Here is a 71646-nt window from a genome sequence, read left to right on the forward strand (position 1 = left end):
ATTCTTCCTAAGTTAAGTCATGCACAATCCAACTGCTCTGCTAATGCAAATCAGGTCTCAAACTCCCTTGAATTTGAGCCCTTACTTACACAGCTCTGGCTCAAACATCTGAATGAACACTTCAAACCACATGCTCACTCAGTGTATGAAGCCTTACCTCTCCAAGTGCTTTGCTTCATGCGGGCTGAAGTCAGACACAGCTTTCACAAAAAAAGATCCTTTAGCATTTGTTTGCAAAAAAAAATCTATTTCCTAACTCTGCCAAGTGGGAAGGAAATGCAAGTTTTCCACAGGCCCCCCTGCAAACACTCCCAGAAGTGATGCCACAGATGTGGATTTCAGAGTATCTGTAACAAAATGGCCTTTGAAAGACATCTGTTGTCATGAAGAAAAATCTGATACAATATCCTCACCCCATTTCCAGCTTTGCTTTGAGGGTTTGGTTGTTAGTGACACATCTCTGACAAAATGTGTCCATGTGAATGATACAGAAAATGGTGGGAAAACTCATGGCCTGTGGAGCTCCCAAACACAGCAGAGGGCTGGGATGGTTCATAGCAGACACAAAAGATCAGAGGGCTCATTTTTAGCTGGATTTTCCACACAGAATGTCAACTGTGCTTATGAATATCTGTGATAAAAAACATTTTTGTGCCTTGGTTCTCGTCTTGCATACAGGGGCAAAATGAAGGAATAATTCTCTTGGAACAAATGTTATTACTGGAATGAGATTGGATTCAATCCTTTTTGTCACTGGGAAGACTCTTGCTGAAATTCAGTGAATAAAAACACAAATGCAAAAATCCAAGTGGCATAGATACAAATTATATACATTTATTTTTATTCATTTTAAATAACATTCTTCTGTATAAATTCTGACATATATTCAAATCATACACTTTTTTTTTTCTTTTTAGAAATGCATTTGTAAGCATAGCATATGCTTGGGAGACACCGTATTTGGATGTAGAGTGAGACTGATGGGTTTCAGATGGGAGCAAGTACAACTTTTAAGGCCCACATTTTTCTTATTTTAATCCATTCCTCTGACACATAAAGAGCAGAGTCCTGTGGGAGCTCACTCAAAAACTTCACTTTAAAGAGAAAACTATTTTTATATCCTTTATTTAAAGGAGACTGTGCAAACTTTCTGCCACATTTACATTGCCTGTAACATTGAAGAGGATGATGCTGCACAGCAGTGTTTAACTGGCCCAGGATACCTGGAGGATGCTGGATATATCCCCTCCTCTTTCCTAAATGCTTCTTGCTAAGTTTGCTCAGCCTGGTCCAAGGGAATTATCATTGCAGTGGCTGACATCTCCTGACAGCTCCCCAGGGCTAGTGCTCCTCGTAGCTATTTCCAGCTACAGTGGTCCACGAGATTCGATCTCTCTCCTCATTAGCACAACCACTTCTCTGCATGTCTGCTGCACTCAGTGCTCACCAAATGCTCCCCAAGCTGTGAGCCCTGCAGGCTGCCCCCAGCCCTGTCCCACCCCAGCCCTGTGCCCTTGATCTGCTCATCCTGTCCCATTCCCTTTAGTGCCGAGCTGGACTCGCCCCAGCCAGACCAGCTGGGCCCTCACACTGCCAGGGATCGTGCCTGGAGCTGTTTTCCCACATCCACCAGCCCCCTGCCCTGTCACAGCTCCTCTCTGCTCTGCAGCTGCTGTCCCATGCCATCAGTGCCCTTCCCTGGGGCAGCCCCAGCACTGCAGCTGGGTACCATTCCCAGGCAAGGGGTGCTCCAGGTGTTCATGGACACCACGTGCACCTGGATGGCCACCTCAGCCCCACAGGTCACCAAGATGTCCTACCCTGACCTCGCTGGCTGCTCAGCTGGGCTTCAAAATAGCCCTGAGAGTCCACTTCTGGTTTACCTGCCCTCACCCCAACCTCAGGACAAACCTCAGCACCTGGGAAATCTCATGGCAAGCGAAGACAGTGGCCTCAGTACCCTGGCACTGGTGTTTGAGCTCTGCTATCCCTCCACATACAATCCAGCCCAAGGTGACTGGAGACAGAACCAGCTCAGCTTCTTCCTCCCCTCCTGTGGTGCCAGGGGAGCTGATAAGAGCACGGACGATCTGACCTCACATCACTAAAATCAAACATGAAGCTGTTTATCCTCTCCCTGCTGAGGCATCCATCTCCTTTTATTACTGTTGCTCCTGTGTGCCAAGGCCTGGGTGGCAGGAGGTGGCTGCTGTGTCCCTGCTGAGTCATTCTGCCATTTGACAAACACAGTGCCACATCCTCTCTGTGCTCCCTGTTCAGGAACATCCCGTGCCATCCAAATCTGGGCAGCCAGATCCGCCCTGCCCAACGAAGCTTTCCCATCACGTCTTCCAGGCTGTCTCCACCCCTTCATCCAGCTGTGCAAGCCACAGGCAGCAGCTGTCCCACCCTGCAGGGCATCCTGACTCCTCCTCTTCCCAAGCACAAAGCCTTTGGATTACTTTGGGGGTCAGAAGCAGCCCAGGTGCCAACACCTCCTGTGCTGTGGCAGGCAGGGACTAGGAGGGCTCAGCACCTGAGCCCACGCTCTGCTTCAGCAGATGGTCCCTCTTTCTACAGTGAGACAAAATCCAAGCCTGTTCCTGTTACAAAGCAGCCCACAGTCACAGCAAAACTTAAGGAAGAGGTGTTTTGTGGCAGAGATGAAAAAATCTGCTGAAGTATTTTAGAAATGTTAAAGTGAACAACCTGTCCTTTAATTTGCTTGCTAGCATCAGTCCCAGAAGCCTGATGCTTCCTAAATTACCTTTCCCCACCCCATGAAGTGACCAAGTGCAAGTGTACCTCTACATCAGCACTTCTAAATAATTACAACTTCTAGGAAATTTTCTGTTTCGTCACCACCCTGCTCTTTAAAAGTTTGATGAGTAACTCGAAGATTAGCAATATCCAGATTTTCTCCTCCAGTCCTCCCCCGTTTTAAAACTAAAAGTAACATTGCTCTGAATGACATGAGCCAGATTTATTACCTGAAGTATGGGACCTCATCCAGGCCCACCACAGGCAACAGGTGCTTTTCCATCAGCATTTTTCCATCAGTTTGGGCCTACATGCAGTTCCACATTCTGCCCTCACCATTTCCCTTGGTCATCCTCAACGACTTTCATTCTGACTTGCCATGTCTCATCTTTAAATCAGGCAGCAAGTTTTTGAGGCAGAAATGGCATCTTTGAGCATGTGTTTGAACCACCTACTTTCCCCCCACCCCCCTCAAGTTTCCAAAGATAAGAGAAACTTCCTCACGGCACCAAAAACTAAATAAATAACCTACATGTTCTCTCTACCATTTCTCATCTGGAGAAATACTCACTTTGTCCTGGCTCAGAGGATGTATCCACCAGCTCCTGTACCACCATTGTCCCACCACACACAGCAAATGCAGCTGCAGCTCTGAGGCTGGGCAAGAGTAAGGGGAAATATTTGTTTCTTGCCCTGTTTCCATGCAGTAGTTTGATTTGCAGGGGTGTGACAGACGGCCCAGGGAGCACAGCCCCTGCCCTGAGGGACACACACTGCAGGTACCAACCCAGCAGCTTCATGGTGTGACCTCCCTGTGCACTGCTGCCTGTTGTCTCTGCTAACAGCCCACCAGCCTCTCACCAAAACCAAGGCAATCTGCAAAACCTGTTCCCTGTGGTGGGTTTTTTTGACAGCTGATTCCCCACCACCACCTTGTGCTGCTTTAAATTCTGAATCCAGCAGTGCACTTTTACCTTCTGAGCCTCGGAGCAGGTCCTGCAAGCTCTTCATCCCAAAGCTGTTTCCACCCAAATCCAGGAGAGCTTTGCTTGTGGCCCTCAGGAGGCTGAGCTCAGCCCTCCAGCTCTGTCAGCTCAGCAGGGATGGCAGTGGGATCCCTCCACACCATGAGCACCCACTGGGGGGAACCTCAACCATTGAGCCCAGGCTCTCAGCGTGTTTGTGACAGTGTATTTGTATTTTGTATACAGACATAAAAGCAAGGAATACATTGGTGCATCCAATTTTTGGACACCTACTCAGCCCTAGCCATGGCAACATTGGTATTCACACTGTATTTAAAGGAATGGCAAAATTTGACAGAGACAAGTAGGGAGCACTCACATTTTCTCTAAAAAAGAAGTTATTCAATGACAGTGGAAGAAAAGCTTTAAGCAGTTGGTGTTTGCCAGAGGCCCAGCTCCAACAATATTGCCATCTCATTTACAGTATTTTAAACAATCCTCATGTTGTTTTTTTTTTCTTTTTAAAACAACGTCACTAACTGCTGTACAATTAAAACCTAGAGGATAAAACATGACCTGGGGAGTGGGGGAGGTTGGGGAGGGGCTCATGGTTTTGTTGTTGGGGATTTTTTGGTTGGTCAGTTGGTTGCTTGTCTTTTTTACAAATAATTACAAATACAATTCCAAGAAGATATATTACATTTTATATACAGAACACACCATTTCTATCAGGGTAGGGTATTAAGCCTGGCTTTTATTTTTACATGGCAACCCTGAGATGTCTTGTCGTCTTCCCTTGCACAGAAACTATACAAGTTCATTAACTCCTTCTAGAAAAAAATGGATTGCTATGTCTTAATAGCATCATCACCCTGTATAAATATTCAGAAAGGGAAAAGCTTAGTCTCCTCCCTAACTCAAATGTTCTTGAGATTTTTTCCTGTTTCCCTGCTTAGTGGGAGCAGATAACGGTGACTTTTATAAGTGTGCAACTCACTCCTCCTACTTGCCTTTTGGTAATACAGTGAACAATGACTTCCCTTTTTTTTGTTCTCCTTTTCAAACAAGTTTCTATCAGGAACGAAGATGATGCCTTTCCAAAGGTCTGTTTCCTGAAATTCCACTGTTAATTCATGAGCTACTTCTCAAACTAAAGGATGAAGACACAAGTGTTGGGTTGGCTGGAAACCAAGTAGCTTCTGACTCATCAGGGTCTGCTCTCTCCACCCCACCACCACCTCTTCATTAAAAAAAATGTTTCAATTCAGCATAATCCAGTTTATAACAACAGTGAATTCTATGGATCTTTATGGAGAACAGGACACTGAATGCATCTCACCACACTACCTGAAATTCAGATGTACTGCACTGTCTTCTGTTCACCTGCAAGCTACAGCACGCCTGGCACCAGAGAGTATCTGAAGGGCAAATTCCTCTGCCTGGAGCCTTGGCACGGATCCTGACACCCCTTCCACAAGCCCTGTACCTTTTTGAGAAGCAAACTTTGGAATAAGCTGGATGACTTCTAAGCTTTGTAGTTATGCATGGGAGTCGTCAGCGTGAGCTGTCCATTGGGGGCCACCTCGTTGCCATCATCTTCCAGCAGCCCCGACACATCAGCGTTGGGAATGCTGTCGTGGTAGCTGCTGAAACTGATGTTGTCCTCCTTGAGTTCAATGGTCCAAAAGGGAGCATTAAGTTTTCTGTTCTGATACTCACGGTACATGTAGACAGCGCCCACAAAGCCCATTAGTAAGACCACAACAATGATGATCACTGTCAAAATGATGATGTTGAACTGTGTCCACGAAACGTCTGCGAAAGCAGAGGTGCTGTTGTCAGAGGAGCTTATAGGAAATACTGTCTGTAGGGTTGTTGGTGACAAAGTACTGTTTAGCACTGCCGTGGAAAAGGATGTGGCCTTCGTGGTATTTGGAGCAGAAGTTGCAAACTCTGTTGGTTCTAGGCCAAGAGTGGCTTCTACAAAACAAATTAAAAAATGATCAATAAAAAAATCTGCTGAGCTGAAAATCAAACACAAACCTAAGAGATTTGACATTCATATCACAGTTATTATGGCAATTAAGGCTACACTGCTAAACTGGTATTTTTCAAAGCAGTTTAGAAACTGTCTGTCCAGGGTTGTGTTTGGGGTTTTTTAATACAATTCTTTGTGCTAAATGCCCATGGACTACAGGACTCCTCTGAACAGTCTGCTGCTGAGGGACAGCTGCAGCAGTCAGGATTCAGGCTTCAATACAGCAGCTCATGATGACAGCAAGTCCCAGTCCAGCTCCTGTTCAGACCAGGAAAATGGGATTTTACCGAGCTCAGCAAATTTAGACTCTGAACCAACGTGTCCCTTGGTGTCTGTGTGGGCTGCACACTCAGACACAGCAACTCCAGGAGCTTAAACCCTTCACAACCAGTGCACCAGATGCAGGATTTTGTTCACAGTATTGTTATTTTTGCCCTACTTGTACAAACAAGAATATCGAAACTGAAATAATGAACCACAAGTACTCAGCCATCCCAGCATTTTGCAGCGAGTTCAGTGTTTGCACCACTTCAGGTAAAAGGGCAAAATAACCTCAGTTCTGCTTTCAAATGAAGTCACACACAAGCCACACAGAGACCCCCCAGCCTACACAGCCACAAGCAGAAGGTGACCAAATCACAACAAAAAAACACTCTGGATGTTCCTCAGAAGCTTTTGAACACAGCAGAGGCCAGCTGGGATCTTGGTTTGGTTTCAGCTGCTGGCATGGGTGCACACAGGAAGGATCAGAACATGGGAACTACCAGACTGTGCTCTGTCTTTTCCTTGGCACTAAACAGCCAGGAACCTGCCTTGCTTCCAGCAGCCATGGGATAACTCCCTTCTCAGTTCAGGAGCCAGGTTAACCTTGAGATCTTAGAAGGGGGATGTGAATTCCTTATGCTTGCATCAAACCTGTTGAGCTACAGGCCTCTGAGAGCACCATAAATCTGTAGCATTAAGCTCACAAATGTAGCTAATAAAGCATTTCCTCACATGAATAACCTGATCTATTTTAGATTCTCAAGTCCAGGCAACAGGAACACTCCACAAGCTGAAGCCTCAATCAGCCAGAATGTTCTCTGCACCTATTGCTCCACAGGACTCTCTGCATCCTCTTTCCCACTCTCTTCCTGCCAACAGAAAAGCAACTTCATTTTAAATCCACATACAGCTGCAGCAATTACAGCTGATGGTGCCATGCTGTATGGATCCAGCTTCCAGCTCTCCTGAACATCTACTAATTATGATTGAGGAGAAGAGTCACTTCCGAAGGACTAATTTTGCACTAAGTTGAATCTCCAATGGCAACAGGAGCTGGAAATATTCAGCACATGTCCTACCACGGGCCCTCAGGGGAACTCCCACAAGTTAACTTCGGGCTGTCACGTTCCCAATTCAGGCAACCAGCAAAGAAATTCCTCTGGAAGGGGCATCACACACCTAATTGAGGTTCCTGCTCAGAGTCACCTCCCTGCAGCAGCTCCTCTGTTCTCTACAGCTCCTGCCTTAGACTGATCAGGACACTCAGGATGCTGAATGCCGAAAGACATTTCTCAATGGCATAACAGGCAAAATTTTGTGATAGGAAGCAACATGATAGGAGCAAGAGATTCCTGGAAAACCTTTGGCTTTCGGAAAAGGGCATAAGGAATTCAGTCATCCTTTCCAAATTCCTTCCGCAACACTCAATCCCTGGCAAATCCTGCCATAAGTAGGGAAAAGCAGGGAAAAACCAGAACCGACACAATGGCTGATTCACCAGCAAGGAAACAGCACTTTTCTGGGCTTTATTTGTGAGTCAGCATCAGCTCAGGGCTGGCACGGAGGCCTCGGTGAGGACATTTCCTGGCACTCCCAGGAACGTTACGGTGAAGTGCCGGGCCCTGGCCCCGGCGCCGCTTCCGGGCCGTGACACGGCGCTGCCTGTTCCGCTCCCGGGCCCGTGCCAGCTCTCCAGATGTCCCAGAGCAGCTCCTTGAGAGCAGCAGCTGCTCTCTCAATGGGCTGCTTTGGCAGCTTTGACAGGAGCCTCAGCTCCAGCTGCTTGATTGAAGCGCCGGCTCTGCGGAGCTGCTGCTGCCTCCTGTGCAGGAGGAGCCCTGGCAGGAGTCCACGCGCCCGGCCCCGAGGAGGCTGCGGGGCTTGGCTGGGTGGCACAGAGCCACACTGCTCCAGCACTGGGGCCCTGCTGGGCCTCCCTATGGCAGCAGGAGCACCACCTGCTCTGGGGCTGAAAACACTCACTTTGGTCCTTTGGATATCCTCTCTATCTGCCTTGGAAATACCAGAATCCTGGTCAGGCTGAAGGCTCTGGATGGTCCCTGTGGATACATGAGCTTTGCCCACGCTGTACAGAACCTGCTGTCTCGTTTCACCTGCCACCACTGAAACAGAGCCTGGGTGATGATTTCACTCCAGGTGCCACTCAAATGTGCTGGTGATTTATGAAAATCTTAACCTAAAACAAGCTAATTAACCTCAGCATGTGAGTTTTTAGGCAATTTTTCTTTAAGGAACTGGAAAGAAGCTGGACATCTTTTTAATTGCTTAATATAAACGGGAAAACATAAGTGTTAGGGAGAGAGGAAAGCTCAAGGAGCATGTCCCAGGCCCCTTGAAAGGGGACAGGCTTTCCTCACATCAGGAACTGGCTATAACAATGTCATTTAAATAAAACTGAATGGTGAAAACTGCAAGTACCCAAGCAAAGCCATACATACAGATTTTAATGGAGTGAGGTCATGTGGATCCTTGCACAAAGCCAGAGCTGTGCAGGGGGAGGTAATAGATGAGCTGATGTAAATGTGCTATTTCCAGCCCTGTTACAGCTAATGAGCATCCAACTTTGTTGTACTGATCATCTCCCTGAGCAGGGAAGAACTCTGTCATTGCACACTCAGAGAGCAGCACAAGAGTGAAAACCACATTAGTTCCTGATGGAGGATCTGAACTGAATCTCTGGACAACAGCAAACCTGTGCCCAAATACTTCTCTGAACTCTGGGTTCTTTCATCTAATACATCACACTGGTAGTGTTTCCATGCATGGTGTTGGACATTCACCATGAAAACCACCGAAGGAGCAACTCCAGAACCATTTTCTCTCACTCTATGTTAAATACACTACAAATAAATGGGGTATTTTCCAGCTTGTTCACTAGCAGTGCCTGCCAGGATCTGGAATCAGGGTGGTTACAGAGTTAACTCTAAACCACCCTTCAAGGCCAGCAGGCATCAATGACTCCACACTGGAGTTGCCTGCCCAGGGAGGTAGTGGAGTCACTGTCCCTGGATGTGTTTAATAAAAGACTGGACATGGCACTCCTTGCCATGGTTTAGTTGATGAGGAGCTGTTAGGTCTGGACTAGTTGATTAAAGCTAACCTAGTCCATCCTGTGATTCTGTTACAAAGATCTGGTTTTCTTCTCTACACCAGAGACCAGATGAATCCAAACTAACGTGAACAACTAACAGCATCCCCTCCCCATCCTTTGGGCAGCTGCACAGTGAACCTTGACACTGACTCCAGCAGCATTTTTTACCTTTCCTGGTGCAGTTGGTGCTCTCGGAGTCCCTGGCGTAGCCCTCCTCACAGAGCTCACAGTGGAAGCCCGTGGTGTGGTAGAGGCAGCCGATGCACTCGCCGGTGTCTGGCCAGCACACGCTGGGGGACAGCGCCGGGTCCACGTTCCCATTGCACTCACACCTCAGGCAGATGCTGTCTGAGTTGTAGTAGCCCTTGTCACACTGGTTGCAGTTGAGGCCAGTGTACCCTTGTTTGCACTTGTCACACCTCGGGACGCTCTCGCCAGGCTCTGGAGAACACAGAAGGCAAAGCAGGGATTTGCCACGGCCCCGTGCAGAGACACCCGTGCTCTGGGATTTGTTCTGTGGGACCTGCCCACAAGGCACCCTGACAAAAATCAGCAGCCACCAAATATTGACCCATCTCAAATTCTGAGCTGAAAACACAACTTCTGAACTGCAGCAATTTCTCTGTTAGTAGCGGAAGAAACAGCTTTGGGGAGTTCTGATGCCTCGTACCAACCTCACAGAGCAAACTCCGCACGTTGCTAAGGAAATAGATCATTATTCCTGAACACTTCCATCTCAAACAGGCAATTTCAGAGAACAGCTGGAACTATATGGGGGATGCTTGCAATCCAAAAGAACTTCTGGGCCTACACAAAGCCAGAAGCAGCTTGCTTGCAAAATGGATTAGGGAAACATCAAAAAAAGTCTTACATGTGACTATTAGAGCTCTGACTTGTGTCAGTTACACTGGGGAATCTCTGCATGGAGTCCCATGGAGATGTTCAGAAGCAGACTCAGAAGTATGGAGGGCCACAAGGCACTGCTGAGCATCTCCTGCCCCCCTCCTGGCTGCCACAAGCTCAGCAGCTTCTCTGCAGAACCTTGCAGGCTCTTCAGAGCAGACTGCAGCAACACACTGGGAGCAGGAACTAGACTTTAAGATCCCTTCCAAGCCAAACCATTTTGTGATTCTGATCCCTCCCCTGCACAGCTGCTCTCACAAGAGGCAACACAAACACCAGGGATCCATCACAGCAGGTGCTGCTTCCAGTGCACACAAACAGGAGCTCCACAGGCTATAGAACACCTTGCTGGGCTGACACACTCTGAGGGGCATTTTGACTGAGGAGAGCAACCTTCATTATAAGGAATTTGACCAAAACAGGAGCCTCACGTATGTGGCAGGTGCCGGTGGACGCCACGGTGGAGCAGGGGCAGTGCTTGCAGCTGTGGACAGGGTGGGTGCTGAGATAGAAACCCTCCTTGCAAAGCTCACAGTGCTTCCCCTTGGTGTTCTCCTGGCAGTCCAGGCAGGTGCCTGCAGAACAGAGAGGAGAACAAGCAAACATTCAGCAGCAGGAACTGGAGCAGAACATTTGGAGCGAGAATCCTCATGGAACGCACTCAATTATCTGAGCTCACAGGTGGTTTTGGATGCCCTCTGGCCAAAACATGATCCTGGCCTCTGATGACCTTCTGATGCTCATCCCCTCACTCCACACACACAGAGATAATGGGAAAAAGCAGGTGGCCCTAGCAGAGAGGCCCCACAGCTCAGCACTGAAAGGTCACTGCAGGTAAACACGAGTTATCAGTGTTAAAATTCTCCTCAAGGAAAGCAGTGTCAGTTTGCATTTGTATCAGTGAGATGGAACACTGATGCTTCAAGTCCTCCACTCTCACGAGGAGTCCCTCAGGTTTATGCCTTTGGGTTTTGTGTGCAGCCTCCTCCTGAAGGAGGTGGTGATAAGGGGGGAGGACATACCAGTGTCCTGCTTTGGGGGCAGGCAGCTCCATCCTACCAGCATGGCTTCAGCTCCTCCACCCCAAGACAAGGCAGCAGCAGCCACTGACCTTCCCAGAGAAACAGAGGAGACCTGAGGGCTCCATGAGCCTCCTGCCCTTCCTGGGGAAGCCCCTGAATCAGAAACTTGACGTGCTGTGTCTGCACAGACGCCGTGTCCTAATGGCCTCCAAATTGCATTTTGATACTGCTGTGACCAAGAAGAAAAATCTCCTTAGTTACAAAAGCACAGGCTCTATATAAAGCCCATCCATCACCAGGAACATGCTGTAATTCAGCTGGCTCCTCGGTGAGGTGGCAGGGAGCTGAGATTTGATTAAATCCCATGTACCAGACTCTGTAAAAGCACCAGCCCTTTCTATAAACTAGGGTGCCCCAGAGCAGTGTGAGAGCACAGACAGATCCACTGAGCTGATCCAGCACTGCTGCTGGGGGATGGGGAAGTCTCATATCAACATCAACCACAGGAAAAATCCTGACTGAGGTTTATGCTGACTGTTAGAAAGACCACAGCAGATTTTCTTATTAACATCAGAACAGTTTGGCTCCTTCACAAGCCCGACAGAGCTGCTGGTCCTCAATCCCCACAGTGATGACTCCACAGCCAAGCATCCCCAGCCACCCTGGCATGTCCTTGCAGCCAAGGGCAGGAAGCAAACCCAGGAAGTGGCTGATTCACCCACCCAGCAGGGCCCTGCCAGCACCCTTTGCTCAGCATCACCTCCCACACACTGTTTGCTCTTCCCTCAGCAGCCTGTCAGGCATGAGCCAGTGGTTTTTGTGGGAGAGATGTCAGGTTTAGAGGGGAAAATTATCTGCTAAGCTTGGTTTCTCCAGCTGCAAACCTGGATCAACAGTTTCAGTGGGATGGATGTCTTGGACAGGGAAGTTCACCTGCCTGGGCACAGCAAGCACTCAGACCGTGCTCCCCAGGCACTAAAAGAGGCATAAATCTGGAATCACACCCGTGTTTCCTTGGTCATTTCAGGAGCAATGTCTCTCCCATCAGCAGGAATCACCCACATCCATCTCCAGCAGCCCTGCAAAATGGTTGTGTTCCCCTGAGTCAGCACTGCTCAGCCAGGCACGCACGGGCAACACAATCAGGTATCGCTGTGGAGAGCCTTAATAATTAATAGCACTTCTCATGCTGATAATGCCCTGAGGAAGGATCAGACCTCACAGGACCCCAGCTGGGAAGCACCAGTCCACCTCAGTGCACAGACACACCACGGAGTACAAGGGTCGTGGCACAGGAAGTGCTGTCGGCTGGGGAGCTCCTGCTGCCCAAGTTATTTATTTATGCCCAGTAATTTGAAATATGCCTCCTGGACAGAGCAATGCCAAGCAGGAGCCTGCTGCAGAGCCAGCAGAGGGAGCCCAAAGTATAGCATTAATGGGCAAAAAAACCTTTGGAAATTGCACAAAGGCTACATAGAATTAATGTAAAGATGGGGAGGTCACAGCAGGTCACATAGAGTGCAGACTCTAGAGCAGGCGTCCGATGTAATTTTTAGTCAACTTTGTTCTCATTTTGTTTGGTTCCCTCAGCCACAGGAGCAAATAGAGCAGATGGAGGAAAATTTAAAAATAAAATAATTTTTTTTAAAAATTGTCAAATCAACAATAGGTCATTAAGCAAAATGAGGGGTTTTCATTGCAGTGCTGTGGGCAGCACTGGGCAATATCAACAGAAAGAGCAGCCCCATCCCAGGAGCAAGATCTGTGCTGGCTTTTCTTTGATAAATCGAGAGCAGGAGGAACACTGAGGGAAGCAAAACAAAAAAAAAAGGAAGAGCAGATTATCCTCCTCCTTCACAAAACCCACACAGCCAGCTCCAAATCAGTAACACAGCTGATGTGTGCACAGCCTTAGCGACAGCCTTGTATCCTTCAGTACTGGTAGGACATAAGCACACAGAGTTCAGTACAGGAGTGAATGCAGTAATTCATCCTCAAGGGAACGCAGGAATTCACCCTCAGGGAGCACAGACCCAGTGCCCACGGACCAGGGCATTCCTCTGCTGCAAACACACAGCCCAAGAAGGAACACACAGGCACAAATTGCCCAGAAATACCTGATTTCATGAGCTCTGCCTCTCCACCAACAAATTCTGCAACATTACTTTTAATTATTACCCCTTCCTAAGCTCCTGGATAAATATTACAGAACTGCCTTTCAGCCTGGAAGTTTTGAGGAGAATTTGGAATTTGAAGTGAGTGCTGTGGCTGAAGTGGGGGTTGTGCAGGCAGTCCCACAACTGCTCCTCCAGGATCTCTCCCTCCACATTTGCACTCCATCAACATCTGTCTGAGTGACAGATAGCCAAAGAAATAACCATGGAAAATGAACAGGGCCAATCTATAAAAAGTGGGCAATATTCATTAAATGCTGCCAGTTTTTACCAGCTCTAATCCTGTTATCTGTGGCAGCAAGTCCCCTTACGTCAGTGCCAGCACAGTATATGTTTCCAGGTAAACAGCAATTACACAAAAGGTCTTTAAAATCCCTTGTTGTGTGTTTGTATAAGTGCAGAGAACAATAGAGCTCCAGTTTCTGATACAGGCTGCTGAATGAGGACTCTGCACTGCGGCCTGGGCTAAAGCACACAGCCTTCACTGCTCTCCTTCAAAGGAGACCAATCCCAAGACTGCATTTCCACAATTTTGGGTACACAAGGCAAAAAGATGTAGATGAATGAGATTAGAGCAGAGTGTGCTGAATGAGAACAGAAAAACCAGAGACAAGAGGGGGCAGGTGAAGTCTGCAGCCCCAGGATCACAAGAGGACATGGTCACCTGTGGAGTTGTGGCAGGTTTGGGAGTGGTTGTTGCACTGGCAGGGCTCACACGTGGTCTCATTAATCCTGTAGTAGCCCTCACTGCACCGGTCACACTTCAAGCCCGTGACACCGACTTTGCACTGGCACCTCCCAGAGCTGCAGAGGGAAAAACAAACAGTGAGATCTGGCTGTGCTGGGAGGCATCCAAGGTACAAACCTGCAGGCAGGGTTTTGGACTCCCTTTCTTCCTTTCTGCTGGAAGCAGGACATGAAACCCAGAGGAAACCATTTCCAAAAAGTGATGGGGAGTTCAGGAAAGTACAAGTGTCTGCCAAGCCAGTTGCCCTGACAGCAATCTCCAGCTGGGCACCAGAAATCATTGCTCATTCTAGAAAGCCTTGGCCCAGAGCCATCCCCTTGCATCAGCCCCAGCAGATGCTCCCAACAGCCCCTCTGCAGTCCCTGCACCACCAAGCACCTGTGCACCAGCCCTGGGTCCTGCAGGACACTGGCACACCCATGGTCACTGTGCCTGAACAGTCCCAGAGCACCGGCCTGGGTCATCCTCTCCCCTCCACACCAGAACTGAGCAGCACCTCCCAGATTTTCATGTGAGAAGACAATTCCCTGCTCGCCACCTGCTCTCCTGGCTCCCCTGGGAGCTGGGGCAGCAGCTCGTGTGTCCTGCTTGGCTCCAGCCAGGGCAGGTGTCAGCCACCTGCACTCCCTCCTCTTCTCCTCCATGATTCCATTTATCCCTCCCACATCTCCATGGACACTTGGGCAAGGCCCCTCTGTCCTGCTGAATTCTACCCAGTAAAGCCAGGGAGAGACAGGAGAGGGTTCTCCCTTCCCCAGAGAGGTTTCCACTCCAGCTGACCGAGACAGGAGCTGTTTACTCAGGCACAGTGTGACTGCAGGGAGGGTGGAGCACTGCACTGTGAACACAGAGGGCATTGCTGGTGGCTGCCATGAGCAAACAAATACCAGGAGCTATAAAAAGCAAAGGTTACCCTCATTCCTTTGGCTTTCTGCATTACTCTCTCCACACAGAGGCTTCCAATACTTTGCTTTCATAACAGACTTTATACATCAGCAGCATTTAGCTCAACTCTCAGAGGAATCACAGGAATGGAGAAATGCTCCTCCCCATCCAGCCCTGGGCACTGCTGGAGGTGGCTGAACCCACCAGGAATGGCCAAGCCAAGGGACAGAGAGCAGCCAGTGTCTCTGCACATCCCCAACAGCCCAGGGGGGATCTGCAGGAACCCCTGTCCTGCCTGCTGCAGACAACCAGGACAGCAACCAGAGGAGGCAACGAGGCTGGTGAGGGGCTGAGAAGGCAAACCCTGTGACTGAGGGAGCTGGGGTTGTTTAACCTGGACAAAAGGAGACTCAGGGGTGACCTTATCACTCTCTACAACTCCCTGAAATGTGGCTGTGCTCAGGTGGGGTTGGTCTCTTTCTCCAGGCAGCACTGACAGAAGGAGAGGACACAGCCTTGAGCTGCACCAAAGGAAGTTGGATATTAGGAAAAAGTTTTTTACAGAAAAGGTGATAAAGTACTGGAATAGTCTGCCCCGGGAGGTGGTGGAGTCACCATCTTTGGATGTGTTTAAACAAAGACTGGATGTGGCACTCAGGGCCATAGTTGAGGTGTTAGGGCTGGGTTGGAATTGATGATCTTGAAGGTCTCTTCCAATCCAGTGATTCTGTGAATTCTGTGAACCCAAATAAACGGCATTTGGTCCCCTCCAGGTGATGGATTTATCTGCAGGGGAGGGGATACCACCCACAGACAGCCCTTACATGCTGCATCACCCTCTGAGCTCTCCCCTGTACAACCTCCACCCTCTTCAAAGACCTTTTAAACACCTTTGAAACACTTTTTAAAGTCAGCATTTCAGGGCTCACTGTGCCTCCACAAAGCTCATCCATTGTTCCCCCTTTCCTCCTGGGAAGAGTGAGCAAGGCACAATTTGCTCCTAAAAGCCTCCAGAAAAATCTGCTGATTAAAACTAATAGATGTTTGATGCACTGATGTGTTGTTGATGTGTTGTTTTTAACTAAAAGGCAGTAGATTGCAATGTTTTGGGCAAGACGTTGCTTCTGTTTGAAATTAGCATAATTGAGTGTTCCTGCTGTTTGTTTGTTTGCTTGCCAAAGGAAGAGGAACTACTCACCAAAATATGGACCTCAGCCCAAGGGGCTACACAGTTAAATAGTTGCAGAATCTGAAATCTCAAGCATATTTAATGGCCTGATTACAACAAGAAGAAAGAAATATGATGTTTCCTTGCTCTTCAGGCCATTATCTGGAAGTGCAGCAGGCAGATGCAAAACTCAAAGGCATGCTGGTAAGCAGCTCAGTATGTTTGGCTGGTAAGCAGCTCAGAATGTTTGACTTTTAAAGAGCTTTTCACAAGACCCAACATTAATCCAAACGTTGTCACAGTGTTTAAAATAAGCGCAAACAAAAAGCAGCTTTTTTATTATTTGCCCCTGACTGCTACTGCTATTCCTGTAAGAGGGCAGGGACAGGCAGGGAAAAGCCTGCGCTCTGGGGAGGAAAATCTGATGTTTAGCCTGAAAACACATCTTTGAGGATGCACCATATGAGCAGGGTTTTGTAGGACCAGGCATTTGAGCTGCATCATCTTCACCCTCCCTGGCTTCCTCCTGGAGTTCAGAGAGTTTTGTTTGACTCCCTCCTCTGCCTGATCCAGCCTTTTTTTCTCAATGACACCATCCTCTTCCTCCCTGTTTCCACCCTGACTCTCATTTCCTTTCTTTCAAGGAGGTTTATTTCCCCAATGACCCTGCTGGAGCTCAATTCAGCATTTTGGGGCACAGTCCCTTGATTTTACTCGTTAGCTTAGAAATAACAGGAAAGAAAGCTTAAAAAAAAAGGGGGGGAAAAAAAAGAAAAAAGACTGTTTGGAAAGTTTGGTTTGAATGCCTCTTGAGCAGACCTTTTCTCAACATGTTACACATGGCGCAGAGCCAAGTCCTGCATGTGCAAGAATTAAATCACTCAGCAAATATAAAGCTTTGCCTGTGGTCATTGCTTCCACAGAATAAAGCCCCCTTACAACACTCCTTTTTATAGCTCCAGCCCAGCAAAGTCTGTCAGACACTTTTTAAAGCAAAGGTCAATGATATAAATGCATTGAAACCACAAAAAAAAAAAAAAAAATCCTGTTAACAGACCAATTGTGCCCATAAAAATCCAGAAATTTGAAAGAAAAGACCCACAGTTTAATACTTGCACAGTGAGAACTGAACTGGATTTTGAGCATCAGCCAAGAATTTCGTTTTGGGGGGAAGTGGGGGGAACGAGGGGGATGGGAAGAGGGAAACGTTTTGATGCAGCAACATCAATTACTCAACTCCTCTTCAGATGATGATTAACCCCTCTGAAGCCAGCCAATGCTCAGCTCTCACAAAGAATTGATACAAATACATGTTGGGATAAAACCAGACTTCCAGTAATCAGAGTCTCCTGCCAGCATTGGTTTCTTCCAGTTTTTTTTATGAATAGACTCACTCTGGAGACCATGTAGGTGGTGTGTATCACCATCACATCATCCATCAACTTTACAGATGTTTCCTACTGATTAAAACCATCACCAGCACACGAGGCACTGGCAGAAGGAGCAGGCAGTGATTGCTGGTCAGGGCACAGCCACATCCAAGGCTTGGATCCAGCATGGAATGATCTGACCCTCCACACACCAGGTTTGGGATCCCTCCAAGGCAGGAGCTCAACCGATCACCCTCATCCTCATCCCTGGGCTCTGCCTCAGGTGACAGCCTGGGGCTGGACTAGGACAAAGCTACACCAGGCAGCAGCAGTCCCACAGACAGGGGGCAGGACAGTGTAAATAGAAGCAAAATATTGGGGCAGGGGACAGCCTAGACCCCAAAATATGTCTGCAAAAGCCAGCCTGGTTTCATGCCCAGACCCCACAGCTCCCTTCCACTCCTCTCAAGGGGAAAGAGCCACAGGATCCTGGCACTTGCCAAGGGATTTGTGCCACTGGTGGTAACCAAATGTTCCCTGAGCTGGGATTTTACACAGGACTGCAGCTTTACAGGTACAGAAGTCAAGGGGACACACCAGAGACACCCCAGCCCTCCCCTGGATACTGGTGAAGAGGAGGACTGCAGACAGTTTTGAGCCCACTTGGAAATGTCTCAGGATCAGGGCACAGGGAACAGCCCCTGAAGCCACAGAGCATCCTGCAGATGATTTTCTGCCAGGTCTGGTTGCTGGGGAAGGACACAGTGAGGGGAAGGGCTTGGGAGCTGTACAGACTGCACAGGAACTCAAGGCCTCATCACAAGGGGAAAAAAAAGCATTAAAGTATCTGTGATCTGAGACAGACCACAATGTGCAGCCACATCTGCAAGGGGTCCCCACTCCTCCTCCACAGAAACATCTTGATTTTAGCAGGGACATGACAGGCACAAGATGGATGGGAGGATGAAGGACCATGGCCTTAGGGGCTGTTGGGAGACAAGCTGTGCACAGTTAATGGTCTAACAGAAAACCCTCAGCAAGCTTCAATCATTCCTTTTCTTCCTTTCCTTTTTTTTTCGCCCCCCAAGGAGGAGGAAGGGAGAAATTAATTTTGAATATATTCCCAGAAACCAGAAAAGCCTGGATGCCCCAGTCAGAGCCCAGGGAGTCGCTGGCTATGTCAGACCCAAGCAAAACAGCAAAGCACCAAGCTCTTGTGCCTTAATTTTCAAAACATATGAGATTGGTAAGATTTTGGGGCAGAGACAGAGGAGGGAGATTTTATAGGTCTCAAACCAGGCTATGCCCTGCAGATGAGCCATGCAAAACCTACAATGAGAGTTTTGCCAGCTCCATGTATTGTCTCCACCTTGGAGCACAGAGCACAGGCCCACACCCTGCCCAGCTCATCATCTCCCTGGAGAGCTGGGGAGGGACACACTGCCCTAAGAGAGAGAGCAAAGTGAGGGCTACACCAGCCCTTCCCTGGACATCTCCAGGTGGCATCTCCAGCTTCACCTGTGCCTCATCCCCTGGGGAAGCCCCAGAGACAGCAATGCCCATCAGTGACCCCAGCAGGGCCGGGAGTGTCCCTGGAACAGACACAATTAACAGCAGTGACAGCTCCGTGTGAATGAGGGAAATCGTGCTGAGCTATGAGCACCTTTAGAACAAAGCCCGTGAAAAGGCTTTGTCACACTTTGATGGGATAAGACAAAAGGATTCTGCACAGGATCAGGAGGATTCAGAAGAGATGTCTCCAAAAATGGTGTGTTCCTCCAATGAGCTGGGCTCCTCCAGCACTGATTTTGTGTGATGTCTGACAGCAGCCAGGGGATAAATCTCTGTTACACTTTCCTGGGCAACGTGGAAAAGTTCACGTTTGAAAATTAAATGCTCCAAGACACTTGGGTGGGAAACCAACGCTGTTAACACTCAGAATCACAGAATCATTTAGGTGGAGAAGGCCTCCAGGATCACTGAGTCCAACCTGTGACTGATCATCACCAGAGCATTGAGTGCCATGTCCAGAGATGGGGACTCCACCAGCCCCCTGGGCAGCCTCTTCCAATGCTTCACAACCCTTTCCATGAAAAAATTCTTCCTGATGTCCAACCTAACCTCCCTTGGTGCAGCTTGAGGCCACATCCTCTCATCCTGAGGCTACCAAGAACCCTCACAACCCAGTGCTGATTTCCCTGTCAGTCAGTTATTGCAATACCAGCACATGGGGAAGGGGACAGCAGGAAAAAGCCCCACATTGGGTTTCTCCTCCCCACTCCCTCAGCTCAACCCAAAGCTGCTGGAGGCTGAGGTGGCTCTGTGGGAGAGTCAGTGGGGCCAGGGCCAAGCCCTCCCTCTCTGAGCCCCTCTGTGGAGGACACAAGAAGCAGAGCTTTATGGGGGCCAACACTGGCCCATTGTGTGCCACATTCCTCACTCCCTGCTGGGGCACGGCAGCTGCTCTGTAGGGCAGCCCTTGACGGAGCAGAGACACTTCACAGCTCTGAAAGGCCACTCTGTAAATGTCAAAGGGCCACCTTGTCTGGCCACTGCCGCCTCCACAGCCCCAGCTCCCCTGCCAGGGAAAGCTGGGAACCCCCAGCCAGGCCTGAAGAAAGGCAGGAATCTTCAGCCTGGGCTGTCTCCTCCAGGTGCCCTTGAAGGCAGGGAAGGAAAATCCACACTGACCCTGGAGAGGGAGGGTGGATGGGGTCCTGCACAGTTCCATCAGCAAAAGCCTCACTCAGGGCAAAATCTCAACCTCAGCTGGTGGGTCCTGGTTGCTCAGAGTAAACCCAGATCCCTGTGGGGATCATGTGCAGGGATGGGCCAGGGAACCTCAATGCAGGACACATCAATGGGGATGCCAGGGAGATGGGGCTGGTCCCCACTGAGCATATCTGTTTTGCCCAAAGTGGTCCCTCCATGCCCCAGACCTCTGTTGGAGCCTCTGCTCAGACGGCAGAAGAAGACTCAGGGTACAAGCAGTGCCTGAAGCACACCCTGGGCACCACCTTGCAACCAGAATTTACCCCAAAAGCTTAAACAGTTGAGCCCAGATTTCATTTGGGGGGCAGTCAGTGCTTCCCAGAGCAGCAAAGTTTGCAAACAAGACAACACAGGAACAGCAAAGCCTGCTGGAAAATCCACAAAATAACAGGATTTCTGAGAAGCCACAATTACCATAGGGGAGATGATAACAATCCACCTTTCCCTGCTGCTGTGTCCAGTCACTCATTCATTTCCCATTCCCATCTGCAACTGAATAAAAATGGGTTCAGGTACCTTTCCCTTCTCTGGGGGTAGAGAGGAGGTGAGCTAATCAGATGTAAAGGATGTGAGAGGCAGGAATAGGGGAGAGATTTAGATAATTAAAGCATGCAGAAAAATAGGCTTTAACAGGGTATTCTTCTGCTTTTCTGACGTCCACATGTAATAATTTCCGCTACAAAACAAGATCTGTTCTCTACAGAGTGATGCTGACAAGGCATTACTGGGAGATAATGAGCCACCAGTTGTGCTCATCTGATCTATAAAAGGGAGAGCAGTCTTTTTAAACAGAAAAAGGGGGTTTTGTCTGGTTTTGGGGGGTTTTTAAAGCACAAGTCCTTGATGATTTCAGCTCCCAAGGTCACATCTCCAAAGGGGAGCAGTGCCTGATGTGGTTTACTGGGCTTCTAAAATACAGCAGAATGGAAAGACAGATCCCACGCAAAAGAGAGACATTTCAGAAGTGTGATGACACTCTGCAGACAGAAAATGAAGATTTTATCTATGCAAAACAGCTCCATCACTTCCCCCAAACATCCTCCGGGCTCTGGGATGGACAGCAGCCCTGCAGGCTGGTGAAGCTCCACAAAAACCCTGAATTTCAATGGACCTGCATTTCCTGACCACTAAAACAACCCCACCAAATCCTGCCTCGCATGAGGTTCAAGGTGTGTCCAGACTGTGCCACACCAGGCTGCCCCCCTACAGTCCCTTTTCATCTTCCCACATCCCACCAGCTCCACAATCCCAGTGTGTGGCTCTCCCTGCCCAGCTCCCCAAGAACCCCCAGCCCTTATTCAAAGGCCTCAACAAAGCTCTTTGTCCAGAGCTGCTGACCTTACCCTGAGGCTCTTAGAAATCCCCACGAGCTGGGGGTCACAGGATCAGCCTCTGCACACGGAATCCCCCCACAAAGGCAGCACACAGGGATGGCCACTGCCCTCCCTGCTCCAGCCATGTGCAGATGCTCCCAGGGACACTCTGCCTTCATTCTTTTTAATATGAGCACAAAGCCTGAGGTCCCCTTGAGGGGGCAAAGCAGCTCTGAATTAACACTTGGGGATTTATGTGTGTGAGTTATCATTTATTCTTCCACTGGAAACGAGTGACAGGAGCTCTCTCTCACATGAGTGATGCCCAGCCTGCAGCACAAGCCGTGCAGGAATTGGGATCACAGGATATCTCTGCAGCCAGCAGTAAGGAAAAGGCTGCTGGATCAGCAAAAAGGCACAGCACTGCACCCTTGGGCATGGGGTTTCAGCCCACAGCAACCAAAGGAGACCAGACACCACCTCCAAGCTGTCTGCTGGAGCTTCTGCTTCCCATTGCCCTTCTGCTTGTGGGGAAACTGAGGCACAGGCAGAGAGGGCAACTTAAATTAATCTACAGAGCCCAGTTTAACAGGATCTGTTTGCACTAGGGACAATGGCAGCAGATGTGTAGGATTAGTTTAGAGCTTTTTAAGGGAACTGGGAAAACCTAACCCAGTTAAGATGGTTAACCTGGGTTTAGGTAAACCATGTGTCAGGGGAGGTTTAGGCTGGATACCAGGAAAAGGTCCTTCCTCCAGAGGGTGTTGAGCACTGCCCAGGCTCCCCAGGGAATGCTCACAGCCTCAAGGCTGCCAGAGCTCCAGGAATGTTTGGACAATGCTCTCAGGCACAGGGTGGGATTACTGGAGTGTCAGTGCAGGGTCAAGAGTTGGACTGGATGATCCTTGTGGATCCCTTCCAGCTCAGAACATTCTGTGATCCTTAAAACCCACAGCAGCCACAGCTCTCCTCTTGGTTCCCTGGCACAGGTGCATCACTTTTCTTCCCTAGAACCAGGACAAGTTTAAAAAACAAAACCTCCCAGGGAAACAGAGAATTGAGAGCTGAACCCTTCTGCCAGACAGCAGCATCTCATAGCAGCATCTCTGCTTCACAGCTCCACTCCCCCAAACACATCCCAAACCCACGGGAGCATCCACACAGGGACAGCTGCTTGTAGGCTCAACACACTGCCCCCACGGCTTCAGGAAAGGAAAAGCCACAGATTTTTCCCAAGTGCTGGGCTAGGAAAAGTTGGGATAAACACCTCAGAGGAGGTAAATCCAGGTCAGCCTTCCTGCAGATGAGCTGGATCACACTGGGCTGCCCTGGGCCGGCATCTGCAGTCCCACGTGGGGATGGGCAGTGCTGGCAGCAAGGTAAAAATAAACAAAGCAAAAACTGCAGAGTCATCTGCCATCTCCTGCTCCCCAGGAGGGGGATGCTGCCTCATCCAGGCTGGCCTCATGCTGCCTGCAGTCCTGGTCTTTCAAAGCCCTCAGCCAGAGGACAGGTTCACATGGAGAAATGATCTCAGTGTGTGTTTGAAGAGCTGTGCCTGCACAGCTCCTCACGCCAGGGCACGAGGGCTGCAGAACCAAGGGCTCCCTCAAACCAAACCTCCTTCCCCTCACCTTGCTCACCCCAGCTCTGCTGTGCTGGCTCAGGCTGCTGTGACTCACCTGGGGACATGGGTGGCACTTCGGGCAAAGCTGCACAGGGCCAGAAACACCACGAGGAGCCCCAGGGCTCCCACTGCTGCCCTGGCTACTGGGACTGGACACCACTGACTCCAGCCCACTCCTGCTGCCCCTGCCTTGGCTCCCTGCCAGCCCTCAGGGAGCAGGAGATCAGAGTTCAGGCACAGGAAAAAAGGAAAAATAATCTTATCAGGGTGCAAGGCTGGGAGATGTGTGCTGGCCAGCCTGGGCACGGTGACCTCCTCCAGCAGCACTGATCACCTGGACTCCTCCAGCAGGCTGGGAGCTTCTGGTTTCCTCAGAGGACACACAGCCTTCAACTCCAAGGGCCCAAAAGATGGTGAGGGATGCAGCTGGTGGGGGCAGCTCTTGGCTGGGGCTACATCACCAGGCACAGTCCCCACTTGTCACTGTCCCCAGAGCTGTGCAGCAGGAACACGGCCCTTCCAGCTCAGCCCCATGAGTCACCTCATTCTCCACCACTCTGACCTTGACCATGGCCCTTGAAACTTCAGCTTCTCTCTCCACCCTTCCTCTATGGACTGTGAACACTTCCAGGCCACAGCTATCTTTAGCAAGCATCTGCACAGCATCCAGCCCAAAGAAATGTGGTTTTTTCTGAGGTTTCTAGGCGTTAACCACAGCAGGGACAATTCATTCCCCCTCTCCAAGATGTGTCAGCCCTCTCTGAGCAGCCCAAGACTCCATCCAGCCCCACCGCAAGCTCCAGCCTGAGCCACACACAGCTTTTCATCTAACAAAAAAAAAAAAAAAAAAACACTCCCACCAGAGCACAGAAATCCTCTGCCATCCCACAGGGGGGATCTGTGTGGATCTTCCCAGATAATCAAATTTAAACCACCACCCAAACAGACCTTTGATTAGCAGCCATGGAGCCCATTCATAGCGACAGCATGTCAGGTCAATGTTCACTCCCAAAATCAACTCTGTGCCTCAGGAAAGGGATTTTTTTGAATTTTTGTTTGATGGTCTGCATTTGAGGTCTAGTTAACAAACAGGGGACTTGGGTTGCCATCTGGCCAGCCTGAGAGCGTGCTGAGAAATAATACTAATAAATCATCATACAGTGGTGCTTTAAAAGGCACTTTTACAAAAGCGTGGGCGAGCTGACTGAAACCTAAGAGACATCTTTGTGTGCCCTGAGGGCTCGACCTTGGGGCACTCCGCCCTTCCAATCAGCAGCCCTTAAAAAGGGTCAGAGTCCAAGAATCTCTGCTGTGTTTCACCCAGAGGAACAGCCATGGCTTTCCTTTGAAGCCTCACACAGGAATTCACTTGTGCAAGTCGAGCAGGGCTGGTGCTTTATTAAATAAATAAATAGTACAACTGACAGGATTTTCCATGTCAACAAAACAGTAGCTGGGTGCTGGTGTTGGGCAATGCCTGCGTGTCTCATCCCGAGCACAGATTGCCTGAGGGACACAAACTGCTCCTCCAGGGACTCCTCAGCAGCCACCCAGGGTTGCCAGTGTGAGAGCTAAAATCCCCATTCCTGGATTCACACACTCATTTCCCTGCAGTCCCAGCCACCAGGACAGATCCCACTGCAGGGCTGCACCACACCCCTGGTGCCTGTCCCCACCCAGCCCAGCTGCAGGAGCTGTGCCCAGCCCTGTTGCCCACTGTGACACTACAGGAACAAGGGGAGCACCTGCCCTGCTGGGCTTTGTGTCCCACTCCATTTTCCCACACACATCACTACACACCAGGCTGCTCATCCCGCAGCTCTTCTGATGCCCCCAGCCCTATAACACAGACAACTGACCTAATTTTCCTCTTTTTGAACACCCAGAGGTCATCTCTGTCTGCAGCAAACCCCTCTGAGGCGGGAAGGGAAACAGAGTGATCTCTGTTAGCAACATCCTCCCCCTCCCCAAATCTCCCCCCACATCTTGCCCTGTGCCCTGTCTCTTCTAAATGGCTGAGAATGAGCCTCTCCCACGTCCCTCAAGGCTGTGAAATGGTGCTGAGGAGAGGCTGGGGAGGTCTCTGCTGTTTTTGGCTCCAACCCCACCTCATTCTCCTTCACAACTCAGAGCCTCTCACCTGGAGCTCCCAAGGGCGTTCCTTGGCTCGCCCCATGCAGAGAGACGGGGAGACACCAGACATGTCCCTGCTTCACCCACTGCCCAGGAACTCAGAGCTGGGCCAAGAATGCTCCCCTCCAGTTAACACAGTTGCTTCAGCAGTACTTTCCCTCCTCTCCCAGTTCCCAAAGATAAGATTTATCCCATCAGCCTTTCTGCCCAATTTGCCTTTTCAGTACATCTGACCAAACTCCCACTTTCAATTCTGTGGCAAACCCAGATGCTTCCAGGCACATCTTCCCATACCTAAAACAGCCAAATACACACACACATAAAAAAAAAAAAAAAAAAAAAAAAAAAAAAAAAAAAAAAAAAAAAAAAGTGGAAAAACTTCATACTTTCCACCCCCAAGAATCACCTCTTTCAGTAAGAAGGTCACTCTCCTCAACCAGAGTGTTACTTTTGAGTTCTGAATTATCACAGCTGATGCAAGCAGAAAAATGTAGCATTGAAACAAAAAGGAAGGACATCAACAGAGGATTTGGGTGTTTGGGAAAAGATAATGTATAAAATAATTACAGGCAGCAGGTCCCTGCAGAGCATTTTGACTCTGACTCAGTCCCTGCCCTGGCAGGTGTTCAACACACACTGAGCACAGACCCAGCCCTACAAGACAATAAGGCAGCAGGAGCCTGGGAGGGCTGGAAGATGCTTCAGAGTGGTTGTTGAGGTCTCCTCCAAGGAGAGACGTTGAAACTGGCTGTCCTCATGAGCACAAGCTGGAGGCTCAGAGGGTCAGGCTGCTGCTCAGTCTGATCCTGCAGGAACACAGACCCCCCAGCTCAGGCACAGACCTCTAATGGCTGACAGATCACTGCTTGGGAAATAATTGCGTGCCAGCTTTTACAAGGCAAGATGTGAGGGTGGGTGAGGTGAAATGAAGAGGAACACATTCATTATACAAGAGCTCCAAGCATCAGCTCTGGTGACTGTAAACACCAGGCAAGGCAGGAGCTGACTCTGCTGTCGGGCCGCCGCTTCCACCCCGATGCTCAGCAAGGGCAGAGCACAAAGCTTTGCCTGCCTCTGGCACAAAACCTATCCCTTTGGAAAATAAACCTCCCCAAAGCCCCCGTGCTCCACCCCAGCCTCTGCTCCCCTCCCAGCCCAGCTGTGAAGGCAGCCCAGCCCAACAGGGCCTAACACATGCACGAGGCACTGGGAAAGGTTCTGCTTCCATGCTACTCCCAAACACAAGCCAACTCCCTTGGGAGCTGCCAGGGCTTTTGCCACAACCATAGATATTTTTAAACTCATCTCTTAAAAGAGAAACAAAAATCATGAATTTTTATAAAACCAGCTTCCCTCCTGCTTATATTATTTCCTTTTACAACCAGCACAGACCACAAGACCCAAAACCCACAAAACCCGACGCCTGGCGCGCATGGCATGCAGCATTACTCACTGGTCACACTGGTCACTGGTGGCTCCTGCAGGGCTGCAGCTGCAGGGCAGGCACTGCTGGCCCCCCTGCTCGGGGAAGAAGCCGTGGGCACAGCTGTGGCACTGTGGCCCCGTGTAGCCGACCAGGCAGCGGCACTGCCCCGTCGCGCCGTCACACCCAGCGCTGCCCACCGAGCTGCAGTTGCACAGGTCTCCTGCAAGGGAAACAGAAACAGGGCCATGGAATCACACAGCTGCAGGATGGTTTGGGTTGGATGGGGACTTAAAGCTCATCTCATCCCAACCTCCCTGCCGTGGGCTGGACAGTTTCCAGGTTGGAGCGCGCCCCTCCACTCGGAGCAGACATCGGAAAGAGTCTTTTGTCATTTTGCGATGTCTTGTTTTGCTGAAGTGCTGAGCTGAGGACTTCAAGGGCTTTTTAAGATGAATAGCTTGACACTTCCAGGTTGCTCCAAGCCCCATCCAACCTGGCCTTGGACACTTCCAGGTTGCTCCAAGCCCCATCCAACCTGGCCTTGGACACTTCCAGGTTGTTCCAAGCCCCATCCAACCTGGCCTTGGACACTTCCAGGGATCCAGGGGCAGCCACAGCTTCTCTGGGCAACCTCAGGGCCTCACTACTTTGCACACCCCCATCATCACTTTCAGGATGATTTTTGATTTAAAATGTTGAGATGATGGGAAAAAAAACCCTCACATTGAGAGCACCCTGGGGTTTGAAAAACCACAGTTCATGCTTGAAATCTCTCCAAAGAAGAGCCACAAGATTATGGGTATAATTACCTAAAATACATCTATATGTAGCTGTATACAATGTCTTTATGTATATACACACACCTATCCACCCTCATGGCTGTCTGACTCCAGGAGTTGACAAGCAATAACTATGTAATATCAGGATAAAATCAGCAACAGGTTACAAAATCATTAATTCTAAGAGCCATCATTCCACACCACTGGAACACCCCTGATTTACCACAGAACATACACTGACACGACACTGACACAGCAGCATCTCCCACTCTTGAAGAAAGGATACAGAATCCCCTGAAAATCTGCCCTTAGGGGAGCACCAAGTGCATGAAAATTATTTTAAAAGCTGTGGTAGAGCTGGAGGCAGGACAGAGATCTCCACCCTCAGTCCTGTGGTGAGAGGAGATGGCTCTGGGGACCCAAACATGGTGTTTGGGGACGCTCTATTTCCAGGGGTGCCGGAAAGAATGCACTGAAGAGCTGCTTTTTTAAGAGAGAGGCAAATCTTTTGATCAAGTGATGAATTCCCAGTCCCCCCACAGTTTATTTCTCAGAATACTTTAAAGCCCCAAACATACTGAAGAGAACAACTTCTCCCTGGCAATTTGTTTCTGCCAAGAGCTTTATCTCTGTTCTTTCATTGCAAAATATTTAGCGCCTTAATAATTTAAAGTCTTTTTCTGCCAAGACTGAATTATAAACAAGGATTATTTGCAGAAATAGTGCATAAAGCATCAGGGGCTTTACACAAACTGCTGGTGTTTGTTATTGCCTGAGAAGAGTCAGTATTCATGGCACTTCAGGGAGAGGGGAGAGGCCAGGTCCCCATTCCAAGAAAACTTGACTTGAAGCTCTTTTCCTTGTTATCCCTGTTCTTCTAACACACAAAGAACTGTGAGTTATTTAGCTTTATTACTCCACCACAGAATCCCCACAGAAGCCATGTTGTCCCTATACACCTGTGAAATTGCACCTCAATTTTCTTCAATCCAAACTATCAAATAGGACAAACACCTCAAGATCCACAATTATCCACTTCAGCAGCCACTTCACATAACGAACTCAATTCCCAGCTCAATTATCCAAGCAGAACCATATTGATTTGGGCACTTGGGCTTCTCCCTGCCACCAGAACAGAAACCCACGAAAACTTGTTGAGCAAAAAACACTCTGGAGTTTGTCAAACATGCATCAAAACAAATTTCCCTTTCAGAGCTCAGCATGTGGTGCCATTAGACCTGCCAGACTTGATTAAGGAAAGAAAATGAGCTTTGTGTCCGTTCTAATGGCACGGGAGGCACTGACAGGGCAGGTCTCACAGAGGGGATGAGCTGCTCCATGTGGAGACCACTCTTGAGCTCCAGGAGGAGTCAGAGCCACTACCTGAGGCCATGCTGACACTCCAGATGGATGGCTGCATGAAGAGGGCAGGAGTGGGGCACTGCTGGAGGATGGTGCCCATTGAGTGCTGCAGGATGGCAGCACTTTGAACTTGAATCTGACTTTGTAGCACTCATTGCTTTCCATTCAATGCTCCAGCCCGTCAAAACTACCCAATTCAGGTCAGGCTCTGCCTCAGCTGCCAAATTCAACAACAACACAGACACCACTGCAACATTGGTTCCCCAGGAGAGCAAGAAATGCTGCAATAATCCAAACTAACACTGGCAAAAGCCCTTTTTGTTTGTGGGGACTGGTGGTTGTGCTAGTGATGGGGACAGCAGCTGAGCCTGTCTGCCACAAAATCACTCCAGGTGTGTGATAAGGCACAACACAGGACAGATGCAGAAGTTGTCTCCCAAAAGGGTCAATTCCTTGAAGACCTGACCTCCCCCAAGCACCCCAGAGATCTTTGGGGAGGGATGGTGGTCTCAGGTAGGGGAACATGGTCCCACATGGTCCCACCCCAAATGCATCCAGCCTGGCTCGCACGTGGATGCAGCCCCAAAACAGCTCAGAGCTGTGTGGGTTGGGCAGTGGAGAAGATTCAGACAGCAGCACTGACATCTGAACTCCATCATCTGGCACAGCATCCAGGCCAGGGGCTGACACAAGGATGTATCAGGCTATGAAAACCCAATTTAAAGGAGACTTTGTTGTCCCCACAGCAGCCGGGTGGCAGAAGGCAGGAACAGTCCCCGGCCAGAACGGGAACACGATAACGAACATCTGCCCCAGACTGCAGGAAAACAGCAAAGAGGATGAGAATACAGAAGAAAATTAGGGAACATTGTCCTGGCTTCTGGCCAGAGCCTGGGTTTTGCAGGCCTTTATTCAGTTTTCCAAAGCCAGTGTTTCGCTTTTGAAGATAACCTTCAAAAATACCTGAGAGCTGCTGTGGAGGCAAAGGAATGAACAGGGTGGATGAAGCCCAGGGCTGTCCCACTCCAGACTGCACAGTCATGGCTGGAGGCCTGTGTTGAGGCTGGGATAACACCATCAGCAAGGGAGCCAAAGGCAAAGACCTCTCAGGGATGAGGCACTGCTCCAAGCTCTGACTCTTCTCAGTTTGCTACCCTGACTCACCCTTGCTCTGCCTCAGTTTCCCCATCTCAGGGTGTTCCCCTGCCTCCCCAGGGCCTCCAAGCCCTGCTTGTCTCTGCCTGTTTCCCATTGCTAAACCATCAAGGTTCCCCTTCCTTCCCCACAAAGCACTACACAACAGCTCAAAGTACATGGTGATCACAGATAAAACCCACCACCTTTGCTCGAGAAGGGACTGACAGGCTTTAATCAATTAACAGCCTAATGATGTTTTGAGGTCCAAGAATAGAGGCACCATAAAAATATGTGTCATTGCTGTGTTACCCTTCAAACAAAAAAAAAACCCAAACACTTCTCCATTCAGGGACAATATTTCACCTTCACGGGTTGTTGCTTAGAGGAAGGTGGAGTGGAAGGAAAGGTTCCTCATTTGGGGAGCAAGGGGCACGCTGCTGTGTGGAGACAGATTTAATATCCAATTTCAGTTACCCCCGACCTAAAATTGATTAATTTTTAGTATGTAAAAGCCATAGGTTAGCAATGAACTGGAGAATAGATGTTTTATATTGTACTGGATCCACGCCATGGCTGTAAATAGCACTGACACAACCAAGAACCTCCAGGTCTGAGGGTGCCCTGTGACCCCTTAGTGTGGCCACCCCCAACTTCATGCCAGCTCCCCTGTCCACCCCTAATAAAGATCTCAGCCTCCAAATCCCAACCCAATGCAAACCCCAACTCTGCAAATCCCAGCAACACCCCAGCCTGTGCCAGATCCATCAAGACCCCACATCCCTTCATCTCCCATCCCCTCCCAGTGCTTAAACAGGGCTCATTCTGATGTAAAAATCGTTCCTCAAATTATTTTTTCACATCCTTTCAGCTTTGCAGTGTTTTAAGTCTTCACATGTATTATAAGCGTGATTCCTCATCCTTTCCAAGCCACTTAATGAATGAATAATTTAGAAAACAGGTGAAATATTTACAAAGGGTAAAGAAGCCAACACTGTGAAAGGCACGAAGGTCTCTGTGAAACCACATTAGGTGGGGACATCCTGAACCAGTGCAATTCCTGAATGAACTCACCTACTCCCCGGGAGCCAGTCTGGAAAACCCAAGATGCACATTTTTGGTTACAAGAACATGCAGCTGTAAGAGCAAGCTGTGGAGGCCCATGGATGCTATTTATTGTCCTGCTGCAAAAGCATCCCCAAGGAGACAGACATTTTCTGTTCTCTGGACTGGATGACGGGGGAAAAAACCCAACATTTCTAGCCTGGAGGTACTGTTGGGTTTTTGGGAGCCAGAGATGCAGCCCCAGTGTGGCACCTGCAGCTCTGAAGCCAACACAGCCCAGTAAGAACCTCACCTTCCCAAATACTCCCCAGATATCCCACTGGATTTAAACCACTGCACACGACAGCATCCCATCCCTGCAAAGGCTTTGTTTCCATATTATTTAAGCATTTTTCCCTCTTCCCCAGACTTCATTCCCAAATTCAAGCCCTACCTTCTCTCCCATTTCCCCTTCTCAATCCCTCTCCAGGCACCACTCCTGACAAGACAGGAATAAAGGGATCAGGCAGCAGGTTTAAAAATCTATCCAAGGTCATTTCCTTTCCCCTTGTAATTAAATTGTGGAACTCATTGTCAGGGGATGTTCTGGCTGCCAGAAATACCTATGGCTTCAAAGCAGAACTGGAAAAGCTCACAGAGGACAGGTCCACTGGAGGCTGTTAAACACAGGGATCTGGAGGAAGCATCCTGATGAGAAAGGCCCTGAAACTCCATCCAGAAAAGTCAGGCTCATGCCCTGTCCTCTTGGCATCTTCTTCTGGCCTTTCTTGGGTGGGTGAAGCTTTGCTCTGAGCCAGCCTGGCAGTTCTATTTTCTCCTTGTTTTCACTGCTCAGGGGTGGCAGCAGCTCCAGTTCTTCCCCCAAACACACAAATCCCCCTTCAAGAGTTAGACACTGCTCTTTCCACTGGGAATTTTTCCTCATTACAGCCCAAGGCACAGCTGTGCTGCACCACTGCTCTGCCTTTCCCCTTGCCTCTCCACAGGCTCTTTTCCTTCTCCCTGAGAAGACATTTCATCCCTTCAGTACAACCCACTAATGTGCCAAACCTCCCCCAGCAATGGAATGAGGGTCAGGACAGAGCTGTTCCAGCATGGGATAATGACAGAAGCGTGAGCCAGCTGGTAAAAGGGAAGGTCCCATCCTACCCAGCCCTGGTAAAACAATTTCCTGAGCTCCAGCCCATCTCTTTCACATCTCTGATGCACCACGTCAGTGTGGTCCAGTCTAGCCCTGGACTGGAATTTGGGTTCAGCTCCATCACTCCTCACTTGGGTGCAGCTCTACTGATGCTTTGAGTGCAGGAGTTATCCCAGTGCAAGGATGCTTTGGCCTCCAACCTTTCCCCACAGCTGCAGCAGATCTGAGAGGGCACAGCCTGGCTGAGCTCTCTCCCAGGGAGCTGGGAAACATCTGCCATGGGCTAAGAGCTCCTGCAAGAACAGGCCAGAGAGGAGCTGATGCACTGCAGCTTCCCAAAGAGAGGAGTTCTGCCAAGTCCCAGGACTCATTCCCACCCAGACAGCACTCAGCACAAAACAAGAGTCAACTCTTGCATCATGAAGGTGCATTAAAGTGCTCAGACCTGTAATTTACTCTCACCTGAGGCTACAGTGCAAAGCCAAAGAGGTAGGAAGAGTATCTCTGCCTACCCCCCCAAAAAATTATATACATATAGGAGTGTCTTCTTTTATTTTGCATTACTTTATTACTGAGTGCACCACATTCTGGGCACTTAGAGCCTCCATCAAGCTCCAGGCTCTGCAGAGTCAGGTGCTGATGGTGAAGAGAACTTCATTCACATTAATGCTGTTAAGAGTGTTACAGAGTCACTTGTGTTGTTCCATAAAAGGCTTTTCCAGGTCAACAAGGGGGAAAAGACACGAATTCGTCGATGCATATACATCACTTGTAATGTCATTAGGAGATTAAACACAGCTGTTGAGGAATATTTTATCAGCTTAAATCTCTCACTTATCACTTGGAAAGAAGTACAAAGCCAAGGTCCCAACTGCTGGGGTCACCAGCAGCTGCACAAGCACTTTCCATCAGCCTGAAGCAGACAGGTTTGGGGCTTCAGCCAAACTCCAGCTCAGCCTCAATTGTGTCAGCCCCCTGCCTTTGGAAAGGGATGGAGCATCCCTCTCCACCACAGCTCACAGCCCTCCTGCCTCCCCAGCCGTGAGCAAACCAGGACCCTCCCCAAAGGCAAAGGCTGCTCACTCCCCGGCACTGATTATTTCTATTCCTTCCCTGCACCTGCAATGGAACCTGCAGGCAATGTGGTTTCTGAGGAGTTCCTGAAAGCTCCTCCACACAGAGCAATTTTGTTGCTTTTTCCTCCTTTTTGATGCTAAACAATTCAGCAACCTGCACACAGAGCTTTGAACTTCCTCGTTCCCCAGTAAACTTGCATCAAAAGTCAGACTCACAGGTGTAAAGCTGTCTTGGGAGACTAAAGGATAAAGCCCTTTAAACATCAGGGGAAGAAAAATAAAAATATGCATTCTTATTAACTCAGTATTCCTCCTGCACTGGGAGATCCCCATCTCACAGCTCTGCTGGAGCACAACACCTGAGGAGCTCCCACGGATGGGACAAGGAGATGTCAGGAGAAGCAGGAGGGGTCCTGGAGTCATTAAGATCCAGGTTATAAGGCAGGAAAGCTGTGCAGGGGGGATTACACAGCTGCAGCTGAGGAATTATTCATTCCACTATAACAATAAGTTTCCACAAGCAGACAAACCCTCCAGGGTCTCTTACAAAGCAGACTGTGCACAAAGAGGAATGTGGCCCTAAAATGTTTATGATACAAGAAAGCTACAGTAACTTCAAATAGACCAAATACATACTTGAGGATTAAAACCTCCACAGTTAAAAAAAAAAAAAATTAATCCAAGCCTTCTAATTAATTTAAAAATAGTTTTGTTGGCATTCTACTTTAGTTGATTAGATTTTCCCACTAATATTTCCACAAACGTCCGCAGCCATATAAATATTCTATGTTTCTGTTTGAAAACCCCTGTTACTTTTTACCACCCAGTGTGTGACACAGCCAGCCCAGCTCCGGGTTTAGAGATAAACAGGGTGAAAACTAACTTTGGCAAACACCTCCCCACCAGCACCCAGAACCCTGGCAGCTCCTGACAGATAGACTTGCATTGCACCTCTCAGGAAACTGAATTGTTTTGTCAGCAAAATGCTTTCACTGGAAGATCAAGACACCTCACACGGGATGGGGCTGGGAATTTATGAGCAGATTCCAATTTTAGTCTCTGTCGACCATGGTCTAAGCAGAGAAAGGGATTATGAAGAACTGCATGAATAATATGAACTATAATCATCTGTTGAAGGTTCTGCCTGCTCCGATTCCTGCAAAAAGTAATTAAACTCACAAACTTTGCTCGGTGCTTTGGGGAGTTGCAACTAATGAATGAACACGTTAATTTGTGGGAGATTTAAGGCTCTTCGGAGAAAACCCTCAGCAGGAACCTTCCTTCCAACTGTTTGTGTTTGGGCTGTAAAGTTGTGCTGTACAAACAACCAGCAAAAAAACAGAGATGAGCTGGGGGACGAGCTCAGGTGACACCTCTTGATCACATCCCACCCTCCCAGCAGGGCTCCCAGTGACTCCTCTGGGCAAGGCCAGGGAGAACAGGGTCAAACCTTTTGTTTGAGGAACAGCCAGGTTTGCTGCTCCCACTCGTTTGCTGAGAAGCAAAACGTTCTGTTCCTGCTGCTCCCGGCAGATCCCAGGCAGGAGCAGGTGCAGCAGCACAGCCCTGCAGGCCCAGCCACCCTGCACTGCCAGGGATGCAGCGGGGCAGGGACTTTGTCCAGCCTGCAAGGAACTGATCTGCCCAGCTGCACATTTGTCTGACACAATTCAGTTGCTCCAAACCAAAACCTATTGCTGCGAGGCATGCAGCCTTCCAGAGCCTTGTTCCCTCCGGACCTTGCCTGCAGATACAACAGATCCTCCTCTCCAGAGTCACTGCAATTAACTCCTCACGCTCCCAGGGTCAACTTCAGCTTTGGCAGAAATGAGTGTGACCTCCAGCCTCCTCCTTCCAGAGCCAGCTTGGTGCTGAGCACCCACTGAATACCCAGCTGTGGGTTCAGCTGAGCAGGGTTTGTCATCCCCAGCTCACTCTGCCTGGGAAAAGAAAAGGGAATGGCCAAGTCCAGGCTGCTGGAAAGCCATTTTCTGCTTAGTACAGAAATCAGAGTAGGTGGTAACACATCTGCTCCAGTGCCATCAGCTGCAGAAGGGAAGGGAGCCGGTGAGGATGGTGACAGCCTCCCTCCCTCCATGCAGGTACATCATGTACAGGCTGCAGAGCTTGGATCTCTTGGGAGGTTTCCCAGGGAGGAGGCAAACACACATGGCAGATCTAATGGCAGATCTCACTGCAAAACACAGCGCTTTTTTTCTTGCCAAGACACAACCCAATTTCCTCACAGCAGGTGTAGCCACAGTGTAACCAGGTCCTTCACTGGTGTATGGAGGGAGCTGCAGCTTTGCCTCACTGACCTTGGGCAGAGCTACCAAAGCTCAGCCCAGCCTGGGAGGAATGGGGTAAGAAGTTATCCTTCCTTTCTCCCTCATTACAGCACTCGTACACCAGGAGGGAAAACAGAAGAAAAGCAAGGAGATGCCAACAGCAACAGCACAGTCAACCCATAATTCAGTATAAAAATGCCTGGAAATACATCCTCCCCCAGCAGAGGCAGAGTGCTCTGCATGTCCTGCTCCCTGCTCTCTCACCCTGCTCTGGGGCACACACAACCCCTGGGGATGGTCTCCACCTTTAGGGGCAGCACAAGCATCAGGCCCAGGTTTCTCTCCCAGCATGCAGGAGTGATTTTTAAACTGCCCTAATCATTCCTCAAGCCAAGAGATGCACTCAAAAGGAGACTCTGGACACCCACAAGAGGTAGAAGATGGACCAAGGAGGGGGTCACACTCCTGTGAGATGAAATGCTCTCCACACAGGGAAGGGGCCCATCGTTCATGGCTCAGCACACAGGCAGCAAGAGGCACTTTTAAAACTTTTTTTACCTTTTTTTCTAATGAGAAAGAGAAGGAAGACTTGCTTTGGAGGGTTTCAGGCTATTTTATGTCTAAGCCTGTGGTGAAAATCTGGAATGAAAACTTTCATCAGTAACTCCAGCAGGTGCCCAGGGCAGTTCCTTTCAAGATTCAGCTCCTCCAGCCGAGCAGCAGAGGGACAGACCCGTTAACAAAGGCGCCTTTTATCCACGGTGTTAATAAACACTAACTGAAAGTGTTAATAAAAAGAAGCTTTCCAGAGCCTGAGCTACGACCCCAGTTTGTCTCAGCTCTTTGCATTTTCAAGCTTAGAGATGAAGCAAAGCCCCAACGAATCCCAGGATTCATTCCCAATACACATTCCTAATTCTCCCCCTACTCTAAACAAACACATTTAAATGCAGACTTTTATTCATCACAAGCACCAAAGTATCTTTGTTCCTCTCTCACTCACTTTAAAGGCCATGCAAAAGAAGGGAGACAGGAGAAGAAAACTCTCTGACAGCCTGCAGCCAGCAAGTCCTGCTCCTCTCATTGCTCCCGAGCTTGGTTCCAAGTTTAATAAAGGTGTTTTGTCTCCTTGCTTAATAAGTGGAATTACCATAGCAGAAAGCCCAGCGGGGGAAAGGGATAGCACAGAGCATGAGTAATCACAACTAGTTTCGGGCAGGTTTTGCCATTTGGGTCCTGTTTCAAGGTTATGATGACATAGTGCTACAGGCTGGTTTGGAGTTACCAGAACTCCTGCCAGACAAGGAGTTGTAAGTTACAACGTGCTGCAAGCAGGGAGAGCTGCTGGGACAGAGCAGGGAAAATGTCATTAGAGCTGGGAAGTTTCCTGTTCCTTACATTTTATACCCTTATTTTATAATGCAGCCTCTCACTCACCCTGATGTGCTTTGCATGGGACACAGTGATGCCTTTACCTCCAGCTCACAGAGAATGACTTAAATTCCCACATTCAGAACTTGTTTCACACCTTTGCTCTCACTCAGCACCCGCCAAACTGGGTCACAGATACTGCAGCCAGACAAAATTCGTTGGCAAATCCATGGAGGAGAGAGAAGCCAAGCTTTCAAAGAGGGAACTGATATGGGTCAGGACACGTCATGGAAAAAGACACCTGGATGGAGAAAGTCATCACTTATCACTGGAAACTGGGGACTGCAGCAGATCCAGTATCATCTGCTGAGGGGCAGCAGCCAGCATGGTGCAGCTCAGCTGTACCCCAAAACTTCCTCCAGCAACCTGCAGCCATGCCATGAATTTAAAGAGCATCAATCCCTCCCTGCACAGAGAGCAGGGGCAGAACCCACCTGCAGGGCTTTGAGGGCAGCTGCCAGCCCCTGCCTCCCCCTCACCTCTGCTCTGAACCCCAAGCCCTGCAGCAGATGAATGACTCCAGTCAGGACTGAGCATCAGCTTTTTATTCCTCCCTCCTTAGTCACTGTGGATGGACACTGCAGCTCCATCCAGTCCCAGCTCCTCAGCCAGGAGGTATTTTTTACCTGTATTTATTTCCAGCAATAGCTTTCCTACCAAAGGGAAATGTTTCCATTAAACAGCACGAGTTCAGCAACCACAAACAAACAGTAACTTAAAGCCTAAGCCAATTCTCTAAAACCTCCACAATAAATACCAGGTCATCTAGGGAAGTACAATAGGCAATAACCCTGTCACACAGAACACTCAAATCCTCTGTAAATAGGCAAAACTCTTTAAAAGCGTGACAGGAAGGATGGAGGCAGCCAGGCACAAGGGTTTCAGGCTCCCTGTGCAGCACTCCCCATCTCACCCACAGCTCAGGCACTAAGCTGAGACCAAGTCTGAGCCAAAGCAGTGATTTGCAGTCAGAGCTGAGCCCTCCAGCATCACCAAGGGGGAATTACCCTCAGCAACAGCAGCACGCTGTCTGGGGCTGGCAAAACCAAGCCTGATCCCAAGCCAAAGAAATGCTCAAAACCACAGAGATTCCTCTGCAGCCAATGGGTCAGCTAGGAGAGGTTTGTTGACATTTCTATCTTGACCATTTCCTCATTTTTGAGGGCTTCATAATGACTGTTTTGGCATTGCAGGAGGAGGAGCAGTGCCTCCTCTTTCACCAGCTCTTCTGTCAAAAACAAACACAGTGAAAGGAGGATCTGAGTCCCACCTGCAAAGAGGCATCCAAAATCCTACCAAAGCCAGGGAGCTGCTGGCACCTGACACAGCCCTGAGACTCTACTTTGACAGGGCCAATTCTGCACCCAATGAAAATATAAATATATCAGCTGGAATTACAGACATACAGGTGGGAGAGATGTCAGCTCTAAGGTGAAGTTCATGTACAAATCTCATGTACATCCTGACAGTGGACACAAGGGATCCTCTCAGAGGGATCACAAAACAATGGGATGGTGAAGCAGAAAGAGGAGAGCATCAACTCTCCAGTCCATAAACTTGGACTTGCCATCCACACACCTCCTGGAAAGTTTTTAAGGGGTTTGTAAACCAAAAATCAGGGATAGCCACTGCTCCAGGCATCCCCTGACACCAAACTGAGATGCTGGGGGAATGTGCTGCCCTGTCACTCTACCCATCCCAAACAGAGCTCACTGCCTTCTGCAGGGAAGTCAGTATCACCCCTTGTAACTGACTGTCCCTTCGGAGACTGGTCCATTTGTTTATCTTTCATTTTAAATGGATTAGACATGTACAAAAGCCTCCCTTGAAAAGGAACAACTAAGATGTGAAAAGGATGGGAAGATTCAACTGCCAGGCGTCAGCCTTAATCCACGTCAAAGGGCACGCTGTCAACAACTCCCTGTAAACTTCCAGGAGGAAAGAAAAAAAAAACCTGCTCAGAATAAAATAGTTTTAAGACCAGATAAATGTTTGTCATTCATTATCTGGAGTCAAACTTGGATTTCTCAACAGCACAGCCAAGCCAAAGCAAGCACATTAATAAGAGAAGATCTTTTCCAGGGAGCTCCATGCCAGGCGTGCAGCCTGCCCTTGAAGGGAGCAAGGCTGGAGGCAGGTGAAGGTTCCGTTTGTCTTTCTCCAGGAACAGGTATTTAGTTTTCTACGTCACTTTGCTTTATCGTGGCCTGAGACCTGGCCAAGCAGGCAGCTCCACCTCCCCATCTGCTGGCTGTGCCAGCTGGCCCTGTGGCCCAGGGGATGCTGAGGCAGCCACGGTGATGCCACAGAGCCCAACAGCTCCCCAGAGCCAAACTGGAGCACCCCCAGCCCTGCCCAGGCATTGCTGGAAAACCCCACAGGACAGCTCTTAACCTGACAGGGATGTTCACAGGGAGGGGAGTGCTGGGAGCACTCCTGTCCAGGTCATGTGGGGAGCTGGAAAACATGGCAAATTCCACCCCAGATCCTTCCTCAAGTATTGGGACTGGGAAAAAAAAAATCCACTGGCCTTGGCAGGGAAGGGCAGAGCACAGGCCGGGGAGGCTCCAGCAAAGACATTGCCTGTGTTGGCAGCAGGTGAGCAAACACCCAGCCCAGGGAGGAGCCAACAGGTCAGTGTGCTCCATTCCACCTCCAATCACCTCCCAGCTTGGGCAAACCACTGGAGCACATCCTCCTTGGGCTCTCCTGGGGTTCCTAATTGCAGCCAGCCCGGCTCTCCACAGAGCAGGCTGCAGTTTGGGGTGGCAAGGAATGCATGGCAACACCTCCTCCCACCACAGGCTCTGCCAGCTGGGCCACTGTGCAAGCTCCGTGTCCTTTCCCCATCCAGGAATGCTCCAAACCTGCAGTACAGTGAAGGTGTGGGTGCCTGTGCCCCATTAGTCACACACCTGCCATCAAGATGGGTTTTGGGGCCTTGTCCCAAAATCCTGCCTGCTCCTCCAGAGCCCAGCATGGTGTATCCATCCTGGTTTTTCCCCCCAAAATAACTGCTCGAGTTAGCATATCTATTTTGGAGAAGAACACCCTAAAACCCAGTCTATAATGTTTGCTTTGTGATAAAAGGCAAGAGCTTTAGCTGGCAGAATATATATATATATATATAATATATATACACATATACCTATACTTTATTTTTTTTTAATAGAGGGAAGGAAAATGGAATCATTGAAGTTTTCATAGCCCAAGGAGCTTTGAAAAATTTGGAGGGAAGGAACAGAACGTTAAGTTTAAACTGTTTTCAATGGAAAAGCCCATTAAAGGAAAAGGGATCTTTTGCAGAAAGATATATATTTTGCTGATTTTGACACAAACGACTGCTCAGAGGAAAGGAAAAAAAGCTTTCATTTGAAGGTTTTGAGCATTGCTTTTGCACCTTTACAGCACTGCTCATGAAAGCATCCTCACAGAGCTGTTATTGCTGGAACACAGCATGCCCAGGGAGAAAGTAGATCTGACCACGTGCAGGGCAGGGCTTTGGAGACAACCCTTGCCTCTGCCATGAAAATGAGCAGTTATTACAAAAGGCAGGAGAAAAATATATATACTTTAAAAAAATCATCAACTTCCTTCCCTTCCACGAGGCCCTTGGGAAAGGGAAATGCTGATGCTCCAGCTCACAGATGGTTCTCCTGGAACAACCTCCTGGTTTCCACCCCGTCAGCCACATCGAGTGCTGGGGGTGGATTTTGGAGGAGGGATGAAGGACATCAGCCTCCCTCCTGCACGTCAGCACTGCACATACCATGGGATGCACATGATGTGGGTATTTCCTGGGATGAAACATCAGCTTTGCCCACAGATCCCTCCCCAGGCACGACCACATCTCACACCACAGGGGAGGAAACTGTGGGTCCAGCACACACATCCCTGACAATTAAAGTAATTTTCTTAATACCAACCAGTCCCGGCCATCCTGTGACAGGCCACAGAAAATATGAATTACATCCTTGCCAGTTTAGACTGGTTTTCTTCTCATTCAGGTGCTGCTGGACTCGAGTCCCATTTGGTGACAGTCAGAGTCTCATTCAGCAAGGAAGGATTGAGCATCACATAAAAGGCTGTTGTTCCACCTTGTATCTCCTCAAAATTTCCCACAACTGTAAACACAGAGAAGAATTTGGAGTAATGGCACCAACAACGTGCTCAAATTAATAGCAATAAAGTGTAAGTGCTCCACGTGGCAGGCAGAGCCCTGCTGGGGAAAACGACCTGTGAAAGCCAAAAAGGAACCCACGATGAGACCACTGGGAGGAGAAAAAAAAAAAAAAAAAAGGCAACAAAACAAACAGTCCATTTCAATCTCCTTTTCATAAAGAGCCAAAATGAACCCAGGAACACATCAGAGAATAATCATTTAGCACAGATCAAACAGGAGAACTAGCATATTAAAAATACATGCAGCATTAATCAGCTACACAGAGTTATGTGCCATCATTTCCATAAATAATACAGGATCAAAGCAGCCCAAGCAGCACTATCAGTTAATATAGTCAGCCAGTCAGTCAAAATAGAGTAAAGCTGCCTGAAAACTGTGGCTGTATAATTTGCCAGGAATAAAGCAGATTCATCTGAGAAGTGGCACGACCAGTTAAACGGGTAAAGGTTACCAGCAGCCTCCTCGTTAGAGGAAGGTGATGCCACAATGGAGGGGAAAAAAAAAAAAAAAAGGAATGAAAGGTCAATGCAGCCCCAACAAATTATTAAAAAAATACCCAACCAAGTTGGGGAATATATATTGTTTAGTGGTAATCCCAAGAAGGGCCAAGGACCCTGCTGGGAGCATCCCCAGTGGCTGGAGCAGGGGTGAGCCATGGGGTGCAGCCCACCCAGAGCCCCTTCACCAGGGCTGGGGCAGAGCCAAGGGGCTCTCCTTTGCCCAGGAAAAAAATCCCTCTGCTGCAGAAACCATCGTGCCTGCTCGGAGTGAAGGCTCAGCACCAAAGGCCTTTAAACATTCACCCATCCATGCATAGAAAATGCCTGTGTCATTAGGCCTTTTGCTGAAAGGCTGCAGAGCCATTTAGCTGCCTGATTTTTAAAACGGGCATGTGGAGCAGAGCTATAAATAGCAGGGATGCTTGCCTCGTCATGTTTCTGGGGGCTTAATTATAAGGACAGGGGGCAACTGAATTTCAAATGGTTAAAAAAGAAGCGTCTTGGGCTTCTCTGCTTCAAAGCCAAGTTGCCAGAAGAGAAAAACCTTCAAGGTTTTTGCTTTTTTCTTTTTCCAGGCAAAAAGCAAACACCCATCGCTCATGCTCAGACTCTGAATCGGTTACATTTACAAGGCAAATTTTAATTCATACAGCAGGTGTTCAGAAAGATATAAAAAAAATTAAAAATCCTCCTTTTAGCAGCACAAGACCAAACTAAGGCTTTGCATTAGTTCATGCAGCTCCAAGGAAAGCTCCATTCACTGAAACAGGACCCGTGTGTGTGAATGAGGAGCAGAGACCTCCAAAATCTCTTCCAGAGTCGGGGCGGGGTGGGAGAGGAGGAGGAAGAGCCGTGAAGGGCTGGAGCAGAGCTGGTGCCAAAGCCGGGGGCTGGCAGCCTCCATGGCATCCCGACCCTGCCCAAGCTCGGCTGATACAGGGCGGGAGGAATTTCGCATGGGAAGATCCAGAGGAGCAGCAGCCAGAAGAGGAATTCAGCCTGCAACAAAAGAGCCGCTTTGGGTGGCTCAATGGGTCCCCAGGCAATTACAGCCCCCGGCAGCGTTCCGAGGGGTCTATTCTTCGCAGGCAGCAAGGCGAAATCCCGGGAAACCAGGCGGATCCAGCAGCCCCCTCCCCGCTCCCTGCCTTCATTAAATCGCCGGGGAAGACAAGAGGAGACAGCCGGGCTGCCCCAGCCCCTGGGCGGCCAGCTGGGATGCAGAAGCTGGACCGTTCTCCTGCATCCCTCGATACAAGGATGGACAGGAGCCGTGGGGGAGTCGGTGACCCTGCCAGGAGAGGTGACAACAGCCTGCTCTGCTCCTCCAGGAACGGCAGCTGCAGCCAAGCCAGCACCACCGGGAAGGGTCCTATTGAATAAGGGGGGAAAATGTCCTGCCAGACAAATGAGGTTCAATGATTCCAAGTCTAGAATGTCTTGTTGGAAATGCTTCCAGACTGACAAGCTTTAATCCAATAAAAGACCCTTCCAGACAAGGCCTGCTGTGATTTTGGGAGCGTTTCCCCCTGGCAGGGACCCAGCAGCCCCCAGCCCCTCTCTGGGGATGGATTCAGCCCCAGGCACAACAATCTCACAGGGCAGCCTCAAGGCACAGGACACTCGAGCTCACTGGAAGCTTAAGCAGAAGCAAAGCAAGAACAACCTTCAGCCTGACACAACTCAAAAGTCAAAATTTAAAAAAAAAAAAAAAAAATTAAAAAAAAGAGAAGCAAATAATTTCCTGTGAATCAGAAATCTGGGTTTTAGCCAGTTTAATGAGACTGAATTGCAACTGGTTCTGTTCTCCTGGGGTGCTGGAGACACACGACTCCCCAAGGCAGGGCAGATGGCTGGATTGCCTTTAGCAATCTAGCCTTTAGCTCATAAAATATATTAATATCCCCAACCAATTACAAGGTGCCAGACTGTGCCCCTCAGGGCCCACTCCCACCCAGCAATGCCTCACTGCACAAGGCAGCCCTGTTGAGCTTAGACACACAGCACCTGCCAGGGCAACACAGCCTGTAGCTTTCCAGGACTTTTAAAGCAAGTCTGATCCCTTGCTCCATCCTCATCCAAGAGCTCAGTGAAGCCTCAGGTGCGGTCAAGGTGCTGTACAAAAATCCAGCTCCTCAACATCATTTCTTTGTTGTATTTTTTTTTAAGTGCCTGTCAGAGGTAAAGCAGAAGGAGCCTTCCCTCCCAGCCAGACGGGCTGTAAAAGGATCCCTGCCTTCAGCACCCGGCCTTGGCACGGCTTTATTCCCAAAGCTGGCAGATGCCTCACACCACCACAAAGAGCTCGGCTGCTTCTTGGAAGCACCAGCGAGCACCTCAGATCTGCAGCAGCACTCCCTGACAGACAAGTGTCACCAGCACACAGAGCCCCAGCCCTGGGTATTTATAGGGCTTTCATCCAGAACCCTCTGGAGTCTTTCCCCTGACTTCAGCAGAACTTTGTATCCAGGCCCTCAGCTCCTCAAGAACAGCTTGTTCTGTGCTCATGGCCAAGGGGCACGGGATGTCCTGGATGTCCCTGATGTCCCTGTCCTCATGCTGCTCATCTGCAGCAGTGAGGACAGGCCTGAGGACAGGCTCCATGCCCACCATCACCACCACCCAGGTGGGCAGACCCCAGGATGCTGCAGGCACCTGCAGGGCCATACTGGAGCAGCACAGCCCCCTCAGGGACGGGGTCACAACCCCAAGTGTATCCCACGACCATCCCTCCTTGACCTCAGGGGTCCTGTCCCCTCCGGCACAGCCGGGCAGGGTCAAGGCCAGGGTGCCCCAGGGGGAATAGGCAGCACCAGAAAGGTGCTCCCAAGGCAGGACCAGTCACTGTCCAGGAAGCCTATCCCATGCTTGGCCACACATTTCCCAGCTGTGCAGACAGGCACAATCTTTGCACCCTGTGCAAACCCCAGGCTGTGTCGCAAGAGTCCCTTTGGTGACACTCCAGCACTGTCCCAGCCACCCTCGCAGGGCCTGGAGGGACATTGGCATCAGCAAAGGGACTGGGACATCTGCCACCACACAGCCTCAGACAAATCTCTTTTTCCCGTGCTCCAGTACCTTTGCCTCCCCACAGGCTGGTGTTTGGGTATGGCCAATAGCAGCCAGATCAAGAACATCACCTCACAGTGGTGGTGCCATTTTACAGACGGCATTTTCCAAGTGGCAGTTCAGTGATGGTATGCCTGAACCTCAGCTACCATTTAGAATAAAAACAAAAAGCAAAATCCCAGCAGAGAGAAGCTAACAAACAAGACCCTCAATGCTCTACAGATCCTCCCAGAAATATCCTGGTTTTCATGAGCATTGCTAAGTCCCAGAATCTCAATCTTGAGTCAGGACAGTTGGATGCATCTGATTCAAGAATGATTCACATGGGAGCGTGGAGGCAGGGAAGAAGGTAAGGAGTGACATTTTCTGCTCTGGGCAACACGTCTTTATTTAAAGCTCAAAGATACAAACTTATTTGATTGAAAAAAGGCACTCTCTGTCCTGGCTGCTCCCGTGCTGATCCTGAGGAACAAGACCATCCTCCTTATCCTCAGCTTTCACATCCATGCCTTCATTTCCATTTCCTTAAATAAATTTAAATCCTGCTGGCACCTTGAGCACAAGTTATCTCTGTAACCACATGGAACACAATCCTGAGCCCTCAAACAAGGAAGGCTTAAGCTGCCTTCCCAAGTGATGAGCAGGAGGAAAGCTCCAGCTCACCCTCCCTGGCCCCTCCTGCTCATTCCCCACGGGGTCAGAGGCAGAGCAGGGGCATTCAGGCAGGTGAACCCATACAGAGATGGGAAGACTTCTTCCAAAGGATCTAATGGCTGGATGAGAGAAGAGGAGGAGTCACCCAGAGCTGCAAAAGGGACGATGGCACAAGGTCCTGAAACAACCTTCAACAACTCAGCTGTTTCTGTCTGTGTGTCTACCATGATTTGAAAGCTCCCTACCCCTGAAGGGGCACACTGTGGCAGGGTCTGGCTGCTGATGGCTCTATGGCTTGGACCAGTCTTTCCTCTACAACAATCCTGTAAGTGCTGTGGACACCCCCAAACCTGCCCTCACCATGCCTCCTGCAACAACAGGATGCACAGACCTTTCTCACATACCCTACACAAAAGCAAAACCCTCCACCTCTCCCAGCTGGATGAAGCCAGCACTCACCAGTCCCCTCCTCAACCTGTCACCTCCCCTGTGCCCAGCCAATCACCCAGGTCATCCCAACGCCCCCAGGGATTTGCCAGACTCCTCTTCACAAGCTAAACCCATCAGCTAATCCCACACAAAGCTGCAGCCAGCACCCATTGAGGGGCCCTGGCTGCACCTCCTCCATCTGAGGAGTGGCAGGCAGCTCGAGGTGGCTCCAGAGCAGCAGCTGGGGACCCGTCCCTGACTCAGCGTTCGCACATTTCCGCAGCAGCGTGCGACACCTTCCCGTGGGTCGTGCTCCAGGCCACCTGCATTTCCGGCCTGTGGCTGCAGCAGAAACTGTTCATTGTCCCTTCCTACATGGTGCAGAGGTGAGGAGTCAGACCCAACGTCACCTCTGGGAGCTGGTGACCCAGGAGGGCAGGGGAGGCATGACAAAAACACCGAGAAGGAGAGAAGGCAACAACTGTCAGGATGTGGAGCATTCAGTACAGTCTGCAGACACCAATACCCAGGGTTTGGGGGCAGCTCTCCTCCTGACCCAGCACAGCAAGGCTGTGAAAGGACATTGGGGTTTTTCAGCCCACCCACCTGCTGTGCACGGGGCTGAAAGAGAGTCAGAACACAATGTCCTTCAAAGAGACCCACGTTACCCAATGCTGCCCTAAGAACCATGAGGAACTGGGGATTTTTGTTCAGTAGGCAGAGAAAGTCCAACCAGGACCATGCTGGCCACAGCAGCTGAATCTCTGCTCCAACATAAGCATCCACCAGAGCAGCAGCCGCTCCCAAGCCAGATTCCCCAGAAAAGCTCCAGCTCCTGCTTAAAGTGAGCCTGTTGGGGATAAAAAAGGAAGAGGCAGAGTCCCCGTGGTGGGTGTCAGAGGCTTTGGTGATAAGGCAGGGGATACTTCTAAGCTTGTCTCCACAAACATAAGGATTAGCAATTTACTTCTCTTAGAAACAAAATCCAGGTTTTTAACATGATCACAGGCTTGGAAAGAAAAATAAACATCATGAAACTAGGAAAAGGAGGAGGACAAGAACGGAGCAAGGAGGCAGCTCGAAGAAAACTGGAGTGCTTCTTAAATCAGAATGAGAAATGCACCAAAGTCAGAACTGAAATCTTGGTAGCTCTGAACACCATTGACCCTGAAGCCTCTCACACCAACCTCTTATCAGTGATAATGTTAGGAACATTAAGGGAAGCCTTTCTAATAACGTGCATAAGAAAGGGCCCATTTGTTTAATGCAACAGAGCACATAATGCATTAATTACCTACTGAGCTGGAAAAGTGATGTTGAAAACATGCTTGAGTTAAAGCAAACGGAGGGTTTCAGCTAAGCCCATTATGTCCACTGGCTTTGCTGTGGCTTTGGTGCATAACAGCCTCTGAGAGCAAACCTCTGCACAATTCACAGCAGATGGGGCAGCACAGAAAGCCCCACAAAACCCATGGAGAGCAGCTCCCACACAGACCACGGCTGTACCATCCAGCCATAAGCCCAGCCCAGGCTCTACCATCACACAGGGGAGGCTGCCAAGCCCAGCATCTCCTCCTGATGCTGTCTCATCCACCCTAAAACCCACCCAGCCCTGGAGCACACCAGCAATCCCCCCTCAGCCACAACTAATCTCAACCTGTCACGCTCAGGACTGACAAAGTGGCCTCTTGGAGAAGACATAATCTGCACAATGTGCTCCTGCCCTGGCCATCACCACGGTGTAAAGGCACCAGGGCAATTTTGTGATTAAGTGGCTGTAGCCATTAATAATTAGCACGTCAAAACTTCAAAGGGTGATGGTGGCCTCCACAATACAGACTCAGCACACCCAGGGGTGGTGGTGGGGGGTGCTCATCCTCAATCTTCCCTTTTCCCAAGTGAGAACTAAGCACAGGGGTGAGGGCAGCCCGTGGGAGCACAGGGATTAGACACAAAATTCCCCAGACTTCCATTCCTGACAGCTCCAATGGCAGAAGATACAGAGGGTGTTATGTAAGCATCCTACACGAAATCTGGGAGCATCCCAAAGCCACTGCTAAACCAGCTACCTCATGCACTTGTCACTCTGCCTGCAGGAGCAGGATGATCTTGATGAACTCACTGGAGCCCAGGGTGGGAGACCCAGCGCCAATGGATACTAATGGATACCACTGGAAACAAACACAGCGCAGGGGTCAGAGAGGGAAATGTGCTGGAGGAAGTTTGGGGTGTGTATGTGGATCCCCCGGCTGGCACCCAGAGGGTTTCACTGTGCTGCACTGAGTCGCTCAGTCCCTTCTGTCTGATCATGGCACAAGAGAAGAAATTGCCTTTGCTTTAAGAACACTCAACTCATCCTACCTTTATCAGCAATTCCCAATCTTAAGCCATTCTGTTTGTTCCAGAAAAAGCAAAGAGAGAAACCTCAACAGAAAAAAAAGCAAATTAAAGTCTGAAAAACAAGCGACTCCAGATCTTCAGTTGATTTTATTTCTAACCAAATGCAAAAAGTTGATTAATCCCCTTGTTCAGAGTGCTAACACTACCAGAACAACAGACTGCATTCCCTCCACATCAGAGGAAGCTCAAAGTACTTAAGCCAAACATCTTCCAGGCAAAGAGAAAAAATAAATATAAAACAGGAAAGAATCAGTGCTATAGTATTTGCATGTGTCTGAAGATAAAGCTTTGGAACTGCAGAGTGAAGCCAAGTTCTCCAGTAAAACAAGTGGACAAAGCCCCATCTGTGGACTCCAGCACAGTTTTGTCAATTTAATCTGCAGGTGAACTGAAGTCTCAGCTCTGAAGAGCATCAGTGTTTCACCTCCCAGTGAGTGGCCAGTGCTGTCAGTGCGTGCTACACCCTGAAGAAGCTTCACCTGAGAGCACAGCCCTCCCATCCACCCTTCACCTCTCTCCTTACACCCTACACTGTTAATTCCATTTATTCCTGTTGCCATAGCACCTTCCTCAACTCTGTGTAAGCCCCGACCACCACCAGGAGCAGGATGAGGCCTCGCACAGGCTGCACTGAGACACATCATTCCCAGCACAGATGAAGTTGGTGGCTCTTGCACATCCATCAGACACCATGTGAGCACCCCAGCACCCACTGAGCCGCAAATACACCTCCTGACACCGGTAAGAACAGGGGCTCTGGTGACACCAAGCCATCACTAACCCTGCTCTCTCTCTCTCTTGCTGCCAGCATGTCGAGGTAGGACACCATGGACGCTTGATGGCTGTGGAGCAACTCGACCTACAAAGTCCCATCGGGGGATGCCCGATGCATCCACACTGTTGGACACTGTCGCCAGGTGATGGGAAGGAGCTGCCTTCACCTCCTCCACCGGAGCACAGTGCATGTCAGGGACCACTGCCCAAAGGACGCTTGGGGTGGCTTAGACCAGCACCTGCCCCGCTGCGCCCCAAAAGCACCGGTAACGGCCCCGGCAAGGCACGGGGAGGCACAGCTGCCCCTCAGACAGCAGCCCGGGGCCGGCACGGCGGGGCAGCCCCGGGGGAGGCCGGGGCCGGGAGATGCCCGGGGGGTCCCGCAGCTCCCGCGGAGCTCCCCCTGCCCGCCCCGCACGGGGCCCGGGGAGCCGCCGCCGCCCCGTCCCCGGCCGCGCCTTTGTCCGCCCGGCGGAGGATGGGTCCCGCTCCCCGCCGCTGGCCCCGCCGACACCGCCTCGCCCCGGGCCCGCGCGGGCCGCTCACCTGCGGGGCCGCTGCCCGCAGCCTCCTCCTCCTGCTCCTCTTCCTCCTCCTCCTCCGCCACCACCGCCTCCTCCTCCTCCTCCTCCTCCGGTGGCGGCGGCGCCGGGCTGCCTCGAGCGGGCGCGGCGGTGCCGCGGGGCCGTGCGGGCGGCTCCGTGCCCGGGCTGCCCTCGGCGGGGCCGCCGCTCCCGCTGCCGGGCTCGGCGGGAGGCGTGGCGCCGGCGGGCAGCGCGGCGGTGGCAGCGGCGGCGGCCAGGAGGGCGGCGAGGCACAGCAGGGCGAGCGCGGTGCTCGGCCGGCGCCTCATGGTGCGGCGCGGGGCTCCGCCATGCACTCGCTCATTGACGCGGGCGCTCGCACTCGCACCGAGCGCGGCCGGGAGCGGCGCCGGGCGGCGGCGGCTCCTCCCGCCGCCTCAGCCAGCCATGCCGCGCCCGCGCCCTGCGCCCCTCCGGCGGCTCCCGCCGCGCCGCGCCCCGGCTGACAGCGCCGCGCCCGCCCCGCCCCGCGCCGCCGAGGCCAATCAGCGCCGCGCCCGCCCCACCTGACGGCGCGGAGCGGCCAATCAGCGTCGAGAGGGGGCGGGCCGGGGGGCGGAGCTCGGCGGGGAGGGGGCGGCATTGTGAGGGCGTGAGGGGAGCGGGCCGGAGCCGCCGCGGCCCCGGAGCGGCGGCGGGCGGACTCACGGCTGCCTTTCTTAGGGGGGTGTGTCTGCTCGATTTGTTAGAACGCACGGCTTTAAAGGCTTTCGCTTTTTGTTACGTTTAAATTTTTTATTCAAAAAAATATTTAATTTCCCCCCTCCCTTCATCCTCCCCGGCCTCAGTTTTGGGAAACAACGAGGAAGGCGCCGGGGCATCGCACGGGGGGACACAAAGCGGGTCTGGGAAAGGAGCGACGCTCCGCGCACCCCGCTGCAGTCTCTGCAGGGGTCTGGCAGCTCGGGGGGTGGGTCACCGCCTCTCGGCACGACCCCCCCGGCAGCCACCTGCACCCGTGTCCCCCCCGGGCCTGCAGCGGGGCCGGCCCCTTTGTGCCGCTCCTCTCCCGGGGACGGAGCTCTCCGCTCCCGGCGGGGATGCGGGAAACACCCATAAGGACAATGACACCTGGGAGCCCCCCCGAGAGCGGCAGTGACCTTGGGCAGATCCCCCTCGTCCCGGAGGAGCGATGGGGGAGGAAGCGCGGTGACACAGATATTAATTATTCACAGGACCCCACTGAGGATGATCGCCGGTTCACGCGTGGCGAGGCGAGGCAGGAACGCGCCGTGGGAAAACGCCGCTGTGATCAACACAAAGGCACGTGGAAGCAAGGCTGGGGTGTGCTGGAGGAGCTGGGTGGGCCGGACACAGCCCTAGGGCGGCAGCAGCATCCTACACATCCCGCCGCGGGAAGGTGCAGAGCTTGGTGGCTCTCCGCTGCCCGGCCCTGCCCGCAGGTGTGTGGCACTGCCAGGTGAGTGTTTGCATCATCTCTTGTTCCTGCAGGAGCCAAAGGATGCTGGCAGGTGCTCTTTGGGATGAGACAGCTCCACCTTCACCCACCACATAGTCCAGTTCTTCTGGCTGCCAGTCCTTCTCTAGCACAATATTTAGGAGTTGCCCACAAAAGAAACACTACCCAGCATAGCTGCTGTGGGATAATTATTCTGCAATCACTCACCGCTCTTTCCCCATACCCATCCCCTTCTCAGAAATAAACGGGACTTTATTCCTGCATAATAATATAATTATTATTCCCCAGCAGCTCTGCTGCGCCACTTCCCCCACGGAGACAAACCCTTCTGAGATCTGCTTTCCATAATCGCCGCCAGCCTGTCACTCCCCACGGGACCAGAGGGTCCCTGTGATCAGGGGGAACACAGCTGGCAGGGAGGCAGGAGGCTTTGCTGAGCCACTGTCTCCTCCAGCAGTTCACACAAGGTTGTTGTCTCTGGGAGCAGGAAGATGAAGCTGAGCAGAGGAAAGATTCAGGAAAGAGCTGCCTGAAACAAAGAAATCCCTTAGTTTGAAATAGAAGTTGCACAGCTTCAGGAGCCAAAGGAGGGACCCTGTGCCCACCTCTCAGCTCAAGGCTGCTCCCCACAAGGGCCAGCACAGCACAGGCTGCCAGATCTGCTCATCTGCTTCCCAAAATATTTCATTCTCTGCTTGGGAGGAGCGGGTTAAGCGTGTCAGTGCTTCATCTCTTTGAGAGAAGCCTCAGGTGGCCTTCTGCTGTCACCCCAAAAAAGGAGGGAGATGGGAACATCCTAGCAGTGTCAGAGGTTCTTGAGCATCTTTAACCCAGCAGGACCCATGAAAGAGGACTGGCCACCCCTTGGAGGTGGGATCACATGCCAAAACAGAGATTCTACCTGCCCAGCTGCCTGATCTCAGTGCTGAAATATTATGAGAATCAGTACAAAGAGCCACAACAATAAAATTTACTGTCTTTGCCACGTTGTGGGTACACACAACCCAGAGCCTTCCTGGTAATGCCACATCCCAGTGGCAGCACGGGTGGAAAACCTGAGGGATGAATTCCCATCTAGGTGAAAACCACTGCCAGCCCCCCAGGCTGCCAGAGAAGACTGGGTTGAAGGCTGGAGAAAGGCTGTGGAAGATGCTGGGCAAAGGGGATGGAAAATGTTGGCTAAAGGGGATGGAGGCTGCTGGTGAAGGGGATGAAGGATGCTGGGTGAAAGGATGGAGGATGTTGGGTGAAAGGGATGGAGGATGTTGAGTGAAAGGAATGGAAGATGCTGGATGAAGGATGCTGGGTGAAAGGGATGGAGGATGCTGGATGAAGGATGCTGGGTGAAAGGGATGGAGGATGCTGGATGAAGGATGCTGGGTGAAAGGGATGGAAGATGCTGGATGAAGGATGCTGGGTGAAAGGGATGGAGGATGCTGGTGAAGGGACTGGAGGAAGGCACGACCCAGGCCCGGCGCAGGGACAGTTCCGCAGGACCTGCCGCTCCCCCTGTTGATGTCACACAGAGTTGCAAGCGCTCCACAGCCCGGAGCAGCCGACCCAAACCATCCCTGGAGGAACCCAAAAACCCAAGCGCCTGAAAAACCGGCGGCTGCTTCCGAGGGCGTTCAGCTGGAGCTGCCAAAGGCACAGAGCAGACCTGTGCTGGCACCACGCCACCAAAATGTTCACGCTTCCCTTCTTTTTGTGTTTTCATTTTGCAATGAGAAGGGGAGAAATGCATATGTGAGCAGGAGGGATCTCCAGGGAAGAAGCCACAGAGCCCAGGTTGCATGCAGGCAGCCCAGCCTCCATGCCTGCTTTTTCCATAAGTTTTAAAGGAATAGACATCCTCCCAAGAATTGTTCCTATTCCATCAAATCAGCAAGATTTTCTTCCCCAGTGGAAAGTTTCTATCAGATATTTAGCAACCAGCTCTTTCTCTGACCTATTTGCAAGCCCCAAGCCACTCTCCACCACCCACTACTTGAAAGCTTTGATAATTCAATGAGATGTTAATTCTGACATCCAGCATAACTCTCTATACAAAAACTTCTCTCGCTCTCTCTTTTTTTTTTTTTTTTTTTTTTTTTTTTAATTATCATTAATTGCAATCCAGGAGTAATGAATCCTCTGCACAGACTTTGCATTCCAAGCACCCAGCAGCATTTTGCTGCAACAACTCCCATGAAGTCAATGTGTGTTAAGTAGGTTTTGACAGTTCTGTGTGCTCTGAGGTGGCCAGAGCCCAGAAAAGACAAGGCAGCACAACTCTGCCGTGGGCACTGAGGCACAAGGTTGAGTCCAGCCTGGTCAACACATGGAGGTGTCAGCACACATGTGCTTAAAGCACACTGCAAAAGGGTGCTGTCACTTTTAAGAACGTCAGGATCATCTTTTAGGGCAAAATTCTGTTCTAAATGCAGAAGGTTGTTAGTGAGATCCCATGTGCCTTATTAGGGCACACAGCCTGGGAGACTGAGCCACACACAGTGCTGGAGACTTCTCCACCTTTATTTAAGAGCCTGGCTCAGGGGGGTTTTGCAGGGCTTGCCCCTGAGCAGGGTGCCCTCCACTCCCTTTGCAGAGCCCTGTCAGGCATTGCCCTGATTCAGTGGAGACCAATATATTCTTTAGGCTGCACTTCTTCCATGAATATTTTCATTATTCCATATGTATATTTATAATTTATTTAAATCCTCAAATAAAGAGTGATTGGAAGTTGAAATCTCCAGGAGCATCTCTACAAACCTGGTCATGAACAGGAACTGATTTAAAGCACGAGCAGAAGCCTTGGCTTTATTTTCCCTGCTGGAGCCAAGTAAACAGCATGTGTGTTGGAAAACAAATAATTTTATACAAATCTTTCTGTTTTCATGACCAGGCCAGCCTTAGCAACAAGAAGGTGATAGATAGAGTGCAGAACTCCCTGTCTTCATCTCTTCCTTCATCTATTTTAAAAATAAAACACCTTCTCTGTGCTTGCTTTGGAGCAGCAGCCTTGCCTGAGCTGAGCGCACACATTGCCTACATTTATCCTCTGATTTGAATATAAATGAAAGCAAGTGAGTTAAAAACGGAGCCTGGGGAGTTGTCTCTGCAGGCCCACAGCTGCTGGTGGCAGGGCTGGGTGGGCAGTGTGTGCAGGAGGAGCATCCACAGCATCACCGAGCTCCCAAAAGAGGCAAATTCCTCCTTCATTGGGTCCAGCTCACACTGTGCTCACTTCGCCTGTCTCTGAAATTATGATGTTGCTTTAAAGGTGAGCCCAGGAAAGCCCTGTCACTGCAGTGAGCTGAGCCCTGAGCATCCCTCCCTCCAGCTCCCTGCAAATCCACCCAGGGGAGCCTTGGATCCTGGGTATGGATGAGAAGGGACACACCTTTGCCCTGGCCATGAGCCCCCTGCAGCCTCTGCAGCCTCACACACCTTTTTTATCTGCACAAAGCCCTGCAGGGATGAAACAGGGAACAATTGCCCTTGTTGCAACTTCCCAGACAGCAGCAAAAGTCGCAGCCCTGGTGAAAGGGCTGCAAATGCTGTGTGCTGCAGCCACCACCACTCCTACTTGAGCATAAACAAACCTGGCATTGGCACAGGTCTGCTGCCACCTCAGATCAATGCAATCAGCTGCCAGACCACCCTCTCTTGCCAGGGGAGCATCAGCAGGACACAGTGGGGATCTGTGGACCACTAACAGGTCTCGATTCTACACAGATTTAAAGATCAGCCTAACTTTAAGCACATCAAGGTTGCACAAATTTAAAGCTAAGCTCCTTTTCACATCGAAAGTGTCCTACAAATGCAAAACACAGAATAAGTTGGCTAATGTATATGTTTATTGCTGTTCTCTGAGAGGTTGGATCAGAAGGGCTGAGCAGGGAGGGTCAGGCTCTGCTGCACTGCTGACTCAGAGTGCTTGGAAAGTACAATTTCTCTTCCATAGGAAATTGTGGTGCTTTCAGATCCATTTCCATCTCTTGTCCATCCCAAATTTGCTGGAGAAGGCTTTCAGAAGTGTCAATGGGGAAAGATTCCTTTGCTGTAGCAGGGAAAGGTGCTGTAGGTGACACTGCAGCCCAGCACTGCCAGGGTACAGCCAGGAGCCAGCAGCTCACACACGTGGAAGATTAAAATGCCACCAATTTGAGTGGTAAAGTCAAAACTAAACTGAACAATTTGTTGAAATTAAATGCTTTGGAAGAAAACATTATCCTCTGAAGGTCAAAATGAATGGCTCAGATTTTATTCCCTCATCAATAGTTTCCTATGTGTTCCCACAAAATGGGTTGATTTCAGCAAAGCTGGGCTTGCCAATAAAGATCATTTCCACTGCAACCCCTTCTATCCTTCCTGCTGCCAAAAGAGCTCTGCCTGCAGCTGAGCACCCCACAGATCTACAAGTGGGGCATATTTCCTCTCCAGTGCAGCCCCCAGCATCATCCTGGACCCCTCTCCCCTGGCTCTGGGGACATTGGGATTAGGAGGGGCATCCCTCCATGGCAAGTGCTTTCTGCTCCCCTTTTTATTCCTGATTATTTCTGCAAATGTGTGTCACAAAGCAGGGACAGCCCTGACACTCGGCAGGAGGAGAGGAGCATCCCTTCAAAGAAGATTTAGAAAAGCGGTGTGGGAAGGGTTTCTGTAGTGCTCATCTACAGAAGAGAGCAGCAAATCCTCTCCTCTGATGGCAGATCGTGAAGGCAATCCTTGAGCGTGAAACACTGAGCTACCAGTGATTATACAATTCCTTTGAAAAGGGGCTTTTCTTCCAGATCCTTTTCACAAATCTCCTGCTATTACCCACCCTAAAGCTCCGTTAACACTTTCAATCGCTTGCTTTCTGCCACAGGCATTTCGCCTTTCACTCGCTTTCACTCAGGGCTCTTTCCTTGAAAGCATGTTATTACCTGGGACACGAGCAGGGAGGGGATTAGGGCTAGAGAGGCATGTCCAAATTAGACAGGCTATTAGCTATTCCCCCATTGCCTAAGGCAGGGGGCTGACCACACCAAGCCAGGTGCTGTGCTCAGAGCCCAAACTCCCTCCGAAAACACTCGAGGTGTCGGATTCTTTCCAGTTTCAGTGGTTCCCCAGGAGGCTGCAGCAGGGCTGGGGCTCATCCTGACTCCTGGCAGTGACCAGTGCTGGAGCATCACACAAGCAGCAGGGCTGGGGGCACAGCTTGAGTTGGGAAATAAAGCCCAGCCCAGGACAGTGTTGGGGGCAACACCCCTGTCAGTGGTTGACCTTTCCAGCTGCCAAACCCTGTAACCCCTGAATAATTTAGGGAAGTGTCAATGTGAAGGCAAGGCACAAGGTCCTTGATATTCCCAGGGCTGCAAGTGGGACACTGAGTGGCCATTTGGGCTCTAACACCGGACAATCCATCAGCCAGCAAAGCAAAACCTTTTATTTCTGCTCCTCCACCAAGTGCTTGGGCCTGAGCTTCCCCTGCTGCAACGAGAACACCCAACCTGGCACCACCACATCCCCAAATCCAACTGCTCCCAGCTGCTGGGAGCGGGGTGGGTGTGAGGAGCCTGAGAGGAGGCAGGGGCTGAGCTGAGCCAGTGGGAATAGGGCCAGGAACCGCGGCAAGGGCGGGAGAGCAGAGGAAAGGGCCTTCCCATTGTCCAGAACAAAGGGCCAGATGTGCACCCAGGGCAGGGAAAATCACACCCTCCCACAGGCAGATCTGGCGTTTGCACTCAGAAGGGCCTCAAGGCTGTCATTAGGAGAGTGTTCCACACCAGCACAGCTAAACCCCTTCTCAAACTCATTTCATTCAGAGCAGCAACTCCTCCTGCCCTTACAGAAGGTTATTCTGACTGACCATACCTGGCCAGCTGCACCACACCTGCAGGTATCTGGGTCAAGGGGGTTGCTCTTCCTTATCTCTGATTTTTTTTTTTCCTTAAAAGCCAGTAAGTAAAATCAACCCCATGATGTATTTATTTTTTTTTTTTTCCTTTCTTTTCTTCACTTTGTCCTTGCTCCTGAGTTAACATTCGTCATTAGTCCTGCTCAGGAACCTACACAATCATTTCAACCCAATAATCTCCACATTCTGTGCTAACTTGTGCCTTAGCTAACACAGGTCTTTGAGAAAAGCTCCCAGTCTTCATTTTCTGACACTGAGACTGAAGAAAACCACCCTTTTCCTTTGAATTTGTTCCAAAATGTTGGACCTGTTGGGGTTTTCTTTAAACAATGAAGGTGATTAATTCCCAGTTTGATTTCATCTGGCTCTTGCTTCCAGCCATCCATGGTTTTTCCCCTGCTAAATTACAGATCCTGCAATGCCCTCTCTTTTCCCCCTCTGAAGGTATTTATACACTGTCATCAAGTCACCTCTCAACCTCTTTTTTTAATAATGCAAACAGATGGAGGTCTTTAAGTTCTCTCCCCTGTATAGCTGTTTCTCCAGTCTTTCAATCATTTTTGTAGCTCTTTTCAACACTCTCTAACACCCTCTCTTAAATGCAGACACCTGAACTGGATGCAAAATTCCTGAACCAGTCTCCCCAGCCCCACACAAAGATAAAATCCTCTCCCAGCACCTACTCATTGTTTCCCCTCTCACACATTCAAGAATCTTATTCTTTGCCTAAAACACCACACATTGCCAAGAAACTTCCATTGAGCTGCTGCTCCACCACAGCCCTGGCTCGACTCCTTCTACAGAACCAAACCAGCCAAAGCAGCCCCTGTGCTACGACTGGAGCTCCTTCTTCCTTCCTAAGTGTCCCCCCCCTGAACTGCTCCAATTTCTCATGCCACAACAGCATCTTCTGGACTTTTACTGTAAATGCCTGGTTTGCTAAACACTGGACCTTGGGAAAAGGGAGATTTTCCTTGCATCACATATTAAAATCTCCCTGTTTTCTCTTTTTGCCTGCTCCCTGTCATCACCACTCCTGGGTTTTGGTGCTCCAGGCTGGCAGACATCCATCCACAACTGGGCCCAAGTCTGAGGACCCTGCAGAGCAGAGGATGGGACCAACTAGTCACAGCTGGCTCATACCCAGGTGCCACTTGAGCCGACACCGTGACCATGGGACACCTCTGGCAGCCAGGGCAGCCCCAACCTCGTGCCATTTCCCTGGCCAGGCTCCAAAACACGTCAGCACTGATAAAAGGGACAGATGTTCAGCACAGGCAACCCAGTGTGGCCAAACTTTTCTGAGCAATGTAGCTGCCAACATCACACCCAGAGCTCCTGAGAGCTCAAACGTCTGAAACCACCCTCCTCCCAGTCTTTTCCTTCCTTGCTTCAGCATCGCAGCCACTTTTCCATTGGGAAGAGCTGCCTGTCAGCACCCTCTGGGGTGCAGCACGGTCACTTACAGGCAGTGTTGTGGGGCACTTTTACAGGAATTTAAATAACATGCTGGGGGAAAAAAAATGTTTCTACTGGCAATTCCCTCCTCTTTAACCAGCAGGTGAGTTCTCTGTGCCAAACACCGCTGTCATGGGAGGGATGGGGTTTTTCCACGGGGAAGTAGCTACATTTTTGGGAAGCAATGCGGGGCTTGGCCTGGGGCCATCCCCGGGCAAGGGCAGGCAGAGATGCAGCTGCCGACCGCTGCATGTCAGTGTTGCTCCACACAGCCCGTCCAGCTGTGCAACATCTGCCGCCCGCCGCGGCGGCTCCGCGGGCACTCGGAGCACCGTGGGTTTGCAGGAATGCAGCTCTGGGGATGTCACAGCACGTTCTGGACACAGGGACACGCTGACAGAGGGACAATCCTCCTCGTGTGGCACGGTGGGGCAGTGTGCCCACCTCCTCCTCAGGGCTCGGGGCTCAGAATTGCATCCCCAGGCCAGGAAGAGGAGTCAGGCCAGCAAGTACCTGCAGACTGTGGCCCTGGGCTGCAGCAGGAACATTTCTCATCCCTTTTTGGGCCCCAAATAACACACAGAACCCCTCAAAATCCCAACACAGCCCCTGGCACGGCTGCAAGTAAAATTAATTACCTAACATTCCCACTCCTGGTTGTCACTCTGATCCTTAGCCTTCTGATGATTGTTTACATACTTTTTCTGGAGTCTCTCAAAACAATGTAGATTGTTTTCATATTTCTCTGTGATGGACTTCTGAATTGACCATGGAGTCAGAGAGGTGTTCCCATCTGCCAATCCTCGACCAAATTTCTAATCCTATAAAAACCCTAAATCATAATAAACTGCCTTTTTTTTCCTCACTTCAACCTGACAGGTGAGTGTGGTTCTTTTCGTGTCCCTAACAGTGACACCTGGTTTCCACAGGGGCCAGGTTCAGAAGTCAAAGCCAGTGTAATGTTTTGGACATTGCCCTCATTCCCTGGCACGGTGCTGTGCTGGTGTATCACTGGTGTCACCCATGGAATGGCACTGCCGGGGCCTGTGGTCAATAATTCTTGTCAGGGTCAGCAGTGTGGGAAGCTCAACCCTCCCCACCAGCCTCATGGAGCTCCCTCTAACTTCAATAATAATAAATTCAATATCGTTGAATTCATTAATAATGAATTCAATAATAATGGTCTTGACTCCTCCCCATTCCCTCCAAGTCCTGCTGGAGAAAAAATCTGCAATATGGAGCCTGGATTTTCCATTGCCTTGGTAACATGTTGTATGAATCACCTCAAAGAAATATCTACTAAAGGTGTGAAGGAAAAGGTGAAAAGTGCTGTGGCCACTGGAGGAAACACACTGTCCTGGGAACTCACAGACTTTCCACCTGCAGAATCAGGTCTGGGATTAACCACACAGAGGGTGGATCTGTGGTTTCAAGAAAAAGGGGACAAAAGATAATAATTTTACTCTGATTTAATGGAATAACAGTGCGGATGGTGGCCATGCCAGGTTAGAAGGGGGCTGGATTTATAAAGTGGGAATTCATCTGTCCAGAAGTGAACAAAGCTCTTGTTGACTTTGGGGGCAGATGGAGGTGTTGAATTCAAAGGCTGCAGATTTGTTGGCTTCATGCCCAAGTCCTATAGTCAGCCAGAAAATCCTGTCCAGGTGTTTCACCAGGAATTAAGTGAGGCTGTTCCCTCTCCATTCAGAAGATCCAATGCTGGGCTCGGGAAGAGAGGCCATCCTCCAGATCAGCAACGTTTCTCTGTGCTTCATTTCCAAAAACAGAGAGGTGGGAGACTTTCCATCCTTACAATGAGGTCCAGAGGATTTATTTGTCAAAGCTCTCAGAGCTGGCATTTCCCTAATACCTGCCCCAAAGGGACACCACTGGGAATTGAGGGAATGACCAGGAGCTACCACATAAATACCATTGGGGGATTTCATATGAAAGTTTAGTGATGGCATTAGAGCTTGTTGCACAGCATCATTTGTTGCAGAGGAAGCCCAGCAGTGACATGGACATTGCCTGAGAGTGTCCTCATACCCATCACACTCTCAGTCACACAGACACTGCTGGAATAGGGTTAATCAGCACTTTTGTTGTTTTGTTGTTTTTTTTTTTTTTAATTTCAAAATCATTTACTAGAGCAGCATCCACAAAACACTACTGTGCTCCAGGGAGATGACAGGCCAAACCCTGGCTCACTCCAGCCTCAACCCAACAGGGAGCCATCAAGCTGGAGCTGTGAAAGCAGCAGAAATTCATAAATTCATGACCCTGTTCTGGTCAGCCCAAGAGGCTCCATGACCCATGAGGGAGGCTCTGGGGCAGATTACTCACACCACAAGTATGAGCAGCAGGAAAGGATGAAAATGTGGGGCTGCAGTGCTGAGCCAGAGGCTGAGGCAGAGCCATGGAGAGCCCATGGAGATGCTGAGAGAACCCTCCAGCACAAGAAGAGCCTCTGTGTGCAGGGTCTGCATCACTCCAGAGCCTCATCAGCACCTGCATGATGGGCAGGATGGCAGGAAATCAAATCCTGGGACTGTCATCCTGCAAGGCTCCCTCACCCAGAGCTTCCACGGGCTTGACCTGCTTGAATCCTGCAAGCATCAGCCCAGCAGTTGGGAATGGCCTTGCAAACTGACAGAGAGCAAACAGGAGGTTCCAGCCTGGCAGCCACTGGACTACCAGAATGTTTTGGAAGCTCAGAACCGTATTTTGGCTCCCTGTGCTCCCTTCCCATCCCCAGCTTTGTACTACAGAGATGCTTCTGTGCTGCCAAGAGATTTGCTCAGTGGCTGTAACATAAACTTGGGAAATATTCCCTCAGCCAGGGAGTTATATAAAGTGCATTCCCCACGATGCCTGATTTCTCTCTGCAGGGAATATCCATGGTGATGATGCCCACAGCCTCTTGCCTGTTCTGCCTGCCAGCAGCAGAAATTCAGCTCTTGGTGCTCTTTCCTTGGAGAAGCCACCTCCAGAGCCATCACTTGTTGGACGATGCAGGTGTGGCAAAATGAAAACAGCAAAAGGTCATGTCACAGAAAAATCATGTCAGGGACAGAAAGAGAAACTCATTGCTCCCACCGCGTCACAACATCCTCTTCCCAAATTTGTGGAATGAGTTATCTTGAGTTTTTCCAGCTTGAAACAATTAATAAGATCTGATTTTGGAATATAAAATAAATCACCATGAAAAGCAAAAATGTTTTAAATTATTAAAATCTGTTTGACCAAACAAAAAATATTTCCTCCAGCCTCTTGCAGAGAATTTTGAAAGTTTCCCCATGTCTCTCCTGGCTGGAAGAAAACCAGGCAGGTTTTCTGATACCAAATTATTCTGTCCACAGCAGGCAGAGAGAAGGTGGTTGTGCAGAGCCAACAATGTTGTGCTGAAAATCTCTGGCTCTGCTACCAAGATTTCACCCCCAGAAAGCAGATATAATGAAATTCACCCTGGATGTGGGAATCAGCACAGGCTACCTCAGTTATTTGATTATTCACAGCTCATGAGGCACCAAGGCCTTGCATGGGTGGCAGCACTGTCACTGTCTCTTCCCCTAGAACAGCAGCATCCTTCTCAAACTCTCAGGGCCAAGAGAAATCCCCCCTTTCTGCAGGAACACCCTCCTCTGAGCCCCTTGCAGTACATACATTCATTAATTCACCCAGAGCTACAGTCTAGCTATGCATTTCTGAGCAAATCCAACCTCACTTATTGCCAGTCAGTGTTTCCAGCACTCCCTTATACATTTTCCTCTGCCACAGTCAGGATTGTTGTTTCCCAGCCCTTTGGAGCTGTCTCCCTGTGATTACCTTCCCCTCCTTTGCCCTTCTCAGCAGCTCCCACCTCGCTGTTCCCATCTCCATCCCCTGCAATGAGCCCTGCAGGAGACAAGCACCAGCCAAACAGATTTTTCCTGAGCCTCAAAAGCAGGAATTTTTTGTATTAAATTCCCTGAAAAAAAATTAGGGACTCTTCATAAATGCCATGGGAGGAAAAGCCCTGTTTCATGATGGGATGAATAATATCTCCGGAGGGTTCCTTTGCCCAAAGGCCTGGGGAAAGGAAAAAGGCACGGGAACACGAAAGGAAATGCATCATTAGCTCCTCCTGAGGTGATTTGCTCACTTGAAAGGCCAATGCCTCCTCCAAAAGGTTACAATGAAGCAGCTTGCAGCCCAGTTCATCACAGACCTGTCCCTGCAAGCAGGGGTGTTCCTGCCAGGGCACCTCTCAGTGCTGGCTTGGAGCAGAGCCACCTGCCATGGCAGAGTTGTGCTAATGACCTGCCCTGTCATCCTGTCCCTGTGTTCTGTGATCCTGAGCCCTGTGGTCTAGGAACAGATCTGAAATTAAGTGCTTGTGGTTCACAGGGGGATGTTTTTGATTGTGATTCCCTGAGCCCTGGAAGTTCTCAGCCAGGCTGAGCCATTCAGATGAGCACAGTGATGAGTTTTGGCATTGCAGAGGAGAGGGTTTTGTAGGAATTGAGATTTGTAGGGGATCAAACCCCCTGGACAGTGCCCTGGGGCTGCCAGTGGCCCTGCTCCTTGTCCAGGATGTGGCAGCATCTCTTGGCTGTGCCCAGTGGGCACCAAACATCCTGGCACACAGGCTTTTGTACAGCTCCAGGCAGCTCATTCCTGCAGGGTCCTGTCTCAGAGCCCATTTCTTCCTTCTCTCTCAGACAGCTGTTTACATTTTTGTTTGTGTGAATAATCTCAAATATGAAGACTTTGCTTTGCTCTTCACCCCATTAGATATTATTAATTACTGTAGGCAGCCAAGTAGCTTGGAGAAAGGAGGGGGAAAAAAACCACTCTGGAAAAGCTGCAGGCCTTGCAAGTATTAAAAGGGCCATCTGCAACTCCTCCAAAACTGTACAGACAAATGAGAGCAGCAGTAGCACATATTTATTCAGTAGACATCATGGCAGCATTCCTGCTCCTGTCTCAGCACCAGAAATGTAAGGCTTGCTGTTCCTCAGGCTCTCCTCTCTGCTGGGAATGCAGCAGAGATGTTGGCAGGACTCAACCTGGGGAAGGAGCCACGTGGAGTTTTGGATGCAATGCCAGCTCTGCCCCTCAGAGCTGCTGCACATCTTCTCCTAGCAGTTTTTCCAACAATATTATGGGCTGGCTGGCCCATTGGAAAGATGCTTGACTCAAGCAAACAAACCGTAACATCAGGTGGGAAGGGATGCAAACACAAACCCAGATTTCCCACTGCCCCATATACACAAATTTCCTCTGGGCATCTCTCACCAGAATTTAAATACCATCCCTACTTTGCATCTGGACACAAATATTTGTTAGGCATAATAAGGAAAGACTGAAATCCACTTTAACATGTGTACTGAGACAAGCTGCTTAAGAACAAAAACAAATAACAATAAGTTTATTAATAATTCATCCGTTTCAAGCAAACATCTCCAGGCAGGCATTCCTGCCTATTGTCTCTCTGATATTAAGCAGAACTACTGAGGCCTGGCCCTGATTTTTCAGCTGGATCCCAGCCAGCAAAACTTCCAGGTGGATGATGCTGATTTACAGCCCATCTCCGTTTGCTGCTCTATTTACACTGCTTTGATTGGGGGATATTGTGTGAATTACCTTCCAGGGCAGTCATGGCTTTTGAAATATGGGAAGGAAACAGCAGCAATTGGAGGAAACCTGAAGTGAAATTCAGTCACAAATCTTGTCTATTAATTCCTGTTCCATCCCTTTCTTTCCCCAGCACTTGCCTTGGGAAGTCGTGCCTATCCCTGGCATGCTTTCCACCAGAGATATTGTACTGCTATAAATGTCAGACATTTGAAGAACAATCCCATCTATTAGCATGCAAAAGAGTATTATTGTCTGCAAGTTATTAGGTTCAAAGGCATCTTTGTGCCTGGCAAATTAATGTCTGCAGCTCCAGATCCCAGTACCAGCTATGGGAACGCTCTGGAGAGACCAGGGCTCTCATCTAGCCCTAAACACAGCGCTCAACAAAAGGAGAAAATTGGGCAGGAAAACGGTACAAATGTCCTCAATACACTTCTGGTACTCTTTTATGATCTTACTGACTTGTTCTTAGAAAGTTACTTCAACTTCTAGAAGTTTTCATCCACTCCTAAACTAAAGTGATACTAAAACACGAGATGCAGACGTGCTCTGGCTGACAGGTGGAAGAGCTTTTCCAGCTGTTTCTCCAGCAGTAAATTGCAGCTGGCTTCCCTCCAGCCCTCAGAGCAGCTCAGGGGGGGTAACTCAGAGCTGGGGTGTCACTGATGTGCCCAGAGTGTGCTGAACTGGGGTTGAAATGTCATCTTAACACACCCTGGAGTGCCACATACAAATAGTGCTCAACTCCTCTGGCCCAGCTGCTCAGTGAGCTCAAAGCACTTCTTGGGGAAGTGTGAGCCATGCTGTGCCTGGCAGAGAGGAGACTCCAGTTCCCTCTCCAGTAACTCTACAAGGTCTCAGCCCCACTGGCATCTCTTCTCTTGGGCCACCTGATTGTTTCTGTCCCTTCCTGCAGCCCCGTCCCTCCCCACTTGCCCATCTGCATCTTCTCACTCATCTCACTCAGCAGAGGGAGGGGTATCTGTGGGCGTTGTGCCCACATTTTATGTTTGAAAGTTGGCTGTAAGATGCATGAATTGAAGGTAAAATTCTTGCTGTGGAAGTCATCCCTCATCCAGTGTTGGCACTTTGATGTCTCAGGTGGGAGCAGATGGCCTGGGAGAAATCACAGAATCCCAGATTGGTTTGGTTTGGAAAGGGCCTTAAAGATCATCTCATCCCACCCCTGCCATGGGTCCTCCCACTGTCCCAGGCTGCTCCAAGCCCCATCCAGCCCGGCCTTGGACACCTCCAGGTATCCAGGGGCAGCCACAGCTTCTCTAGGCACCCTGTGCCAGGACATCACCACCCTCACGGGGAAGAATCTCTTCCTAATATCTCGTGCAAACCTACTCTCTTTCAGTCTGAAGTCATTCCATCTTGTCCAGTCACTCCATGCCCTCTCCCCATCTTTCTTGTAGGTTCCCCTCAGATCCTGGAAGACCACAATAAGGTGAGTGTCACTCCTTCTGTTTTCCAGGCTGAACAAACCCAATCCTCTCATCCTTCCCTCACAGGAGAGGTGCTCCATCCCTGTAACCGCCTTGGTGTCTGCCAACTCTGGCCACGCTCCTTTAGGAAACAAACACTTGTGGGGAAGGTTACAAGGCTGGGCGTATAGGTATGTACTGCTATATAGATAATAGCAATGCCTTTATGTAGTGATTTACAAAAGAAATCCCATTGGCACAGATGCCTTCACAGCAAAACACATGGATTTGGGCAGAGCTTGGTTTCAACGTGGGTGGCAGCGGTTGTGCCCATGAGCATCTGGAGCAGAAAAGAGCAATAACTTCAGCACCTCCCCAGCAATAGGCTCTGATTTGGAGGGGCAAGACTTGGGGGAAGCCAACCCAGAGCAGGCGGTTCAAAACTGTGTTAACAACCCTGTTAACAAGCACTGCAGATTAGACCAAACAACAGCTCATCAGCATTCAGCCCAAAGGCCACGGGCTGCTCGGCAGAGAATAGAGGAACGACCAGAAGGAGGGGAGATGAAAAGAAAGCAGAGATGGGAAGTGATTTTAATAATATTGTTTCCTAATTACAGCACAGGGAGCAGATGCAGTCTGCTTTGACGTTTACAACTCAGCAAAGGACGTCCCAAAAGCACAGCCAGGGGATGCTCACACAGGGGCAGCACCTGTGGCAGCAGCCGTGGGGGACTGAGTGTCCCAGCACCTGTCCTGGGGCTCAGGGGGAGTTATTGCTGCTGCCCAGCACCCTGCTGGTGTTTCCTTTGAGGCTATAAAATGCAGTTTAAGGGCCTCTGCTGACCCTGGTCAGAGGTGCACCAGTTTTCAGGGTGGCAAAGAAGCTGATACATAGGGTGGGTACAGTATCTGCATCACCTGGTGTGGAGAGACGCATTTCTGCAGCAGCTCTGTGCCCTGGGAATGGGAATATCCCTTCAGCTGCTGTAGAGCATCCTCCCAACACAGTGTGGGCCTGTTGCTTTTCTTGTTACCTCCTGAAACATTTATGATGCAGGTTCAGGATCGTTATCCCACCACGAGAAACCAAAATTACTTACTGCATAGCCTGGCACCATAGCTGGGACTGTGGGGCAGATCCCTGAGCACTCACTAGTGCCCCACAGCAAACTGGGCAAGGATGGGAACATGTGGGGCCACTATAGACCTTCCCCACTATGCCAGGACACCCCAGGCCCATTTCTCTGAACAGTGTGTGTATGGGAAGAAGATTTTTAACTCCTAAAAAACTCCCCTCCAGCCTGGCCTGGCATCTGCAAGCCCCCCACGCCTGTCAGAGCACACACACAAGTGCACAGGATGAGGCACACTAATGCATGTTTTGGTCCCAGGCCAAAATAAACGCTGGCTATAATAACCCTCCCGGGAAAGCCAAACAGAAGAGCCCTTTGTTAGGGACAACTCAGCGTGTTACGCTTCATTTGGGCCAACAGCACTTCCAGCACGAGGCTCGGGGCACCATCTGCTTGATGTGGGCAAGGTGGGCCGAGGGCAGAAACCGGGGAAAAGGGGAAATCTCGGGACAAGGAAATTTGGATGGTGCCTCTTGAGTCAGCTTGGCCCATAAAGATTCTAAAAATCTGGCAGCAAAAAATCTGGGAAGAAGAAGTCTGGCAGGTATGTGGGGCCCACTGTGGTCTCTCCTGGAGATAAGGGTTTGGAATGGGGCAGGGAACAGCAGTGTCTTCTGTCCCACTCACCTCTTTCAGCAGGTGTTATGAAATGATCCAGCTTCAAGATCTGCTGTCTCTGGCTAATTCCTGTTTAGTTTCTTTCAAAAATAGAGACAGAGGAACAACAGCAATTGGGTGAAACCCTATAGCGCTCTGCTAAGCCCAGCACAAGCATTAGCCATTTGTGGGAACTTCTTATTGATATGTAAGTATGATGGAATGACTCAGGGGAAGGTCTGTCCTGACCTGAAGGGGACAGGACAAACTGGATCCCATCTGTACTGGAATCCTCCCAGTGTGAAGTGGCAGCTATAGGCCAAAGCACCTGAGCCTGAGGGTAGCAAGGAGCATACTGATGTCCAGGTCAGTGTGAGGCACTCCTGCAAGGAGGAGGGGGTTGGACTTACTGGATTCTTATGGAACCCTTCCAACTGGAGCTCACACATGATTCTGGGATGCTCTGATGACCTGCAAGCTCCTGCAGCAGCTGCAGCAAATCAGCAAATCAGTGGGTGCCAGGTGGTAGCAGAGCCCTGAGCCTGTGTCCTGCCCCAGCACAGGTGCTGATGGTCAAGGCCATCACCAGACATCATCTGGGTGGTGGGAGCAGTTTCAAGAGGCAGGAAGGTACCTCTGCTACAGGAAGGATTGCTCTCTTCTCTAAGAAGTCTGTGCTGGGTGCAGGATGCCCTTGCTGTCCCAGGTGAGGTGGTGCAGTTGGGGTGAAATGGGTTCTGTGTGTTGCAGGGGATGGTTGTGTTTGTGGGGTGCAGGGGCTGTTGGGGTGAGACAGCCTGCTCCCCCCAGACAACACGTCTCCTCTGCTGGTACCACTGAGTGTGGGATGCTTAGGCGTTGACCACTGGCATGTAACAGCAGGCTGGTCTAGAGGGATTTGTGCCAGCAGCAGTGGGGTCAGGCAGAGAGAGCCCTGAGTGTCCCAGGGTGCTGCCTGGGTTAGTTGTGCTTTGCTGCCTTAAAGCCAAAAAAGTGCTTGGGGTGTTTAATCTCTGTGAAAAGCCAGGAACAGCCTTTCTGGAGCAGCTTCCCAACAGCTGCAGCTTCTGGACTTCTGCAGAGTGATCTCTGAGTTTTGCCAATCCAAAGTGTGCTGAAGAAGGGGAGCTGGTCCTGGGCCAGCACAGATCCATGTGGACACCCCATGTACCTGTCTGTGTGGGGTGTGCTGGACTCAAATGTCCTGGGAAAGCCTCATTGACTTCTAAATAAATACAAGGAAAGGGGTACAAAGCACAGAGGGGTTGAGGGTGATGGGCCTGCAGCTTCAGCTCCTGCAAAGTTAATATTGTTTCTCCCTGTATGGGTGAGATTTCTGGTGTTATCAAAGTGGAAATCCAGGTATGTTTCAGTCCTGTGGGGAAAAGCAGTGAGCAGTTTATTTTTCCTTTGACAGATCACTTATGATCTATAGCCATCTGGCAAAGCAATTCTCAACTTTCTTCCTCTTATTTATGAGGGCCAAGGGAGTGAGAGTTATTTGCAGCTGGGATGCCAATTGCTGCTGGCAACTGCTGCTGGTTTGGGGTCCTTCTTCTCCCCCCTGCAGCCCTGGGAGGGAAGAGAGGCTTTTCTGCAGCAGGCAGGGGGTTCTTATGTGCTTCTCAATGGTGCTTAGACTCCTAAATCATGATGTTCAACACCAGAGTTGTGGCTCAAGAAGAATGAAAGGCTTATGTTGGGTTAGGAGAAAAGAAAAAGGAGAGGGGTCCCCATTCTGTAGGGGATGTGGCTCTGTTGGATGGAAGTGGTGCATAATGGGCACAGAGGAGAGCTGTCTGTAGCTCAAGGATGGTGCACACAAGGATGGGGCTCATGCCCCAAAACTGCAGTGTCCCAGCAGCTGGTGTGAGTAGTAGAGCAGCTTTTGACATCCCCGAGTGTGTTGGAATGATGAGTTTTGGTTTCTTTATGCTCGTAAAACGCTCTGCTAGCCTGGAAAGGAAGCATTAGGGATGTGCAAATAATTAATTACTAATTAGCTGGTAGATTGCTCACAGGATCCAGCCGGGGGCTGAGCAGTTCCAGTAATCTGTGCGGGTCTGAGGCGCTGCTCAATCGCTGTGCCTGAAGGAGCAGGAGGTGCAGCAATGGGAAATACCTGGGAGACAAAAAGGAGCATTTCGGGAGTGGAAAGGGGGAGCAGATGGTGCTGGGGGAGCGACAACAAGGGGCCCTTCAGGAGAACGGCAGTCAGAAATGGGATCAAAGACTCTGTCAGGGGCATTGTGACTTCTCTAGGGAAGGTCAGGGAAAATTAAGCAGAGAGCCCAGGGCTGCAGAGGCTCCTGGGGAGGAGCAGAGCCTGGGGGGTGATTAGAGGTGAATTGCCCCCAGATGAGCTGAGTTAAGCTGAGGTGGGGTATGGGTTTTAACAGGTGTTTTCAGTGAGCTGCTGCCCAGAGTGGGATTTACCTGGGGTGAGAGTCAGGGTGGTTTTGCTGTGGAAACTAGGGTGGAACTGCTGAGACGTGCACTGGTGCCAGTGTTCCCTCATCCAGAAGGGAGGGGGTTAATGAAGGGCTCAGGCTCACAGAGGGGCAGCCCGGTGCATGGAGCACTCTCCTGCCCAGGTGAGGGATTTGCTGCAGGGTTGTGGGGCATTTGTTTCCCCTGTGGGAATGTTCATCCTTGTTTAACACCTGTGTCAGTGGTTTCTGGTGTCACTGAGAGTGGCTGTGTCACCTTCACTGCCCTGTACCTGTGCCTCTGCTCTCATTGGCATGCAAAGCTTCCCTAGTTTGCTTTATTGATAAAAAATCCTTGCTGCTGAAAGAGCTGTCAGACAATAAGTTAAATCATCTCTAAATTCGTGGTGAAAATACAAGCTTTAGCTATTCCCAAACCTCTTTCTCCCCTTGGCAGTGCTGGCACTGACGGCTGGGGGGCTCCCTGGTGAGGGGGCTGAGCAAAGCTTTACCAACAGCTATTGGAACCTCTGGCACCTGGCCTGGCTGTTGGTAAGGGAGAATGAAGAGTCCCAGACAGCAGCTGGCATGGCTCCAGTGTGACAGTAATCACCTTTCAGCTGGGATTTTGGCTCTGGTTAAACTGTGTCAGTCCTGGAAATACAAGTACAAGTGAAACATGCCCAGCTACTGCTTTAAGTTGCTTGGCTGTCCTCTGAGGGCTTGGCTCCTGAGGGGTGTCCTCGGGACTGAAACAGCAGTAAAAGGTGCAGAAAGGGTTAATGCCCTTGGGTTGAGGCTCACCTCGACCTGAGCCAGCAGACTGGAGCAGAGCGATGCAGCTTCTTTGGTGTCAACGTGGGAAAGCGATAAGGGGAGGCCTCTTCCAGCCCGGCTAATGATCTGCAGTAATGAGAACTTGGCCTCCATCTGCTCCTGGGCCAGGCTGGGCAGCTCCTGAGGCTGGGTGGTCCTGCCTCAGCAGGGAGTGTGTGCCAGAGGCACTGAGCATCCTCCTGGCTCTGTGTGAACGTGGTCGGGGGAGAGAGGGGGTTTGGGAGTGCTCTAGGGGTCCTGATGGGTGTGCTGAGCCCTGGGGACAGGGGGTGACACTTGGGGACAGCTGGTGGCCACATGCCAGTGGTAGCTCATGCCACCACTCCTGGGGCAGGCAGGGCCCCACAGCCACACCTGGGCTTGTTTGGTTTGTTTTCCATTGTGGAATGCCACTTTTCTGTTTTTCCAGCAAGACGCTGAATCTGTGGTGGGTGCAAACCTCAGGAAGGTCCCTGCAGACCAGGGAGCCAGGAGGAATCTGTCCCTCCAGTACCTGCCTTCCTGTGCTGCAGCATCAGCCCAGCCTGGGGGTGCTGCTGCTGGTGCCCAAAAACTGCCACGTCCCTGGCAGGGGATGCCACGGACCAATTAGTGCTGTTTGGCTGTTTTATTTGTTCCCATTTGAGGCTGACAGCTCAGTGCCAGGGTGTAAAGAGAACCACTGAGCCTGAGTGGTGCCTGGGGCACACTGGAGCCCCCTAAATGGGCTCAGTGAGGCTTGGAGAGCAAAGCTCCAGCCTAAACATGTGCTGATGTTTGTGTTTGTTGATTGATGGTGGTGTTTGGGTGATGCTCACAAAAGAACCACTTGTGTCCTGGTGGGATCTCTGCATCCCAGTTGGTTATGGCAGGTCACAATCATCTCTTCAGGCCTCTCCCCTCACGCCTGCACGGGCAGAGGGGACTGTGCTCAAATCTGGGCAGCAGGAAATGCCCCGAGGGGATCAGACCCAAGTCCCCAGCTCTGTAGCAGAAGGAGATCTTTTTAGGGAGGTCATTTTAAGGCAATCTCGTGTGAACTGACCTTCACCCCCAGCAGTGGCCAGTGGGTTTCTCTAACTCGCTCTGGTGGATGCTACACACATTTTGCATGAGGCACAGGCAGGTTTTCTCTCTGCACTGGGGGTGGCAGCAGAGCACTCCTGGCTCCTGTGCATCTCAGCACTTCAATCTGCTCTTTCTCCCTTTGTGCTTTAGGCTGTTTGGAAGTTGGAGTATTAATGGCTTTTTAAAGTGTTTAGTGTGCTTGTGATGGGCTGGTCAAAATATGGATTGGCTCTTACATCT

The 71646-nt window shown here is 50.3% G+C and overlaps 1 protein-coding gene across 1 annotated transcript; it reads right to left on the minus strand.

Moving 5' to 3' along the window:
* Positions 1–809: 809 nt before the first annotated feature.
* Positions 810–50132, minus strand: MEGF9 (multiple EGF like domains 9; the record flags this gene model as incomplete). The annotated part of the gene is made up of 7 exons (XM_083876029.1): positions 810–5705; positions 9308–9580; positions 10474–10617; positions 13903–14042; positions 26708–26900; positions 49512–49912; positions 50056–50132. The coding sequence occupies 7 exons, from the start codon at positions 50130–50132 to the stop codon at positions 5251–5253; spliced, it is 1683 nt and encodes a 560-aa protein (XP_083732155.1). The 3' UTR covers positions 810–5250.
* Between the last annotated feature and the right edge of the window lie 21514 nt (positions 50133–71646).

This window comes from Zosterops lateralis (genome assembly GCF_965231275.1).
Source record: "Zosterops lateralis genome assembly, chromosome: 20".
In the NCBI taxonomy this organism is placed as follows: domain Eukaryota; kingdom Metazoa; phylum Chordata; class Aves; order Passeriformes; family Zosteropidae; genus Zosterops; species Zosterops lateralis.